Source organism: Arachis hypogaea, chromosome 2 (assembly GCF_003086295.3).
Source record: "Arachis hypogaea cultivar Tifrunner chromosome 2, arahy.Tifrunner.gnm2.J5K5, whole genome shotgun sequence".
Classification (NCBI taxonomy): domain Eukaryota; kingdom Viridiplantae; phylum Streptophyta; class Magnoliopsida; order Fabales; family Fabaceae; genus Arachis; species Arachis hypogaea.
In genome coordinates this window covers 22,301,944-22,374,032 of record NC_092037.1, presented here as the reverse complement: position 1 = coordinate 22,374,032, position 72,089 = coordinate 22,301,944, and the positions used below count along the sequence as shown (strand labels likewise).

General features: G+C 37.5%; 1 protein-coding gene and 1 non-coding gene across 3 annotated transcripts; one reads left to right on the top strand and one right to left on the bottom strand.

Moving 5' to 3' along the window:
- Positions 1–26,847: 26,847 nt before the first annotated feature.
- LOC112763906 (small nucleolar RNA R71) lies at positions 26,848–26,955 on the top strand. Its single transcript, XR_003182957.1, has one exon. It is a non-coding gene; the product is annotated as a small nucleolar RNA R71 (small nucleolar RNA).
- Positions 26,956–43,008: 16,053 nt separating this feature from the next.
- On the bottom strand, positions 43,009–50,857 carry LOC112741314 (3-oxoacyl-[acyl-carrier-protein] synthase, mitochondrial). 2 transcript variants are annotated; one of them, XM_025790255.3, is made up of 15 exons: positions 50,669–50,857; positions 50,375–50,551; positions 49,121–49,350; positions 47,777–47,884; positions 47,622–47,693; positions 47,419–47,505; positions 46,483–46,634; positions 46,290–46,370; positions 46,120–46,153; positions 45,947–46,013; positions 45,675–45,751; positions 44,339–44,399; positions 44,117–44,199; positions 43,817–43,888; positions 43,009–43,662 (listed from the first exon to the last, which is right to left on the bottom strand). In XM_025790255.3, exons 2-15 carry the CDS (start codon positions 50,511–50,513, stop codon positions 43,489–43,491), a joined length of 1,437 nt encoding a protein of 478 aa, XP_025646040.1. In that variant the 5' UTR covers positions 50,514–50,551; positions 50,669–50,857; the 3' UTR covers positions 43,009–43,488. The 2 variants fall into 2 exon arrangements, with proteins under 2 accessions (XP_025646040.1, XP_072072253.1); XM_072216152.1 differs by having other exon boundaries at positions 50,375–50,857.
- Between the last annotated feature and the right edge of the window lie 21,232 nt (positions 50,858–72,089).

Genomic DNA, 72,089 nt, shown 5'->3' with positions numbered 1-72,089 from the left:
AACCAGGATATGTCTTCAACTTGCTGATGGCTCCATTAAATACCCATCAGGAGTGATTGAAGACATGATTGTCAAGGTTGGGCCATTCGCCTTCCCTACTGACTTTGTGGTGCTGGAAATGGAGGAGCACAAGAGTGCAACTCTCATTCTAGGAAGACCTTTCCTAGCAACTGGCCGAACCCTCATTGATGTCCAAAAAGGGGAAGTAACCTTGAGAGTCAATGAGGAGGAGTTTAAGTTGAATGTTGTCAAAGCTATGCAACATCCAGACACCCCAAATGACTGCATGAGTGTTGATATTATTGACTCTCTGGTAAGAGAGGTCAATATGGCTGAGAGTCTCGAATCAGAGCTAGAGGACATCTTTAAAGATGCTCAGCCTGATTTGGAGGAATCAGAGAAGATAATAGAACCTCTGAAAATCCCTCAAGAAGAGGAGAAACCTCCAAAACCCGAACTCAAACCATTACCACCATCCCTGAAATATGCATTTCTGGGAGAAGGTGATACCTTTCCTGTAATTATAAGTTCTACCTTAGAGCCACAGGAAGAGGAAGCACTAATTCAAGTGCTAAGGACACACAAGACAGCTCTTGGGTGGTCCATCAGTGATCTTAAGGGCATTAGCCCAGCCAGATGCATGCACAAAATCTTACTGGAAGATGACGCCAAGCCAGTGGTTCAACCACAAAGGCGGCTGAATCCAGCTATGAAAGAAGTGGTGCAGAAAGAGGTCACTAAATTACTAGAGGCTGGGATTATTTATCCTATTTCTGACAGCCCCTGGGTGAGCCCTGTCCAAGTCGTCCCTAAAAAAGGAGGCATGACAGTGATTCATAATGAAAAAAATGAACTGGTTCCTACAAGAACAGTTACAGGGTGGCGTATGTGCATTGATTATAGAAGGCTCAATACAGCCACCAGAAAGGATCATTTTCCTTTACCATTCATAGACCAGATGCTAGAAAGACTAGCAGGTCATGAATACTACTGCTTCCTGGATGGATATTCAGGTTATAATCAAATTGCAGTAGATCCCCAAGATCAGGAGAAAACGGCATTCACATGCCCATCTGGAGTATTTGCATACAGAAGGATGCCATTTGGCCTGTGCAATGCACCTGCAACCTTTCAGAGGTGCATGCTCTCAATTTTCTCTGATATGGTGGAAAAATTCCTAGAAGTCTTCATGGATGACTTTTCAGTATTTGGAGACTCATTTAGCTCCTGCCTTAACCATTTAGCACTTGTTCTGAAAAGATGCCAAGAGACTAACCTGGTTTTGAACTGGAAAAAATGTCACTTTATGGTGACTGAAGAAATTGTCCTTGGGCACAAAATTTCGAACAAGGGAATAGAGGTGGACCAAGCTAAGGTTGAAGTAATTGAAAAATTGCCACCACCTGCTAATGTTAAGGCAATCAGAAGCTTTCTGGGGCATGCAGGATTCTATAGGAGGTTTATAAAGGATTTTTCAAAAATCGCCAAACCTCTAAGCAACCTGCTAGCTGCTGACACGCCGTTTATCTTTGATAAAGAGTGTCTGCAGGCATTTGAGACTCTGAAAGCTAAATTGGTCACAGCACCAATCATCTCTGCACCAGACTGGACATTACCATTTGAATTAATGTGTGATGCCAGTGACCATGCCATTGGTGCAGTGTTGGGACAAAGGCATGACAAGCTTCTGCACGTCATTTACTATGCCAGCCGTGTTCTAAATGATGCACAGAAGAATTACACAACCACAGAAAAAGAGCTACTAGCAGTGGTTTACGCCATTGACAAATTCAGATCCTATTTAGTAGGATCAAAAGTGATTGTGTACACTGATCATGCTGCTCTTAAATATCTACTCACAAAGCAGGATTCAAAACCCAGACTCATCAGATGGGTGTTGCTTCTGCAAGAGTTTGATATAGAAATAAGAGACAGAAAAGGGACAGAGAATCAAGTGGCAGATCACCTGTCCCGAATAGAACCAGTGGAAGGGGCGTCCCCCCCTCTCACTGAGATCTCTGAAACCTTTCCGGATGAGCAACTGTTTGCCATCCAGGAAGTGCCATGGTTTGCAGACATTGCAAACTACAAGGCAGTAAGATTCATACCCAAAGAGTACAGTAGGGTGCAATCAAAGAAATTAATCACAGATGCAAAGTACTATCTTTGGGATGAACCATATCTCTTTAAGAGATGTGCAGACGGAGTAATCCGTATATGTGTGCCTAAAGAAGAAGCACAGAAGATCCTTTGGCATTGCCATGGATCACAGTATGGAGGACATTTTGGAAGTGAATGAATAGCCACAAGAGTCCTCCAAAGTGGCTTCTACTAGCCTACTCTCTATAAAGATTCCCGAGCGTTTGTGCTTAATTGTGACAGTTGCCAAAGATCAGGCAACCTGCCTCACAGTTATGCCATGCCTCAACAAGGAATCCTGGAAATTGAGTTGTTTGATGTATGGGGCATTGACTTCATGGGACCTTTCCCACCATCATACTCAAACACTTATATTCTGGTGGCAGTGGATTATGTATCCAAATGGGTGGAGGCTATTGCAACACCCACTAATGACACTAAAACAGTGTTAAAATTCCTCCAGAAACATATTTTCAGCAGATTTGGTATCCCTAGAGTGTTAATCAGTGATGGGGGCACTCATTTCTGTAATAAACAGCTTTACTCTGCTCTGGTACGTTATGGAGTTAACCACAGGGTAGCTACTCCATATCATCCACAAACTAATGGGCAAGCTGAAGTCTCAAATAGAGAACTTAAAAGAATCCTGGAACGGACTGTAATTAACCGTAGAAAGGATTGGGCAAGAAGCTTGGATGATGCTCTGTGGGCATACAGAACAGCATTCAAAACCCCCATAGGGACCTCTCCATACCAGCTTGTGTATGGAAAGGCGTGTCACTTGCCAGTGGAACTGGAACACAAGGCCTACTGGGCAACTAGATTCCTGAACCTTGATGCCAAGTTAGCTGGAGAAAGACGATTGCTCCAGTTAAATGAGCTAGAGGAATTTAGACTCAATGCTTTCGAGAATGCAAAAATTTACAAAGAGAAAGCAAAAAGGTGGCATGATAAGAAATTGTCATCCAGAGTCTTTGAGCCAGGACAAAAAGTTCTGCTATTTAATTCAAGGCTCAAATTATTCCCTGGGAAATTAAAATCCCGGTGGAGAGGTCCATATGTAATCACAAGCGTATCACCATATGGATACATAGAACTTCAGGACAGTGACTCTAACAAAAAGTTCATTGTTAATGGACAAAGAGTTAAACACTATCTTGAAGGTAATTTCGAGCAAGAATGCTCAAGACTGAGACTTAATTGAAGATCAGTGATAGTCCAGCTAATGACATTAAAGAAGCACTTGCTGGGAGGCAACCCAGCCATTTACAAAGTTTATTTACTAATTAAATAAATTTTCTTTTCTTTACAGGTTTAAGTCCAAGTATCTTCAAAGGTGAAATAGCAATTGGTTGAAGTCACAGAGTTACAGGGAAATTTGGAAGCTCACTGGCGTGAAAAAGCCAGTAAGAAATACTTTGGGCGTTGAACGCCCAAAAGAAGCACCCACTGGGCGTTTAACGCCAGTAAGGGTAGCCATCTGGGCGTTAAACGCCAGAAAGATGCACCTTCTGGGCGTTCAGAAAAACGCCCAGTGACGAAAGACTTCCTGGCGTTCAACGCCAGAAAGAAGCACCAGATGGGCGTTGAACGCCCAGGAGAAGCAACATGGGGGCGTTAAACGCCCAAAACATGCACCATGTGGGCGTTTAACGCCAGGTTGGTGGGAGAAGGTAACAAATTCGTTTTTAATCCTGATTTTTCAAAATTTTTATGTTTCAATTCATGATTTCTTGCATCAACATGTTCCAAATTGTCATCAATCATATCAAAGTTAGTTTTCCAAAAACCCTGATTTCTAAAAATCCACGTTTAAAAAAAAATATTAAATATATCTTAATCCATAAAGCCAAAGGGTTTTCCAATCCAATCCAACTCTTTTAAATTTATTTTCAAAACTCAATTATCTTTTTAAAATCTTTTTCAAAATTAAAAATTTCAAATTTATCTTTTAAATTATGATTTATATCTTTCTCTTTTTAAAACTATATCTTTTCTTATCATATCTATCTTTTATAAATCATATCTTCTATCTTATCTCCTTCTTATTTTCGAAAATTACCCACCCCCTCCCTATATTGTGCGTTCGGCGCCTCCTCCTCATCCTCATCCCACACTTGCTCTCCTTCTATCCCTCTTCTTTCTTCTCTTTTGCTTGAGGACAAGCAAAGCTCTAAGTTTGGTGTGTTTTATCCGTGATCACAAAAACATACCCACTAAAGATCATGGCTCCTAAAGGAAAACAACCCAACCTAAGAGGCAAGAAAGAAAGCACTCCAAAGCCACTTTGGAATCAAGGGAAGTTCTTAACTAAAGAACATTCAGACCATTACTACAAGATAATGAGTCACAGATCCGTGATCCCAGAAGTCAGATTTGATCTGAAAGAAGATGAATATCCGGAGATCCAAGAGCAAATTCGAAACAGGAATTGGGAAATTCTGGCCAATCCTGAAACGAAAGTGGGAAGGAACATGGTTCAGGAATTCTATGCTAACCTATGGCAGACAGACAGGCAAAGAATAATTGGAGCTGCTCTCTTTGACCATCGGACTGTAGTCAGAGGAAAGATCATTCATACCAATTCTGACAAGATCAGGGAGATATTTAAGCTTCCCCAACTGAAAGATGATCCAGACTCCTTTAATAGGAGAATGATGAGGGTCAATAAAGGGCTGGACAAGGTTCTGGAGGACATATGCATCCCTGGAGCCAAGTGGACCACCAGCACGACTGGCATCCCAGTTCAACTCAAAAGGGAAGATCTGAAACCAGTAGCCAGAGGTTGGCTGGATTTCATAGGGCGTTCCATATTGCCCACCAGCAACCGTTCTGAAGTCACTATTAAAAGAGCAGTAATGATTCACTGCATCATGTTGGGAAGAGAAGTGGAAGTCCATCAGCTGATCTCCTGTGAGCTATATAAAATAGCAAACAGGAATTCTAAGGACGCCAGATTGGCTTATCCAAGCCTAATTTCTATGCTTTGCAAAGATGCTGGAGTAAAGATGGGAATAACTGAATATATCCTAATTGAAAAGCCCATTACTGGAATATCAATGGTCAGACAACAGCAACAAGATGATTCAACCAAGAGGAGAGCACAAGAAGCCCTCCCAGAACTACCCCAATTCGAATATTGGGAACATCTTGAGGCTTCTATTTCCAGATTACAAGAAGCTATGGACCAAATAAAGGAAGAACAGAATAATCAAAGTAGCATGATTTGCAAACTGCTCAAGGAACAGGAGGAGCAAGGGCGTGATCTAAGGGAGCTGAAGCGCCAAAAATTAATCCTTGAACAGCACCCCACAGATTAGAGGAACATCTACTCTTCAAAACAACAAGTTGCTGAGTTCCAATTTTTCTGCTTTAGCTTAGTGATAGTATTATTATAGAAATTCACCTTAGGAGATATTTAGTAATAATTAGTATGTCTATTTTGATTTTATTTCCAATTAAGCTATAATTTATTTTTTCTCATCATCATCAGGCATGAATAAAGTAGTAGATTTTTTTTAGAATAAAGAAGTAATCTATATTTTTCGAGTTCTTAATAATAAAAATTATAATTAATTATATGTGGTGGCAATACTTTTTGTTCTCTGAATGAATGCTTGAACAGTGCATAATTTGTACTTTGAATTTGATGAATATTGGCTCCTGAAAGGATGAGGAACACGAAAAATATTATTGATGATCTGAAAAATCATGAAATTGATTCTTGAAGCAAGAAAAAGTAGTAAAAAAAAAAAAGCCATGAGCACTAGGCAAGAGTAAAAAGGATCCAAGGCTTTGAGCATCAATGGATAGGAGGGCCCAAGGAAATAAAATCCAGGCCTAAGCGGCTAAACCAAGCTGTCCCTAACCATGTGCTTGTGGCATGCAGGTTCAAGTTACAAACTTGAGACTGAGTGGTTAAAGTCGTGATCCAAGGCAAACAGAGTGTGCTTAAGAGCTCTGGATACCTCTGACTGGGGACTGTAGCAAAGCTAAGTCACAATCTGAAAAGTTTCACCTAGTCATGTGTCTGTGGCATTTATGTATCTGGTGGTAATACTGGAAAACAAAGTGCTTAGGGCCACAGCCAAGACTCATAAAATAACTGTGTTCAAGAATCAACATACTACACTAGGAGAGTCAATAATACTATCTGAATTCTGAGTTCCCAAGGATGCCAATCATTCTGAAATTCAAAAGATACAGGGAGATGCCAAAACTGTTCAGAAACAAAAAGCTACAAGCCCCGCTCATCTAATAAAAATCTGAGCTTCATTTAAAACTCTAAAATATTATTACTTCTTAATTTCTGTTAGAACCTATTTTATTCATCTAGTTGCTTGAGGACAAGCAACAGTTTAAGTTTGGTGTTGTGATGAGCGGATATTTTATACGCTTTTTGGGGGTAATTTCATGTAGATTTTAGCATGTTTCAGTTAGTTTTTAGTAGAATAATATTAGTTTTTAGGCAAAAATCATATTTCTGGACTTTACTATGAGTTTGTGTATTTTTCTGTGATTTCAGGTATTTTCTGGCTGAAATTGAGGGAGTTGAGCAAAAATCTGAGTTAGGCTGAAAAAGGACTGCTGATGCTGTTGGATCCTGACCTCCCTGCACTCGAAATGGATTTTCTGGAGCTACAGGAGTCCAATTGGCGCGCTCTCAACGGCGTTGGAAAGTAGACATTCAGGACTTTCCAGCAATATATAATAGTCTATACTTTGCGCGAAGATAGACGACGTAACTTGGCGTTGAACGCCAAGTTCATGCTGCTGTCTGGAGTTAAACGCCAGAAAAACGTCATGATCCGGAGTTGAACGCCCAAAACACGTCATAACCTGGAGTTTAACGCCAAGAAAGGCCTCAACTCGTGGATAGCTCTAGTCCCAGCCCCAGCACACACCAAGTGGGCCCCAGAAGTGGATTTCTGCACCAATTATCTTAGTTTACTCATTTTCTGTAAACCTAGGTCACTAGTTTACTATTTAAACAACTTTTAGAGACTTATCTTGAACCTCATGACATTTTCAGATCTGAATTTTATACACTTTGACGGCATGAGTCTCTAAACTCCATTGTTGGGGGTGAGGAGCTCTGCAGCGTATCGATGAATTAATGCAATTGTTTCTATTTCACTCAAACGTGTGTATGGTCCGATCTAAGATGTTTATTCGCGCTTAATTGTGAAAGAGGTGATGATCCGTGACACTCATCACCTCCCTCAATCTATGAACGTGTGTCTGACAAACACCTCCGTTCTACATCAGATTGAATGAACTTCTCTTAGATTCCTTAATCAGAATCTTCGTGGTATAAGCCGGATTGATGGCGGCATTCATGAGAATCCGGAAAGTCTAAACCTTGTCTGTGGTATTCCGAGTAGGATTCTGGGATTGAATGACTGTGACGAGCTTCAAACTCCTGAAGGCTGGGCGTTAGTGACAGACGCAAAAGAATCAATGGATTCTATTCCAACCTGATTGAGAACCGACAGATGATTAGCCGTGCTGTGACAGAGCATAGGAACATTTTCACTGAGAGGATGGGAAGTAGCCACTGACAATGGTGACACCCTACATGCAGCTTGCCGTAGACGTGCTTTACAAACAATCGAGTTAAATATTACATTGCAGAAATTCAGAGGACAAAGCATCTCCAAAACCCCAACATATTTCTCATTACTGCACAACAAGTAACGCTATTATTCTCTTTTTCTTCTTACAATTTTAAATACTTTGACTTCTTACAATTAAATCCAAATAACCTTATTAGCCTCCTGACTAAGATTAATAAAATAAACATTGATTGCTTCAAACCAATAATCTCTGTGGGATCGACCCTTACTCACGTAAGGTATTACTTGGACGACCCAGTGCACTTGCTGGTTAGTTGTGCGAATTACAAATTCGTGCACCAAGTACCATGCCGAGTGTCACGCATACGCATCGCTTGACGAGTTCTCTGGTCATGCGTACGCGAAACTGGACAGATTTCCAAACTTCATTTCTTCATAAATTCTCCACTTTGCATGTTTTTTCTTCACTTCTTTGATCCAATCCTTTTCTCCTGATCCTAAAATCACTAAACAAACACATCAAGGCATCGAGTAGAATCAAAGTGAATTAAATATAGCAATTTAAGAGTATAAAAAGCATGTTTTCAATCTTAAGTGTAATTAAGGAGAAATTCACAAAATCATACTATTTCATTGAATAAATGTGGGATAAGTTGATATAATTCACTAAATTAAATATAAGATAAACCCTAAAATTGGGGTTTATCCAGAGTAAAATGTAAAAAAAAAATTTATAGTATATACCAATGGTAAAAAATACACATAAAAGTGAAAAAGTTTTATTATAGATCTCCGATGGAGATATATGACACTTTCATTTACAAAAAATATTATCTTATTATTTATAACATGTGTTTAATTTTTTTAGGTGGGCGGGTAGGGTAAAGTTTATTGAAAGTTAGTCGAACTTCGTCTAAAATGTGAAGTTTGCCGAGGAATTAGGTGAATTTCGTCCAAAATACTAAAGTTTGTCGAAGGCTTGGGCGAAGTTCTCCCAAAAAAACATTGAATTCTGAAAATTAAAGATGGATTAATTTTTTATGGAATTAAAAGTATTTTTATTTTATTTCAAAAAAAAATTCTTGTAAACAAAACATCGTATTTTAAACTCCAATCTATTTCTTACTAAGGGATGAAAAATATCCACAATAATATACCAAAAAACATCCAAATTATATAAAAAAACATCCAAATTACATGGAAAAAATCTAAATCACATCGAAAAAATCCAAATCACATTAAATTCATTCTCTTGTGAATGCTTCTTTCTTTGTAACTAGATGTTTCTTTCTTTGGCAAAGAAAGATCTGCATTTTAAACCCCAATATATTTCATACTAAGTAACAAAAAAACATCCACCGTATACCAAAAAAAAATCCAAATCACATTGAAAGTGGGGCGGAACATGATGGAGGACCCCCACGCGATGGGGGAGCAATGTGATGGAGGACCGCGGCATGAAGGCGGGGGAGCGGTGCAATGGAGGACGGCGATACGAGGGCGCGGGTACGGCACGATGAAAGCAGGAGGTGTAACACCCTACCACACAGAGCTTTACGCTTAAGTCGTAAAGAAGAGATGGCGATGTATTATGACCTCTGAAAAATACGTACATAATATAGTTGAAAGAATTCATATCTAGAAGCCGTAAAGAATAAGATAAACAAAAGCAAAAATAGAAAATCGTATCACACTCGTACGAATAAGCGTAAAACAGAATGGACAAGATCAAAAGAAGGCTGAAAACATAATATACATATCAGAATTTCGAAATACAGATATCAAGCTCCAGACTCGACCTGTGAAACTAAGGCCGGCCAGAGTATATATATATACAACCCAAAATATAACTCAAACTATAGAATAAACACCTGTTTCGCCAAATCAACCACTAGGAGGAAAAAAATACAAAATATACATGCGGAGATTCTATGAACATATATACATGGCCTAAAATGAAATATGACAGTCCAAAAGATAGTTCTTCATTTGTAAGGAAGGTCTCCAGACGCTCAACGAGGTGCCTCTTGACCTGCATGGCTGCATCTGAAAAATAGCAAAATATATATGGAATGAGAACTGGAGGTTCTCAACATGGTAAAGGTGTCCACATATTTAATATAAAAGGTCCCGAAAAAGCCAAAGGCATTCCTATAACTCCAACACTCAGATTTCAGCTTAAAAATTTAACTAAGCCAGAAATTAGGTAAGTTATCTAAGATATTCAAGTTCTAAATCTAACTTTAACTTAACACTTCATTTTCTATCTCTTCTAATTCCCCGAATCACCAGTGGAACACCCCCTCCCCCTCACACCTCCGCCAAGAGGGGTCTCTCAGAAAATATACACATACAATTCAAGCAAGGAAAACACGGACAAAGGAGCAAGTATAGCAAGTAGAACAGGTGGTGGACGAAATTGTGATTGCCCTCTTTATATTTGCATGAGATTTATTTAATGGCTCTTTGGCATATGTGATCACAACTACGTTCAACTTAACCAGCAAGTGTACTGGGTCATCCAAGTAATACCTTACGTGAGTAAGGGTCGATCCCACAGAGATTGTTGGTATGAAGCAAGCTATGGTCACCTTGCAAATCTCAGTCAGGCGGATTCAAGAATAATTGGATTATTAGTTTAAATTTGATTAATGGAATAAATAGAAAATAAAAAGGGATAGAGATACTTATGTAAATCAATAGTAGGAATTTCAGATAGTGTATGGAGATGCTGTGCTACTCTTGAATCTCTACTTTCTTATTACATTCATCCAATCCTTCCTACTCTTTTCCATGGCAAGCTGTATGTAGGGCATCACCGTTGTCAATGGCTACATCCCATCCTCTCAGTGAAAACGTTCCTATGCTCTGTCACAGCATGGCTAATCATCTGTCGGTTCTCAATCAGGTTGGAATAGAATCCCTTGATTCTTTTGCGCTTGTCATCACGCCCAGCCTTCAGGAGTTTGAAGCTCGTCACAATCATTCAATCCCAGAATCCTACTCGGAATACCATAGACAAGGTTTAGACTTTCCGGATCCTCATGAATGCCGCCATCTATCTAGCTTATACCACGAAGATTCTGTTGGAGAATCTAAGAGATATGCGCCCGGCCTAGAGTAGAACGGAAGTGGTTGTCAATCACGCGCGTTCATAAGTGAGAATGATGATGAGTGTCACAGATCATCACATTCATCAAAGTTAAGTATAATGTATATCTTGGAATAAGGATAGAAGAGAATTGAATAGAAAGTAATAGTAATTGTATTGAAACTTGAGGTACAGCAGAGCTCCACACCCTTAATCTATGGTGTGCAAAAACTCCACTGTTGAAAATACATAAGTAAAAGGTTCAGGCATGGCCGAATGGCCAGCCCCCTGAGTGATCAAGAGACCGAATGATCAAAGACTACAAAGTCAAAAGATTAAACTGTCAAAAGATGTCTAATACAATAGTAACTTATCCTATTTATACTAGACTAGCTACTAGGGTTTACATGAGTAAGTAATTGATGTATAAATCCACTTCCGTGGCCCACTTGGTGTATGCTTGGGCTGAGCTTGATCTATCCACGAGCTGAGGCTTTTCTTGGAGTTGAACTCCAAGTTATAACGTGTTTTGGGCGTTCAACTCCGGATCATGACGTGTTTCTGGCGTTTAACTCCAGACAGCAGCATGTACTTGGCGTTAAATGCCAAGTTACGTCATCAATTTCCGAATAAAGTATGAACTATTATATATTGCTGGAAAGCTCTGGATGTCTAATTTCCAACGCCGTTGAGAGCGCGCCAATTGAAGTTTTGTAGTTCCAGAAAATCTATTTTGAGTGAAGGGAGGTCAGATTCCAACAGCATCAGCAGTCCTTTTGTCAGCCTTTTTCAGAGTTTTGCTCAAGTCCCTCAATTTCAGCCAGAAATTACCTGAAATCACAGAAAAACACACAAACTCATAGTAAAGTCCAGAAATGTGAATTTAACATAAAAACTAATGAAAACATCCCTAAAAGTAGCTTGAACTTACTAAAAACTACCTAAAAACAATGCCAAAAAGCGTATAAATTATCCGCTCATCACAATACCAAACTTAAATTGTTGCTTGTCCCCAAGCAACTAAAAATCAATTAGGATAAAAAGAAGAGAATATACTATAAATTTCAAATTATCAATGAATATTAATTATAATTAGATGAGCGGGACTTGTAGCTTTTTGCTTCTGAACAGTTTTGGCATCTCACTTTTTCCCTTGAGGTTTAGAATGATTGGCTTCTCTAGGAACTTAGAATTTCGGATAGTGTTATTGACTTTCCTAGTTAAGCATGTTGATTCTTGAACACAGCTACTTATGAGTCTTGGCCGTGGCTCTAAGCATTTTATTTTCCAGTATTACCACCGGATACATAAATGCCACAGACACATGACTGGGTGAACCTTTTCAGATTGTGACTCAGCTTTGCTAGAGTCCCCAGTTAGAGGTGTCCAGAGCTCTTAAGCACACTCTTTTGCTTTAGATCACGACTTTAACCACTCAGTCTCAAGCTTTTCACCTGGACCTTCATGACACAAGAACATGGTTAGGGACAGCTTGATGTAGCCGCTTAGGCCTGGATTTTATTTCCTTAGGCCCTCCTATCCATTGATGCTCAAAGCCTTGGATCCTTTTTACCCTTGCCTTTTGGTTTTAAGGGCTATTGGCTTTTTCTGCTTGCTTTTTCTTTTTCTTTCTATTATTTTTTTTTTGCCAAATTTTTTTTTTCACAAGCTTTTGCTTTTTCACTGCTTTTTCTTGCTTCAAGAATCAATTTCATGATTTTTCAGATTGTCGATAACATTTCTCTTTGTTCATCATTATTTCAAGAGCCAACAATTTTAACATTCATAAACAACAAGATCAAAAATATGCACTGTTCAATCATTCATTCAGAAAACAAAAAGTATTGTCACCACATCAATATAATTAAACTAAAAGTATTGTCACCATATTCTTGTTCCTTTGAATTAAAACATTTTTCATTTAAGAGAGGTGAAGGATTAATGGATTTTATTCATAGCTTTAAGACATAGTTACTACATACTAATGATCATGAAATAAAGACACAAAACATAGATAAACACAACATTAAAAACCGAAAACAGAAAGAAATAAAGAACAAGGAATGAATCCACCTTTAGTGGCGTCTTCTTCTTGAAGGACCAACAATGTCCTTAAGCTCTTCTATGTCCCTTCCTTGCCTTTGTTGCTCCTCCCTCATTGCTCTTTGATCTTCTCTTATTTCATGGAGAATGATGGAGTGCTCATGATGTTCCACCCTTAATTGTTCCACATTGTGGCTCAAATCTTCTAAGGAGGTGTTGAGTTGCTCCCAATAGTTGTTGGGAGGAAAGTGCATCCCTTGAGGCATCTCAGGGATTTCTTGATGATGAGCTTCCTCATGCATCTCTTGAGAACCGTGAAGGATCTCTCTTGCTTGCTCCATCCTCTTCTTGGTGATGGGCTTATCCTCCTCAATGGGGATGTCTCCTTCTATGATAACTCCAGCTGAGTAACATAGATGGCAAATAAGGTGAGGAAAAGCTAGCCGTGCCATGGTAGAGGACTTGTCGGCTATTTTGTAGATTTCATTGGAGATAACCTCATAAACTTCTACTTCCTCTCCAATCATGATGCTATGAATCATGATGGCCCGATCCACAGTAACTTCAGATCGGTTGCTAGTAGGAATGATGGAGCGTTGAATGAACTCCAACCATCCTCTAGCCACAGGCTTGAGGTTCAGTCTTCTTAGTTGAACCGGCTTGCCTTTGGAGTCTATTCTCCATTGAGCTCCTTCCACACATATGTCCATTAGGACTTGGTCCAACCTTTGATTAAAGTTGATCCTTCTAGTGTAGGGGCATTCATCTCCTTGCATCATGGGCAAGTGAAACGCCAACCTCACATTTTCCGGACTAAAATCTAAGTATTTCCCCCGAACCATTGTGAGATAATTCTTTGGATTCGGGTTCATACTTTGATCATGGTTCCTAGTGATCCATGCATTGGCATAGAACTCTTGAACCATTAAGATTCCAACTTGTTGCATGGGGTTGGTTAAGACTTCCCAACCTCTTCTTCGGATCTCATGTCAGATCTCCGGATACTCATTTTTCTTGAGCTTGAAAGGGACCTCAGGGATCACCTTCTTCTTTGCCACAACATCATAGAAGTGGTCTTGATGGCTTTTGGAGATGAATCTTTCCATCTCCCATGACTCGGAGGTGGAAGCTTTTGTCTTCCCTTTTCCTTTTCTGGCCTTAGGTGCCATTGATGGTAGTGGAAAACAAAAAAAGATTGTGCTTTGACCACACCAAACTTAAAATATTGCTCATCCTCGAGCAATAGAAGAAAGAAGAGAAGAAGAAGAAGAAAATATGGAGGAGGGGGAGAGATGTAGGTTCGGCCAAGTTGAAGAAGAGGGGGTTGTGTTTTGTGAAAATGAAGTAGAATGGAAGGGTATATATAGGGAGAGGGGGTAGTGTTTGTTCGGCCATTTAGGGTGGGAATGGGTGGGAAAATGGTTTTGAATTTTGGAAGGTAGGTGGGGTTTATGGGGAAGAGTGGATGGATTTGAGTGGTGAAGGGGGTGATTGGGAAGAGGAATTGAGGTGATTGGTGAAGAGTGTTGGGAAATGTGACATGGGGAATACAAATCACAAAAATAGGATTAGGAGGTAAGGTGGGAATATAGTAGGTGGGGATCCTGTGGGGTCCACAGATCCTGAGGTGTCAAGGAATTCCATCTCTGCACCAAATAGGCATGTAAAATGCCTTCGCACACTATTCTGGCGTTTAAATGCCCATTGGTGCACGTTCTGGGCATTCAACGCCCATGTAAAGCATGTTTCTGGCGTTGAACGCCAGTTTCATGCTTGTTACTGGCGTTCAGCACCAGCTTTTCTTCTCTAGGCACATTCCTAGCGTTCAGCGCCAGAATGTTGCTTGTTTCTGGCGTTCAGCACCAGAATGATGCTCTGTTCTGGCGTTGAACGCTAGCCTGTGCGTCCTCCAGGGTGTGAATTTTTTCTTCTGCTGTTTTTGATTCTGTTTTTAATTTTTATGATTTTTTCGTGACTCCTCATGATCATGTACCTAATAAAACATAAAATAACAATAAAATAAAAATTAGATAAATAAAATTGGGTTGCCTCCCAACAAGCGCTTCTTTAATGTCAATAGCTTGACAGTGGCTCTCATGGAGCCACAAAGGTGATCAGGTCAATGTTGTATAGTCCCAACACCAAACTTAGAGTTTGGATATGGGATCTTAACACCAAACTTAGAGTTTGGTTGTGGCCTCACAACACCAAACTTAGAGTTTGACTATGGGGGCTCTTCTTGACTCTGAACTGAGAGAAGCTCTTCATGCTTACTCTCTATTGTCACAGAGGGATGGCCTTGTGCCTTAAACACAAGGTAGTCCTCATTCAATTGAAGGACTAATTCACCTCTGTTGACATCTATCACAGCTTCTGCTGTGGCTAGGAAAGGTCTTCCCAGGATGATGCATTCATCCTCTTCCTTCCTAGTGTCTAAGATTATGAAATCAGCAGGGATGTAAAGGCCTTCAACCTTTACTAACACGTCCTCCACTATTCCATAAGCTTGTCTCAATGACTTGTCTGCCAATTGTAATGAGAAAAAGGCAGGTTGTACCTCAATGATCCCCAGCTTCTCCATTACAGAGAGTGGCATAAGATTTATCCCTGACCCTAGATCGCATAGAGCCTTTTCAAAGGTCATGGTGCCTATGGTACAAGGTATTAAGAACTTACCAGGATCTTGTTTCTTTTGAGGTAGAGTTTTCTGAATCCAGGTATCTAGTTCATTAATGAGCAAGGGAGGTTCACTTTCCCAAGTCTCATTACCAAACTGCTTGGCATTCAGCTTCATGATAGCTCCTAAATATTGAGTAACTTGCTCTCTAGTCACATCTTCATCCTCTTCAGAGGAAGAATAGTCTTCAGAACTCATGAATGGCAGAAGGAGATTTAATGGAATCTCTATGGTCTCTATATGAGCCTCAGATTCCTTTGAATCCTTAATAGGAAACTCCTTCTTGCTTGAAGGACGTCCCAGGAGGTCTTCCTCACTAGGATTTTCGTCCTCCTTTTCCCTTGTGCATTCGGCCACTTTGATCACATCAATGGCCTTGCACTCTCCTTTGGATTCTCTTCTGTATTGCTTGGGAGAATACTGGGAGGAGTTTCAATGACTTTCTTACTCAGCTGACCCACTTGTGCCTCCAGATTTCTGATGGAGGATCTTGTTTCATTCATGAAATTGAAAGTGGCCTTTGACAGATCAGAGACTATATTGGCTAAATTAGAAGTGTTTTGTTCAGAATTCTCTATCTGTTGCTGAGAAGATGATGGATATGGCTTGCTACTGCTCAGCCTATTGCGTCCACCATTGTTAAAGCCTTGTTGAGGCTTTTGTTGATCCTTCCATGAGAAATTTGGATGATTTCTCCATGATGAGTTATAGGTGTTTCCATAAGGTTTACCCATGTAATTAACCTCTGCCATGGCAGGGTTCTCAGGATCATAAGCTTCTTCAGAAACTGCCTCTTTAGTACTGTTGGATGCATGTTGCCATCCATTCAGACCTTGAGAGATCATGTTGACCTGTTGAGTCAACACTTTGTTCTGAGCCAATATGGCATTCAGAGCATCAATTTCAAGAACTCCTTTCTTATGAGGTATCCCATTATTCACGGAATTCCTCTCAGAGGTGTACATGAATTGGTTGTTTACAACCATGTCAATGAGTTCTTGAGCCTCTTCAAGAGTTTTCTTTAGGTGAATAGATCCACCTGCAGAATGGTCCAATGACATTTTTGAAAATTCAGATAGACCATAATAGAATATATCTAATATGGTCCATTCTGAAAACATGTCAGATGGACATCTTTTGGTCAGCTGCCCAAGCTTCATAGAGGGATTCACCATCTTTTTGTTTGAAGGATTGAACATCCACTCTTAGCTTGCTCAGCTTTTGAGGAGGAAAGAATTTATCCAAGAAGGCAGTGACCAGCTTATCCCAGGAGTCCAGAAAATTCATTTTGAGTGCAGGGAGTTCAGATTCCAATAGCATCAGCAGTCCTTTTGTCAGCCTTTTTCAGAGTTTTGCTCAAGTCCCTCAATTTCAGCCAGAAATTACCTGAAATCACAGAAAAACACACAAACTCATAGTAAAGTCCAGAAATGTGAATTTAACATAAAAACTAATGAAAACATCCCTAAAAGTAGCTTGAACTTACTAAAAACTACCTAAAAATAATGCCAAAAAGTGTATAAATTATCCGCTCATCAACAGGTAGCAGATAAGCAGAGTTAAACAATTAAGCAAACCAAAACAATGTACACTCAAGCAAAACATACATATGCATATGATGCATGTCTGTCCTATGGCTTATGAGTCTCATCTGTCGGTTATACAGCCAACCTGACATGTCCTGGTAGCTAACCATTGGACAGTCCCTCTGTACGCGATTTCCCAAGCTCAATAATATCCATGGAAAAAATCTCAATCCCATCCATGGGGAGAGACAAAACCACAAGCTCAAATTCATATATATATATATATATATATATATATATATATATATATATATATATATATATATATATATATGCCCATGGGAAAACCCGGGAAGTTAAAGTGCCCAATCACAACTTACATACAGAGAGTCAATAATTTGTCTCAATTCTTAAAAATCTCATATGCTCTTAAATTCATTATCGTCATCATTTCATATCTCATTGAATCTCAAATTCACCATTATTACTATCATCATTCCTTATTATCACACCTCCCATTCCATCCATCTATAATTTAAACTTAAAACATAATTCTTTCTTTTCTAAATAAATCAAACTTAAAACATATAATCCTTAAAACCAATTCTTTCTAAATAATCACTTCAAACAAAGCTTTTAATTTTTATAAAAAAAATTTAGCAGCATCTCCTCTAAATCTCAAACTTTTGCCACCCTTCAAGGGTCCCAACCACCAAACCAAACACCTCTTAGTCATTCAAATCATTTCTAGTATTGAATTTTTTCAAAATCAAACTAATTTTTAATATTAAATCTTTCCTAAAAATCAACCAACTCCAATAACAAACCATTCATAAAATCAAATCACACATCATATACCATTTTCACAGTCCATCAATAATTCATTCAATTCATTCCTATCTTAAGGTCTTCTAGCCTAAGTTTTCATGAGACATTAAACATTAACTACGAGAAACCAAAATCATACCTTGACCGATTCCTTCCTAAGTTCGAACCACCTCAAAAACCTCTTTTCACAAACTCTAAGCTTTCAAATGTCAATTTCTCAAACTTAATCACCCGGATTTCATTTCAAACCGCCCAATTGAACTCCAAATCAACAAGAACATAATATATTTCAAACAATATCACTATAATCATCATAGGGTTCACTAATTCAATGATTTCAACAATTCACAAGGGTTAAATATTTTTTCACCTTACCCACATATCTTTTAGACAAAACTCAGTGATTATCCACTGTTAGAGTATACCTAAACCATCAAAATCATTCAATTCTTCAATACCCAAACCCTAAAATCACGAAAATTGAGGAGTGGGAAAACTGGGAAAAAATTGATAATTTCCTACCACTTTGTTTAAATATAATTGAACTGAATTTAAAAACGAACATATGGCCACTGACGGCTCATCAATCGGAGCGCTGGATTGAAAATTACGGACGATTGAATTTAAGAGATGTTTACCCCCTTTTTCCTTTTACGTGAATCTCTCTTCTCGGTGTTTCTCATAAATGAGAAGGAAGAAAGCTCATTTCGGTGGTTTATAGGTTGGGCCTTGGGTCTGTTTTGGATTCGGTCCAATCGGTTTGGTTCGTTAGCCTAGTTTTAGACCAAAATCTTTAAAATTAGTGTCAAAATTCGTATTTTTAATATTTCTACTCCTCTAATTTAAAAAATTAAAATTCCTATTTTCTTTAAATAATAATTAATTTATTGACTAATTATTTATTAATTTCATGGGGTTTACATCCTACCCACCTAATTAAGAATTTTGTCCCCAAAATTCATATTCAGTTACCTGAAAATAGGTGTGGGTAGTATTTTCTCATTTCTGACTCAAGTTCCCAAGTGTGATCCTGGTGCACGAAATTGTGATCATCAATGGCGCCATCAACATGGTACGCTCAATGGCAATCTCAACTTTTTATCACAACTTCGCACAACTAACCAGCAAGTGTACTGGGTCGTCCAAGTAATAAACCTTACGCGAGTAAGGGTCGATCCCACGGAGATTGTTGGTATAAAGCAAGATATAGTCATCTTGTAAAACTCAGTCAGGCAGATTCAAATGGTTATGAATGATTTATGAATAAAGCATAAAATAAAGATAGAGATACTTATGTAATTCATTGGTGAGAATTTCAGATAAGCGTATGGAGATGCTTTGTCCCTTCCGTCTCTCTGCTTTCCTACTGTCTTCATCCAACCCTTCTTACTCCTTTCCATGGCAAGCTGTATGTAGGGTTTCACCATTGTCAGTGGCTACCTCCCATCCTCTCAGTGAAAATGTTCAACGCGCTTTGTCACAGCACGGCTATTCAGCTGTCGGTTCTCGATCATGTCGGAATAGAATCCAGTGATTCTTTTGCGTCTGTCACTAACGCCCCACAATCGCGAGTTTGAAGCTCGTCACAGTCATTCAATCCTTGAATCCTACTCAGAATACCACAGACAAGGTTTAGGACTTCCAGATTCTCTTGAATGCCGCTATCAATTCTAGCTTATACCACGAAGATTCCGATTAAGGGATCCAAGAGATAAACATTCAAGCCTTGTTTGCTTGTAGAACGGAAGTGGTTGTCAGGCACGCGTTCATGAGTGAGAATGATGATGAGCGTCACATAATCATCACATTCATCATGTTCTTGGGTGCGAATGAATATCTTAGAACAAGAATAAACTGAATTGAATAGAAGAACAACAGAAATTGCATTAATACTCGAGGTACAGCAGAGCTCCACACCTTAATCTATGGTGTGTAGAAACTCCACCGTTGAAAATACATAAGAACAAGGTCTAGGCATGGCCGAACGGCCAGCCTCCCAAAGAGGGTTCAATCATAAAATCATGATCAAAATATTCAAGTGATCAAAAGACGAAAATACAATAGCAAAAGGTACTATTTGTAGAGAACTAGTAGCTTAGGGTTTACAAAGATGAGTAAATTACATAAAAATCCACTTCCGGGCCCACTTGGTGTGTGCTTGGGCTGAGCATTGAAGCATTTTCGTGTAGAGACTTCTCTTGGAGTTAAACGCCAGCTTTTGTGCCAGTTTGGGCGTTTAACTCCCATTCTTGTGCCAGTTCCGGCGTTTAACGTCGGGCAATTTTGAGCTGATTTAGAACGCCGGTTTGGGCCATCAAATCTCGAGAAAAGTATGGACTATTATACATTGCTGGAAAGCCCAGGATGTCTACTTTCCAATGCAGTTAAGAGCGCGCCAATTGGGCTTCTGTAGCTCCAGAAAATTCACATCGAGTGCAGGGAGGTCAGAATCCAACAACATCTGCAGTCCTTTTCAGCCTCTGAATTAGATTTTTGCTCAGATCCCTCAATTTCAGCCAGAAAATACCTGAAATCACAGAAAAATACACAAACTCATAGTAAAGTCCAGAAAAGTGAATTTTAACTAAAAACTAATAAAAATATAGTAAAAACTAACTAAAATATACTAAAAACATACTGAAAATAATGCCAAAAATCGTATAAATTATCCGCTCATCACAACACCAAACTTAAATTGTTGCTTGTCCCTAAGCAACTGAAGATCAAATAAGATAAAAAGAAGAGAATATGCAATGAATTCCAAAAACATCTATGAAGATCAGTATTAATTAGATGAGCGAGGCTTTAGCTTTTTGTCTCTGAACAGTTTTGGCATCTCACTTTATCCTTTGAAATTCAGAATGATTGGCTTCTATAGGAACTCAGAATCCAGATAGTGTTATTGATTTTCCTAGTTAAGTATGACGATTCTTGAACATAGCTACTTTATGAGTCTTGGTCGTGGCCCAAAGCACTCTGTCTTCCAGTATTACCACCGGATACATACATGCCACAGACACATAACTGGGTGAACCTTTTCAGATTGTGACTCAGCTTTGCTAGAGTCCCCAATTAGAGGTGTCCAGGGTTCTTAAGCACACTCTTTTTGCCTTGGATCACAACTTTATTATTTCTTTTTCTCTTTTTTTTCGCACATAATCTCTTTTTTTTTGAATTCAATGCTTTTTCTTGCTTCAAGAATCATTTTTATGATTTTTCAGATCCTCAGTAACATGTCTCCTTTTTCATCATTCTTTCAAGAGCCAACATTCATGAACAACAAATTCAAAAGACATATGCACTGTTCAAGCATACATTCAGAAGTCAAAGTATTGCCACCACATCAAAATAATTAATCTGTTATAAAATTCAAAATTCATGCAATTCTTCTCTTTTCTAATTAAGAATATTTTTCATTTAAGAAAGGTGATGGATTCATAGGACATTCATAACTTTAAGGCATAGACACTAAGACACTAATGATCATAAGACACAAACATAGATGAACATAAGCATAAAAATTCAAAAAACAGGAAAATAAAGAACAAGGAGATTAAAAAATGGGTCCACCTTAGTGATGGCGGCTTGTTCTTCCTCTTGAAGATCTTATGGAGTGCTTGAGCTCCTCAGTGTCTCTTCCTTGCCTTTGTTGCTCCTCTCTCATGACTCTTTAATCTTCTCTAATTTCATGGAGGAGAATGGAATGTTCTTGGTGCTCCACCCTTAGTTGTCCCATGTTGGAACTCAATTTTCCTAGGGAGGTGTTGATTTGCTCCCAATACTTTTGTGGAGGAAAGTGCATCCCTTGAGGCATCTCAGGGATTTCATGATGAGTGGGATCTCTTGTTTGCTCCATCCTTTTCTTAGTGATGGACTTGTCCTCATCAATGAGGATGTCTCTAATGAGCGGATAATTTGTACGCTTTTTGGCATTGTTTTCAGTATGTTTTAATTAGTTTTTATTATATTTTTATTAGTTTTTAGTTAAAATTCACTTTTTGGACTTTACTATGATTTTGTGTATTTTTCTGTGATTTCAGGTATTTTCCGGCTGAAATTGAGGGTCCTGAGCAAAAATATGATTCAGAGGCTGAAAAGGACTGCAGATGCTGTTGGATTCTGACCTCCCTGCACTCGAAGTGGATTTTCTGGAGCTAAAGAAGCCCAATTGGCGCGCTCTCAACAGCGTTGGAAAGTAGACATCCTGGGCTTTCCAGCAATATATGATAGTCTATACTTTGCCCAAGATTTGATGGCCCAAACCGGCGTTCAAAGTCACCCTCAGAATTCCCAGCGTTAAACGCCGGAACTGGCACAAGAATGGGAGTTAAACGCCCAAACTGGCACCAAAGCTGGCGTTTAACTCCAAGAAGAGTCTCTACACGAAAATGCTTCATTTCTCAGCCCAAGCACACACCAAGTGGGCCCGGAAGTGGATTTTTATGTCATTTACTCATCTCTGTAAACCTTAGGCTACTAGTTCTCTATAAGTAGGACCTTTTACTATTGTATTTAGGGATCTTGGTAGCTATCTTTGTTCTTATGCTATCTTAGATCATTGGGAGGCTGGCCATTTGGCCATGCCTAGACCTTGTTCTTATGTATTTTCAACGGTGGAGTTTCTACACACCATAGATTAAGGTGTGGAGCTCTGCTGTACCTCGAGTATTAATGCAATTACTAGTGTTCTTCTATTCAATTCCGCTTGTTCTTGTTCTAAGATATCACTTGTTCTTCAAATTGATGAATGTGATGATCCGTGACACTCATCATCATTCTCACCTATGAACGTGTGACTGACAACCACCTCCGTTCTACCTTAGATTGGGTGAATATCTCTTGGATTCCTGATACACGATGCATGGTTGATCGCCTGACAACCTAGTGCTCGCCTGACAACCGAGCCAGCCATTCCGTGAGATCAGAGTCTTCGTGGTATAGGCTAGAACTGATAGCGGCATTCAAGAGAATCCGGAAGGTCTAACCTTGTCTGTGGTATTCTGAGTAGGATTCAATGATTGAATGACTGTGACGTGCTTCAAACTCCTGAGGGCGGGGCGTTAGTGATAGACGCAAAAGAATCACTGGATTCTATTCCGGCCTGATTGAGAACCGACAGATGGATAGCCGTGCTGTGACAGGGTGCGTTGAACATTTCCACTGAGAGGATGGGAGGTAGCCACTGACAACGGTAAAACCCTTGCATAAGCTTGCCATGGAAAGGAGTAAGAAGGATTGGATGAAGACAGTAGGAAAGCAGAGAGACGGAAGGGACCAAGCATCTTCATACGCTTATCTGAATTTCCACCAATGAATTACATAAGTATCTCTATCTTTATCTTTATGTTTTATTCGTATATCACCCTTACCCATTTGAGTTTGCCTGACTAAGATTTACAAGGTGACCATAGCTTGCTTCATACCAACAATCTCTGTGGGATCGACCCTTACTCGCGTAAGGTTTATTACTTGGACGACCCAGTACACTTGCTGGTTAGTTGTGCGAAGTTGTGTTTATGCCATGGTATTGAACACCACGTTTTTGGGGTTCATCACCGGGGATTATTTAAGTTGTGAAAAGTATTGATCACAATTTCGTGCACCAGTCTCCCTCTATGTTAATTCCAACTGAATAACAGAGGTGACAAATGAGATGAGGGAAGGCTAACCTTGCTAAGGTAGAGGACTTGTCCGCCACCTTATAAGGTTCTTGGGATATAACCTCATGAACTTCTACTTCCTCTCCAATCATGATGCTATGAATCATGATAGCCCGGTCTATAGTAACTTCGGACCGGTTGCTAGTGGGAATGATTGAGCGTTGGATAAACTCCAACCATCCCCTAGCCACGGGCTTGAGGTCATGCCTTCTCAGTTGAACCAGCTTCCCTCTTGAATCTCTCTTCCATTGAGCGCCCTCTTCACAAATGTCTATGAGGACTTGGTCCAACCTTTGATCAAAGTTGACCCTTCTAGTGTAAGGGTGTTCATCTCCTTGCATCATGGGCAAGTTGAACGCCAACCTTACATTTTTTGGACTAAAATCTAAGCATTTCTCCCGAACCATTGTAAGCCAATTCTTTGGGTCCGGGTTCACACTTTGATCATGGTTCTTGGTGATCCATGCATTGGCATAGAACTCTTGAACCATTAAGATTCCGACTTGTTGAATGGGGTTGGTAAGAACTTCCCAACCTCTTCTTCGGATCTCATGTCGGATCTCCGGATATTCACTCTTTTTGAGTTTGAAAGGGACCTCGGGGATCACCTTCTTCATGGCCACAACTTCATAGAAGTGGTCTTGATGCACCCTTGAGATGAATCTCTCCATCTCCCATGACTCGGAGGTGGAAGCTTTTGCCTTCCCTTTCCTCTTTCTAGAGGTTTCTCCGGCCTTAGATGCCATAAATGGTTATGGAAAAACAAAAAGAAATGCTTTTACCACACCAAACTTAGAAGGTTTGCTCGTCCTCGAGCAAAAGAAGAAAGAAGAGAGTAGAAGAAGAAGAAATAGAGGAGATGGAGGAGGCTTTATGGTTCGGCCAAGGGGGAGAAGTAGTGTTTAGGTTGTGTGAAAATGAAGGAGTGAATATGGGTTTATATAGGAGTGGAGAGAAGGGTAGGGTTCAGTCATGTAAGGGTGGATTGGGAGGGAAAGTGGTTTGAATTTGAATGGTGAGGTAGGTGAGGTTTTATGAAGGATGGATGTGAGTGGTGAGGAGAATAGTAGGATTTGATAGGTGAGGGATTTTTTGGGGAAAAGGTGTTGAGGTGATTGGTGAATGGGTGAAAAAGAGAGAGGGTGGTGGGGTAGGTGGGGATCCTGTGGAGTCCACAGATCCTGAGATGTCAAGGAAAATTCATCCTTGCACCAAGTGGCAAGCAAAAATGCTCTTTATGCCAATTCTGGCGTTAAACGCCGGGCTGGTGCCCATTTCTGGCGTTTAACGCCAACTTCTTGCCCTTTCCTGGCGTTTAACGCCAGTCTAGTTCCCCTTTCTGGCGTTAAACACCCAGAATGGTGCCAGACTAGGCGTTAAATGCCCATTTGCTGCCCTTACTGGCGTTTAAACACCAGCAAGTTATCCTCCAGGGTGTGCTATTTTTCTTTCTGTTTTTCATTCTATTTTTGCTTTTTCAATTGATTTTGTGACTTCCCATGATCATCAACCTGTAGAAAACATAAAAAAACAAAAGGAAAATAGATAAATATAACATTGGGTTGCCTCCCAACAAGCGCTTCTTTAATGTCAGTAGCTTGACAGTGGGCTCTCATGGAGCCTCACAGATACTCAGAGCAATGTTGGAACCTCCCAACACCAAACTTAGAGTTTGAATATGGGGATTCAACACCAGTTGTGGCCTCCCAACACCAAACTTAGAGTTTGACTGTGGGGACTCTGTTTGACTCTGTTTTGAGAGAAGCTCTTCATGCTTCCTCTCCATGGTTACAGAGGGATATCCTTGAGCCTTAAACACAAGGGATTCTTCATTCACTTGAATGATTAATTCTCCTCTGTCAACATCAATTACAGCCTTTGCTGTGGCTAGGAAGGGTCTGCCAAGGATGATGGATTCATCCATGCACTTCCTAGTCTCTAGGACTATGAAATCAGCAGGGATGTAACGGTCTTCAACTTTTACCAGAACATCCTCTACAAGTCCATAAGCTTGTTTTCTTGAATTTTCTGCCATCTCTAGTGAGATTCTTGCAGCTTGTACCTCAAAGATCCCTAGCTTCTCAATTACAGAGAGAGGCATGAGGTTTATGCTTGACCCTAGGTCACACAGAGCCTTCTTGAAGGTCATGGTGCCTATTGTACAAGGTATTGAGAACTTTCTAAGGTCTTGTCTCTTTTGAGGTAATTTCTGCCTAGACAAGTCATCCAGCTCTTTAGTGAGCAAAGGGGGTTCATCCTCCCAAGTCTCATTACCAAATAACTTGTCATTTAGCTTCATGATTGCTCCAAGGTATTTAGCAACTTGCTCTTTAGTGACATCTTCATCCTCTTCAGAGGAAGAATACTCATCAGAGCACATGAATGGAAGAAGTAAATCCAATGGAATCTCTATGGTCTCAGTGTGAGCCTCAGATTCCCATGGTTCCTCATTAGGGAACTCATTGGAGGCCAGTGGACGTCCGTTGAGGTCTTCCTCAGTGGCGCTCACTGCCTCTCCCTCCTCTCCAAATTCAGATATGTAGGTCATGTTAATGGCCTTGCACTCTCCTTTTGGATTCTCTTCTGTATTGCTTGGAAGAGTACTAGGAGGGAGTTCAGTAACTTTCTTGCTCAGATGACCCACTTGTGCCTCCAAGTTTCTAATGGAGGACCTTGTTTCAGTCATGAAACTTTGAGTGGTTTTGATTAGATCAGAGACCATGGTTGCTAAGTCAGAGTGGCTCTGCTTAGAATTCTCTGTCTGTTGCTGAGAAGATGATGGAAAAGGCTTGCCATTGCTAAACCTGTTTCTTCCACCATTATTGTTGTTGAAACCTTGTTGAGGTCTCTGTTGATCCTTCCATGAGAGATTTGGATGATTTTTCCATGAAGGATTATAGGTGTTTCCATAGGGTTCTCCCATGTAATTCACCTCTTCCATTGAAGGGTTCTTAGGATCATAAGCTTCTTCTTCAGATGAAGCGTCCTTAGTACTGCCTGGTGCAGCTTGCATTCCAGACAGACTTTGAGAAATCATATTGACTTGCTGAGTCAATATTTTGTTCTGAGCTAGTATGGCATTCAGAGTATCAATCTCAAGAACTCCTTTCTTCTGATTCGTCCCATTGTTCACAGGATTCCTTTCAGAAGTGTACATGAATTGGTTATTTGCAACCATTTCAATGAGTTCTTGAGCTTCTGCAGGCGTCTTCTTCAGATTAAGAGATCCTCCAGCAGAGCTGTCCAATGACATCTTGGACAGTTCAGACAGACCATCATAGAAGATACCTATGATGCTCCATTCAGAAAGCATGTCAGAAGGATATTTTCTGATCAATTGTTTGTATCTTTCCCAAGCTTCATAGAGGGATTCACCTTCCTTCTGTCTGAAGGTTTGGACTTCCACTCTAAGCTTACTCAATTTTTGAGGTGGAAAGAACTTTGCCAAGAAGGCATTGACTAGCTTTTCCCAAGAGTTCAGGCTTTCTTTAGGTTGTGAGTTCAACCATATCCTAGCTCTGTCTCTTACAGCAAAAGGGAATAGCATAAGTCTGTAGACCTTAGGGTCAACCCCATTAGTCTTGACAGTGTCACAGATTTGCAAGAACTCAGATAAAAACTGATGAGGATCTTCCAATGGAAGTCCATAGAACTTGCAATTCTGTTGCATTAGAGAAACTAATTGAGGCTTAAGCTCAAAGTTGTTTGCTCCAATGGCAGGTGATGAGCGGATAATTTATACGCTTTTTGGCATTATTTTCAGTATGTTTTTAGTATATTTTAGTTAGTTTTTAGTATATTTTTATTAGTTTTTAGTTAAAATTCACTTTTCTGGACTTTACTATGAGTTTGTGTGTTTTTCTGTGATTTCAGGTATTTTCTGGCTGAAATTGAGGGTCCTGAGCACTTATCTGATTCAGAGGCTGAAAAGGACTGCAGATGCTGTTGGATTCTGACCTCCCTGCACTCGAAGTAAATTTTCTGGAGCTACAGAAGCCCAATTGGCGCGCTCTCAACGGAGTTGGAAAGTAGACATCCTGGGCTTTCCAGCAATGTATAATAGTTCATACTTTGCCCGAGATTTGATGGCCCAAACCGGCGTTGCAAATCAGCATCAGAATTCCCAGCGTTTAACGCTGGAACTGGCATAAAAATTGGAGTTAAACGCCCAAACTGACATGAAAGCTGGCGTTTAACTCCAGAAAAAGTCTCTACACATGAAAGCTTCAATGCTCAGCCCAAGCACACACTAAGTGGACCCAGAAGTGGATTTTTACGTCATTTACTCATTTCTGTATACCCTAGGTTACTAGTTTACTATTAATAGGATCTTTGGACATTGTATCTGTACCTCATGACACTTTACACGTTTCTTTGTGTACTTCCTACGGCATGAGTCTCTAAACCCCATGGTTGGGGGTGAGGAGCTCTGCTGTGTCTTGATGGATTAATGCAATTACTATTGTTTTTCATTCAATCATGCTTGCTTCCATTCTAAGATATCACTTGTTCCTAAACCTGATGAATGTGATGATCCGTGACACTCATCATCATTCTCAACTATGAACGTGTGCCTGACAACCACCTCCGTTCTACCTTAGATTGAGTAGATATCTCTTGGATTCCTTAATCCGAATCTTCGTGGTATAAGCTAGAACTGATGGCGGCATTCAAGAGAATCCGGAAGGTCTAAACCTTGTCTGTGGTATTCTGAGTAGGATTCAATGATTGAATGACTGTGACGAGCTTCAAACTCGCGATTGTGGGGCGTTAGTGACAGACGCAAAAGAATCACTGGATTCTATTCCGACATGATCGAGAACCGACAGCTGGATAGCCGTGCCGTGACAGGGTGCGTTGAACATTTCCACTGAGAGGATGGGAGGTAGCCACTGACAACGGTGAAACCCTTGCATACAGCTTGCCATGGAAGGAGCCTTGCGTGCTTGAAGAAGAAGACAGTAGGAAAGCAGAGATTCAGAAGATGGAGCATCTCCAAAACCTCAACCTATTCTCCATTACAGCAAAACAAGTACTTATTTCATGTTCTTTTACTTTTCACAATCAACCCTGATAATTATTGATATCCTGACTAAGAGTTACAAGATAACCATAGCTTGCTTCAAGCCGACAATCTCCGTAGGATCGACCCTTACTCACGTAAGGTATTACTTGGACGACCCAGTACACTTGCTGGTTAGTTGTGCGGAATTGCAAAAGTGTGCTTGCAATTTCGTGCACCAAGTTTTTGGCGCCGTTGCCGGGATTGTTTGAGTTTGGAAAACTGACGGTCTATCTTGTTGCTTAGATTAGGACTGTTCTGTTTTTGTCGGTTTAGAGTCTTTTATTTGAGTTTAGTTTCATATTTTAAGTTTGGTGTCAATTGCATGCTTTTGTTTTTCTTTTAATTTTCGAATTTGCATGTCCTTAGTCCCTTTTTTATCTTTAAAAATTCTAGATTTGGTGTCTTCCTTGTGTTTTCCTTTAAGTTTTCGAAAATTAGTGTTTGATTTTCTAAAAATTTTAAGTTTGGTGTCATTTTGTTGTTTTTCTCTTTCCTCATTTCAAAAAAAAAATCAAATCTTTTTCAAAATAATTTTCAATCATATCTTTTTAATTGCCAATTCCAAAATCTTTTTAATTAGTTGATTGATTTAGTTTTCAATTTGCTTTGATTTTATTTTTCTTTTAGTTTTCAAAATTTTATTTTATTTTCCTTTTGTTTTATTTTATTATTTTCGGTCATTTTTTAAAAAAAAATAATCTACTTGCAATCCATATCATTTCCCTTTCTCCATCATGGACCTAAGTGGAATTGAGCAGTCCAGAAGGACTCTGGGGTCATATGCTAACCCCATTACAGCTGCATATGGGAGTAGCATCTGTATACCTCCCATCAAAGCAAGCAGCTCTGAGCTAAACCCTCAATTCATTATCATGGTGCAGCAAAATTGCCAGTATTCCGGTCTTCCACAGGAAGAACCTACTGAGTTTCTGGCACAATTCTTACAACTTGCTAACACAGTACGTGATAAAGAGGTGGATCAGGATGTCTACAGATTATACTGTTTCCATTTGCTGTAAAAGATCAAGCTAAGAGGTGGTTAAATAACCAACCTACAGCAAGCATAAAGACATGGAAACAGTTATCAGACAAATTCCTGAATCAATTTTACCCTCCAAAGAGGATGACACAGCTAAGGCTGGACATCCAAGGCTTTAAACAAGAGGATAATGAATCCCTTTATAATGCCTGGGAGAGGTATAGAGGTATGCTAAGAAAATGCCCCTCTGAAATGTTTTCAGAGTGGGTGCAGTTAGACATTTTCTACTATGGGCTCACAGAAAAAGCTCAGATGTCTTTAGATCACTCAGCTGGTGGATCTATACATATGAGGAAGACGATTGAAGAGGCTCAAGAGCTTATAGATACTGTTGCTAGAAATCAATATGTGTACTCTAGCAATGAGTTCTCTCCAAAAGAGGAAGTCATGGCAGTAGCCACTGATCCTAATCCTCAAGAACAGATAATTAAGCTTAATCAACAATTACACCTGATGACAAAACAGTTAGCAGAATTTAAAGAGATGCTCCATGAAACTAAAATTGCTAACAAGAACATAGAACTTCAGTTGAATCAAGCAAAACAGCAGATATCTAAACAGATAACAGAAGAATGTCAAGCAGTTCAACTGAGGAGTGGGAAGACATTGAACAACACTGCTCAAAGTAGCAAAAAGCCAAATAAGGAACAATTGACAGAGGATAACCAAACCACTGTCCAAAATCCCTCTGAGGACAGTAAGAGCCCAGAGAGGAGTACGTTTGGCGTTCAAATGCCAGAAAGGGGAGGAAAGCTGGCGTTAAACGCCCATTCCCTGTCCAGTTCTGGCGTTCAAACGCCAGAAAAGGGAGAGAAGTTGGCGTTAAACGCCCAATCTTCACCCAATTCTGGTGTTCAGACGCCAAGGGAGGATCAGACACCTGAGAGTGCTGACAGTAATCCCCCTAAAAAGGCTTCTTCAACCACTTCTGTAAGGAATAAACCTGCAGCAACTAAGGTTGAAGAATATAAAGCCAAGATGCCTTATCCTCAGAAACTCCGTCAAGCGGAACAGGATAAGCAATTTGCCCGCTTTGCAGACTATCTAAGGACTCTTGAAATAAAGATTCCGTTTGCAGAGGCACTTGAGCAAATACCTTCTTATGCTAAGTTCATGAAAGAGTTCTTAAGTCATAAGATGGATTGGAGAGAAACTGAAAAAGTATTTCTCACTGAAGAATGCAGTGCAGTCATTCTGAAAAGCTTACCAGAAAAGCTTCAAGATCCAGGAAGCTTTATGATACCATGCACATTGGAGCAAACAACTTTGAGCTTAAGCCTCAATTAGTTTCTCTGATGCAACAGAATTGTAAGTTTCATGGACTTCCATTGGAAGATCCTCATCAGTTCATGGCTGAATTTTTACAAATCTGTGACACTGTTAAGACCAATGGAGTTGATCCTAAGGTCTACAGACTCATGCTTTTCCCTTTTGCTGTAAGAGACAGAGCTAGTATATGGTTGAACTCACAACCTAGAGACAGTCTAAACTCTTGGGAAAAGCTGGTCAATGCCTTCTTAGCTAAATTCTTTCCACCTCAAAAGATGAGTAAGCTTAGAGTGGAAGTTCAAACTTTCAAATAGAAGGAAGGTGAATCCCTCTATGAAGCTTGGAAAAGAGACAAGCAATTTATTAGAAGGTGTCCTTCTGACATGCTTTCAGAATGGAGCATCATAGGTATCTTTTATGATGGTCTGTCTGAGCTATCCAAGATTTCATTGGATCATTCTGCAGGTGAATCTATTCATCTGAAGAAAACGCATGCAGAAGCTTAGAAACTCATTGAAATTGTTGCAAATAACCAATTCATATACACTTCTGAAAGAAATCCTATGAACAATGGGACAACTCAGAAGAAAGGAGTTCTTGAGATTGATACTCTGAATGCCATATTGCTCAGAACAAAATATTGACTCAGCAATTCAATATGATTTCTCAGAATTTGACTGGATTGCAAGCTGCATCCGGCAGTGCTAAAGAAGCCACCTCTGAAGGAGAAGCTTATGACCCTGAGAATCCTGCAATGGAAGAGGTGAATTACATGGGCGAATCCTATGGATCACCTACAATTCTTCATGGAGGAATCACCCAAATTTCTCATGGAAGGATCAACAGAAGCAACAAGGCTTCAATAACAATAATGGTGGGAGAAACAGGTTTTGCAATAGCAAACCTTTTCCATCATCTTCTCAGCAACAGACAGAAAACTCTGAGCAGAGTCATTCTGGCTTAGCAACCATAGTCTCTGATCTATCTAAGACCACACTAAGTTTCATGAATGAAACAAGATCATCCATTAGAAATTTAGAGGCACAAGTGGGTCAGCTGAGTAAAAGAGTTACTGAAACTCCTCCTAGTACTCTCCCAAGTAATACAAAAGAGAATCCAAAAAGAGAGTGCAAGGCCATAACCATGACCAATGTGGCCGAACCTAGAGAGAGTGAGGAGGCAGTGATTTCCAGTGAGGAAGACCTCATGGAACGGCCACTGACCACTAGGGAGTTCCCTCCTGAGGAACCAAAGGAATCTGAGGCTCATCTAGAGACCATAGAGATTCTACTAAACTTCCTATTACCATTCATGAGCTCTGATGAGTATTCTTCCTCTGAAGAGGATAAAGTTACTACTGAAGAGCAAGTTGCTCAGTATCTAGGAGCAATCATGAAGCTGAATGCCAAATTATTTGATAAAGAGACTTGGAAGGATAAACCTCCATTGCTCATTAATGAACTAAACGCCTTGGCTCAGCTGAAGATACCTCAAAAGAAACCGGATCCCGGAAGATTCTTAATACCTTGCACCATTGGCACCATGACCTTTGAGAAGGCTCTGTGTGACCTAGGGTCAAATGTAAACCTCATGTCACTCTCTGTAATGGAGAAACTAAGGATCTTCGAGGTACAAGCTACAAGAATCTCACTAGAGATGGCAGACAATTCAAGGAAACAGGCTTATGGACTTGTAGAGGATGTCTTAGTGAAGGTTGAAAGCCTTTACATCCCTGTTGACTTCATAATCCTGGACACTGGGAAGAATCAGGATGAATCCATCATCCTTGGCAGACCCTTCCTAGCCACATCAAAAGTGTGATTGATGTTGACAGAGGAGAGTTGGTCCTTCAAGTGGATGAGGACTACCTTGTGTTTAAGGCTCAAGGATCTCCTTCTGTACACATGGACAAGAAGCATGAAAATCTTCTCTCAATACAGAGTCAAACAGAACCCCCACATTCAAACTCTAAGTTTGGTGTTGGGAGGCCCCAACCATGCTTTGAACATCTATAAAGCTCCATGAGAGCTCACTATCAAGCTATTGACATTAAAGAAGCGCTTGTTGGGAGGCAACCCAATTTTTATTTATCTATGTCAAATTTTCATTGTTATTTTATGTTTTCTTTAGGTTGATGATCATGTGGAGTCACAAAAACAACTACAAAAATCAAAGCAAAACTCAAAAACAACATTAAAAATAGCACACCCTAGAGGAGAAGCTTACTGGCATTAAAAATAAGTCCTCATGGACATATGTGTAGAAGGAGCTCAGTGGAAAAGAGACTCCAAAGGCAAGCCGGTTCAATTGAGAAGGCATGACCTTAAGGCCATGGCTAGAGGATGGCTAGAGTTCATCCAACGCTCTATCATTCCTACTAGCAACCGATCTAAAGTGACTGTAGATCGGGCTATCATGATCTATAGCATCATGATTGGAGAGGAAGTGGAAGTTCATGAGATTATACCTCTAGAACTATACAAGGTTACTAACAAACCTTCCACTTTAGCAAGGTTAGCCTTCCCTCATCTCATCTGTCACCTATGCAATTTAGATGGAATTGTCATAGAGAAAGATATCCTTATTGAAGAGGACAAGCCCATCACTAAAAAGAGGATAGAGCAAATAAGAGAGCCCACTCATGGATCTGAGAAAGTCCCTCATCAAGAAATCCCTGAGATGCCTCAAGGAATGCATTTTCCTCCACACAACTATTGGGAGCAACTCAATACCTCTTTGGAAGATTTGAGTTCTAATATGGAGCAACTAAGGATGGAGCACCAAGAGCACTCCATTATTCTCCATGAAATTAGAAAGGATTAAATAGCCATAAGGGAAGAGCAACAAAGGCAAGGAAGAGACATAGAAGAGCTCAGACGTTCCATTGGATCTTCAAAAGAAAGAACTAGCCGTCATCACTAAGGTGGACCCGTTCTTTGATTTCCTTATTTTTATCTTTCTGTTTTTCGATTTTTATGCTTTATGTGTTATCCATGTTTGTGACTTCATTACATAATCATTAGTGTCTAGTGTCTATGCCTTAAAGCTATGAATAATTCCATGAATCCTTCACCTTTCTTAAATGAAAAATGTGCCTAATTACAAAAGAACAAGAAGTACTTGGATTTCAAATTTTATCTTGAAATTAGTTTAATTATTTTGATGTGGTGGCAATATTTTTTGTTTTCTGAATGAATGCTTGAACAGTGCATATTTTTTATAGTGAAGTTTATGAATGTTAAAATTGTTAGCTCTTGAAAGAATGATGAACAAAGAGAAATATTATTGATAATCTAAAAAGTCATAAAATTGATTCTTGAAGCAAGAAAAAGTAGTGAAAAAAATGGCAGAAAAAAAAAAAGAAAAGAGAGAAAGAAAGAAAAGGAAAAAGCAAGCAGAAAGAGCCAATAGCCCTTTAAACCAAAAGGCAAGGGTAAAGAGGATCCAAGGCTTTGAGCATTAATGGATAGGAGGGCCCAAAGGAATAAAATCCTGGCCTAAGCGGCTAAACCAAGCTGTCCCTAATCATGTGCTTATGGCATGAAGGTCCAAGTGAAAAACTTAAGACTGAGTGGTTAAAGTCGTGGTCCAAAGCAGAAAGAGTGTGCTTAAGAACTCTGGATACCTCTAACTGGGGACTTTAGCAAAGCTGAGTCACAATTTGAAAAGGTTCACCCAGTTATGTGTCTGTGGCATTTATGTATCCGATGGTAATACTGGAAAACAGAGTGCTTAGGGTCACGGCCAAGACTCATAAAGTAGTTGTGTTCAAGAATTAACATACTGAACTAGGAGAATCAATAACACTATCTAAAATTCTGAGTTCCTATAGATGCCAATCATTTTGAATTTCAAAAGATAAAGTGAGATGCCAAAACTGTTCAGAAGCAAAGAGCTACTAGCCCCGCTCATCTAATTGGGACTAAGTTTCATTGATATTGTGGAATTCATTGTATATTCTCTTCTTTTTATTCTATTATATTTTCAATTTGTTGGGGACAACCAACAATTTAAGTTTGGTGTTGTGATAAGCGGATAATTTATACGCTTTTTGGCATTATTTTTACGTAGTTTTTAGTATGATTTAGTTGATTTTTAGTATATTTTTATTAGTTTTTATGCAAAATTCACATTTCTGGACTTTACTATGAGTTTGTGTGTTTTTTTGTGATTTCAGGTATTTTCTGGCTGAAATTGAGGGACCTGAGCAAAAATCTGATTCAGAGGCTAAAAAAAGACTGAAGATGCTGTTGGATTCTGACCTCCCTGCACTCAAAGTAGATTTTCTGGAGCTACAGATGTCCAATTGGCGTGCTCTCAATTGCATTGGAAAGTAGACATCTTGGGCTTTTCAGAAATGTTTAATAGTTTATACTTTGCCTGAGATTTGATGGCCCAAACTAGCATTCCAAAACAGCATAAAAATTCTGGCGTAAAAAGCCCAAACTGGCATAAAAGCTGGAGTTAAACGCCCAAACTGACACCAGAGCTGGCGTTTAACTCCAAGAGAGGCCTATGCACATGAAAGCTTCAATACTCAGCCCAAGCACACACCAGGTGGGCCCCAAAAGTGGATTTCTGCACCATTTACTTATTTCTGTAAACCCTAGGTTACTAGTTCTCTATAAATAGGACCTTTTACTATTGTATTTTTATTCTTTTGATCATCTTTGATCTTGGGATCAGGTCTTTGAACCCTTTCTATTGTTTCATGTTATTTGGGAGGCATGGCCACTCGGCCATGTCTAGACCTTGTTCTTATGTATTTTTAATGGTGGAGTTTCTACACACCATAGATTAAGGTGTGGAGCTCTGCTGTTCCTCATGAATCAATGCAATTACTACTGTTTTTTATTCAATTCAAGCTTATTCTTGTTCTAATATATTCACTCGTACTTCAACCTGGTAGATGTGATGATCTGTGACACTCATCATTATCCTCCCTTATGAACGCGTGCCTGACAACCACCTCCGTTCTATCTGTGAGAGCTTGAGTGTGTATCTCTTGGCCTCCTGGTTCACGATGCATGGTTGCCTCTCCTGACAACAGATCTTCCATTCTGTGCAATCAGAGTCTTCGTGGTATAAGCTAGAATCACATGGGTAGCATTTTTGAGATCCGGAAAGTCTAAACCTTGTCTGTGGTATTCCGAGTAGGATCTAGGATGGGATGACTGTGACGAGTTTTAAACTCGCGTGTTGGGCACAGTGACAGTGTGCAAAAGGATGAATGGATCTTATTCTGACATGATCAAGAACCGACAGATGATTAGCCATGTGGGAAACCATAGAGGACCATTTTTACTGAGAGGATGGATGGTAGCCATTGACAACGGTGATCCAGCTACATACAGCTTGCCATGGAAAGGAGTATGAATGATTAGATGAAGGCAATAGGAAAGCAGAGGCTCAGAGGGAACAAAGCATCTTCATATGCTTATCTGAAATTCTCACCAATGAATTGCATAAGTATTTCTATCATATTTTCTGTTCTATTTTGTTTTTCATTTATCAAAACCCCATATCCATTTGAATCCACCTGACTGAGATTTACAAGGTGACCATAGCTTGCTTCAAGCCGACAATCTCCGTGGGATCGACCCTTACTCACGTAAAGTATTACTTAGACGACCCAGTGCACTTGGTGGTCAGCTGCACGAAGTTGTGTATCACGATTTCGTGTACCAATTAGAATATCATCAATGAAGATGATGACGAATCTAGCTAGGAAAGGACGGAATATCCGGTTCATATAGTCCATGAACATAGCAGGAGCATTGGTTAACCCAAATGACATCACAGTGTATTCAAAGTGACCATATCGAGTTTTGAAAGCAGTTTTCAGAATATCTTCATCTCTCACTTTTATCTAGTGATACCCAGACCTTAAGTCAATCTTGGAAAAGACACTAGCTCCTTACAATTGGTCCATCAGATCATCAATTCTCAGTAACAGGTATTTATTCTTTACAGTTATTTTGTTCAGTTGTCTGTAATCTATGCACAGCCGCATACTTCCATTCTTCAATTTTACCAACAACACCGGTGCTCCCCACGGAGAAATGCTCGGACAAATGAAGTTCTTACTCACCAACTCCTCCAGCTGAGCTTTAAGTTCAGTCGGCTCCGAAGGCGACATTCGGTAAGGTGCAATTGAAATTGGTCCTGCTCCAGGAACCAGCTCAATTCCAAATTTGATTTCTTTGGAGGGAGGAAATTCAGGTATGTCTTCAGGGAATATTTCTGGAAATTCATTCACAACTGGAATTTGATTCAAAATTTGCTCCTCACTCGAGACATTGGCGGCTAACAGCATAACACCCTAACATTCACATCCGCTGCAGTTTACGACAATGGAATTTAGATAATAACCTATCGCCACAACCGGTCCTTCTGACCCTTCTGACATAAAATGCAATGAACTTTCAGAGCAGTTAAGCAGAATGCGATTTTTTGATAACCAATCTAATCCCAAGATGAGATCAAGACCAGTCATCTGCAAACAAATTAAATCATGGACAAAATCTCGTTGTTTAACTCGGAACGGAACTTGTGGACAGCCTAATCTAGTCACAATAGCTTCAGAGGTAGCATTATGCACTTTCAAATCATAGGTCAAAACAACTATCTTCAATCTTAACTCACTAGCCTTCTCGAATGCTACAAATGAGTGTGATGCTCCAGTATCAAATAAGGCAATTAAAGTTTTACCATCCATTTGACAATTACCTCTCATCAGTCTCTCAGATCCATCGGCACCCACAACAGATGTAGTGAACACTCGCCTTGGCCGCTGTGCTCTCCCTGCGTCATCCCTCTTCTTGTTCGGATAGTTCTAAGACAAATGTCCGGCTCCACCACAGTAGTAGCATACACCTAAACCCGCTCTGCACAGAGTATTCGGGTGATACTTCCCACATCTTCTACAAGTCAAGTCATTATGTGGAATATGAGCTTGCTTTCCTTTGCTTCTTCCCTGGTTGTTGTTATCATTAAATTTCTGGATGTTATTCTGACCCAGATGTTGTTGTGGGACATAACCACGTCGCTTGAAGTTTCAAACTTTAGGTGCAAAATTCTTCCACTGATCCCTCCTAACAAAAGTTCGGTGATCACCTTTATCTGATGCCGCCTTTCTCACACAATCCTCTGCAACTCTGCTTTTGTTTACTAATTCAGAGAAGGTTCCAATTTCGATTGGGTCCACGATACTCAGAATGTTACTCTGAAGTCCACCTTCGTATTTAATGCATATCCATTCTTCGAAGTCCTTCGGAGCACCCTGACAGATCTTAGAAAACCGACACAGCTCCTCAAATTTGTTTGTGTACTCAGCTACTGATATTGAACCCTACTTCAGTTGCAACAATTCAAACTCCTTAGCTGTCCTAACCAAATTGGAAAAATACTTTTTGTAGAACTCAATTTAGAATGCGCCCCATGATATCGCAGCATCATCCTGCTGTAGAAGACAGTAAGTTCCCTTCCACTAATACTGAGCTTCACCTACCAGCTGGTAAGTGGCAAACTCAACTCACTGATCTTCAGGCACTTGTTGTGCTTACAAAGCTTGTTCCATTGCCTGAAACCAATTATCAGCCTCGGTCGGATTCGTGGTTCCTCTAAAGATTGATGGGTTTAATTTCAAAAAGGTAGCTAACGCTATCGGCCCATTTCCGCTGTTATCCTCGTTACCATTATTAACTTGCTGACTAACGAACCGTTGCCTGCATAGCAGCCGCCACATTCTCCAGGGTGTTCATAAAGTTCATGGGATTATTTGCAGTTGTTTCAGGTTTTGTAATTAATATTCTAGCCTCTGCCTTGACCGCGCCCGCGTCCACGAGTCATCATTTGGTTCTTGTTCACACCAAACAAGTGATATTAAGGTGATCAGTCTCAATATCTCAAGTCTAATGCTTCAAAGTCCCAAATGCATGCTCATAAACAAATATGCCACATATATCAATTAGATATCCTAATTAGCATATACACACACCCAGAGTATGTCCAGAAGCATAGTCAGTGCGTCTTTCGGGCTCTACAGGAATGAATTGCTCTGATACCATAATGTAACACCCTACTACATAGAGCCTCACGCTTAAGTCAAAAAGAAGAGGTGATGAGGTTTACGACCTCTAAAAGTAAAATACATACATAATATAGTTGAAAGAATTCATATCTAGGAGCCTTGAAGAATAAGCTAAACAAAAGCGAAAACAGAAAATCATACGAATAAGCATAGAAAAAGAATGGACAAGATCAAAAATGGTTGAAAACATAATATACATATCAGAGTTCCAAAACACAGATATCAAGCTCTAGACTCGACCTGCGAAGCTAAGGCCAGCCAGAGTATATAATTATATATATATATATATATATATATATATATATATATATATATATATATATATATATATACAACCAAAAATATAACTCAAACTATAGAATAAACACTTGATTCTCCAAGTCAACCTCTAGGAGGGACAAAATACAAAATATACATGCGGAGATTATATAAACATATATACATGGCCTAAAACAAAATATGACAGTCCAAAAGATAGTTCTTCACTTGTAAGGAAGGTCTCCAAATGCTCAACGAGGTTTTTATCGACCTGCATGGCTGCATCTAAAAAACAACAACAATATATATATATATATATATATATATATATATATATGAAATGAGAACTGGAGGTTCTCAGCATGGTAAAGGTGCTCGCATAATTAATATAAAAGGTCCTGGGAAAGCCAGAGGCATTCCTATAATTCCGACACTTAGATTTCAGCTTAAAGATTCAACTAAACTAGAAATTAGGTAAGTTATCTATGATATTCAAGTTCTAAATCTAACTTTAACTTAACACTTCACTTTCTGTCTCTTTCAATCCCCCGAATCACCAGCGAAACACCCCACTCACACCTCTGCCAAGAGGGGTCTCTCAGAAAACATACACATACAATTCAAGCAAGGAAAACACAGATAGAGGAGCAATTACAGCAAGTAAAATAAATAGCAGATAAGCAGAGTTAAATAGTTAATAAGCAAATTAAAACAATGCACACTCAAGCAAAACATACAGATGCATATGATGCATGCCTGTCCTATGGCTGATGAATCTCATCTATCGGTTATACAGCCAACCCGATATGTCCTGGTAGCTAACCATTGGACAGTCCCTCTGCGCGCTTCTCCAAGCTCAATAATATCCATGAGAAAAATCCCTAGCTCATCCATGGAGAGAGACAAAATCCCAAGCTCAAATTCTTATATATATGCATGCCCAATGGAAAACTCAGGGAGTTAAAGTGCCTGGTCACAACTTACATATAGATCGTCAACAATTTATCTCAATTTTTGCAAGTCTCATATGCTCTTAAATTGATTATCATCATCATTTCATATCTCATTGAATCTCAAATTCATCATTATTACTATTATCATTCCTCATTTTCACACCTCCCATTCCATCCATCTATAATTTAAACTCAAAATATAATTCTTTTTTTCTAAATAAATCAAACTTAAAACATATAATCCTTAAAACCAATTCTTTCTAAATAATCACTTCAAACGACACTTCTATTTTTTATAAAAATTTTAGCAGCATCTCTAAATCTCAAACTTCTGCCACCCTTCAAGGGTCCCAACTACCAAACTAAACACCTCTAAATCATTCAAATCATTTCCAGTATTGAATTATTTCAAAATCAAAGTAATTTTTAATATTAATTCTTTTCTAAAAATCAACCAACTCCAATAACAAACCATTCACAAAATCAAATCACACATCATATACCATTTTCACAGTCCATCAATAATTCATTTAGTTCATTCCTATCTTAGGGTCTTCTAGCCTAAGTTTTCACGAGACATTAAACATTAACTACGAGAAACCAAAATCATACATTGGCCGATTCCTCCCTAGGCTCGGAACACCTCAAAAACCTCTCTTTTTACAAGCTCCAAGCTTTCAAACATCAATTCCTCAAACTTAATCACCCGGATTTTGTTTCAAACCGCCCAATTGAACTCCAAATCAACAAGAACACAATCTAATTCAAATAATATCACTATAATCATCATAGGATTCACTAATTCAACGATTTCAACAATTCACAAGGGTTTAACAGTTTCTTACCTTACTCACGGATCTATTGGACAAAACTCAGTGATTATCCGCTGCTAGAGTTTATCTAAACTATCAAAATCATTCAATTCCTTGATATCCAAATCCTAAAATCACGAAATTCAGGAGAGGGAGAACTGGGAGAGAAATGTTAATTTCTTACCACTTTGTTCAGATAGAATTAAAGAGAATTCCGAAACAAACACGTGACTGCTGATGGCTCATCAATCAAAGCTCTGAATTGAAAATTATGGACGATTGAATTTTGGAAACGTTTACCCCCTTTTTCCCTTTTATGTGAATCTCTCTTCTCTCGGTGTTTCTCATAAATGAGAAGGAATAGGGGGCAGCACGATGGGCGACGACGGCGCAATAGGGGCTGGAGGTAGACGTCAACAGTGACAAACGTCAATGACGCGATCAACGGGAGGAGAAGTGGAAGAGAGAGGATGCAAGTGCGTATAGTGAGTGATTTATAACTTGGGACTATACAGCACGGATATGCAGAGTGTAAAACCTAATTTTTTGAACTTCAAAACTAGATTTAGAGAGTAGCTGGCTGAGTTAGCTTATAAGAGAGTTGGCCCCAGTACTTTTTCATTTCCAAATATTAAAAAGCATGTTTTTATGGTTTAAAATTTGAATTTAATTTTAATGCATTGTCAATGTAAAACCGTTTTATACGTACATCTAATCACATAACGTCACATTAGCAAATTGACCGCGTGAATAATCATCTAAAAAATAGTTATGATTGCTATAAAATATTTTACACTATCAATACATCAAAATTAAACTCTTTAAAGTTTTCAATTTATGTATCTTATCAACAGATGTAAACACATTGATGAAACTCCCAAAATACAAAATTTTAAATTCTAACTGATTTAAGACATAGTACCAACCAAAAATGTTACTATTATTAAGTTTTATTTTTCAGAAAACACACTTGCATGAACCCCTTAATATTCATGGTCATTAATTGTGTGTGTATTTTTAATCAACACATAGTTGACTAGTGGTATGAAATGATTAAGGTACACGAATGTGATTATACCAAAAAATGAAAATTACTATTTGTCTTTAAAAAATACAAACACTCTCATCTCTTTATTGTTACTTTTGACTTTTATTAAAGGAAATTCTACAGAAATTGAACTTGTTATTCCGTTCTTTTTAGATTGGGTAGGACCAATTAAAATTCATAAACTTGTAAATTTCACCAATAGTTTTCAATATGTATGGGTTTCTATCGCTATAGGTAAACATTTCCTGATGTAATTTGCTTCATTTCAGATTGTCAGTAATAATACTTTAGAACCTCATCATCATTATGGATAAGTTTGTTTCAACTTAAAAAAGAAAATAAAAAATAATAATAAATTGGAGATCTTAATTATAATAAAATGATACAAATATGTTAAATGTATTTTAATTTTTATTTTTTAAAGAAAAAATAAATAAACTAAAACAAACATAAGCCTTTCTGGAACACTTTAGTTCCACTCATCTGTTGTACGGTAGAATGTCCGATGTGTAATGCTGTTACTGTTTTTTCATGGCACAGGTAGATAGATGACTTCTAAAGAGATTTATTTTTTTTATCTTCAAACCAAACATCATTTCACGCATCACCAATATGCCACAATACCTAACTTAATTTCTTCGTAATTATTTCTCATTATTATCTTAATTTGGTACTTGCACAGTTTCACATAGTTAACCATTTTATCCTGTCTCCAAATATATAGCGAACTTAATTTTACCGTACTAACAGTATAAAACATTTTATACAACCGTCCAATCATATCTGTTCTTTTGAGTGACCATTCATACGGTCAATATAAAAAGTAATTATTTTTATTTATATGACCTTATTGAAAGTATATTAAAATTAAATTCATATAATATTCATTGTTCCAAGAAATAAACATGTAATTCTTTGCCACAGTGAATCCCTTATAACTAGAACTTAATTTTCAAAATTTGATTAACCAAAACATTTTCCACTTCAATTATTCAGAATAAAACAGCATTAATCCTAACAAAAATTTTGTCCAACTCAACTCATGACCATCATCCAGTATGATGACCAGTTTGGCTTCCTTAATGTTATGAAGAAACTGCTAAAAAATTAGTTCTATAGACCTATAATATTATGAAAATACCCTTTTTAACTTTTGGAACTCTAGAAAAAAACCATTTTCATGAAGGGCTGACTCTCAAACAATGCTTTGCTCCAAACAATTCATCAAACCTGATTAAAACTTTGACTCGCAAAAGCGATAGCAGCATTCACATGCATATGGCAGCACGAAAAACTTCGGGCATGTATGCAACCAAGAATTTAGACCATCTAACTCTCATCAGCATCTAGAATGTGAAGAGGATTCAATCAGCACCTGTAGGATAATTTCCAAAGGAACGAGTTGTAGTAAGTTATCGGTCTGATCCAACAGAAGCAAAAAGTAGGGATGCATTTGTTCCTCCAAATCCAAAAGAGTTTGACATAGCAACTCTAATTGGCATCTCTTTTGAAGCAGTCAATGGCATGAAACGATGGGCGAATACAGGATCTGGCTTGGTTAAATTAAGAGTTAATGGAGCAATTCCCTGTCAACAGAAGTTTAGAACATCATAGGACCAACATATTAGAACACACATACAGCAACTGCCTTTAATCAAAGCATAAAAGCAAGAGTCACAAGATTCTCCCTGCAACATGTATGATATAGATGCACATTTCCAACAAAAATAAGTTGCTTACATGTTGTATAGCCAAAACAGAAAAAATTGCTTCAACGGCTCCAGCAGCACCTAGAAGATGACCTATAGCCCCCTGTGCTCCATGAAATATAAAATATGTCATCAACTTCATTTAGCATGCTTTGGAATAAAAATGAATTATCCAACCCAAATGAGAAGAGAAAAGAAAACAAAGAAGAAAAGGGTGTTTGCAGGGTGAGAAGGTTCGGACATATAATGCACTTCTTGGACTAGTACTCAGATTATGAAGACAGTCAGACAAGCATAATTTGTTGGTCAAAGAGCTTGAAATATCTTTTACCTTCGTAGAGGAGAAGGCCAAAGCAGACGAATTTGCATGGCCAGAGAATATGGTTTTGATAGCGTTAGCTTCTATCACATCACCTGTATATTGGTTCGTGGTTATATAACTTATAATATAGGAAGTTAGGAACAAACATCCAGAGATAAAAGTAATATGATATTCGATATTCAATATTCAAGCTCAAATTTGCCGCAAGTTGTAAAGCTCCACTTCACTTACCCAACGGAGTAGATGTAGCATGCGCATTTATGTAATCCACTTCAGAAGGATGAAGGCCAGACTGCAATTGATTAACAAATTGTCATTTAAAATGAAGATTGTCTAATCTCTATAGTCCCTATAGTATAGACTATGCTAACAACATCAGAGACTAAACAATGATTACAGTCTGGGCCCTAAAAGTTTAGCTTTTAATCATCAAAGACATCAAAGTCTACCAGCAGGTTTGCAAGTGTTAAAGAACAATTTCCCATGCGTCATTTTATCATGTGGTTTGCGTCTTTCAGAAGAATAAAGTTTGTAATTCCAAAGCTAGGAAATTCTTTAGTATTAATAGATGTCTCACAATCACTATATTATAAGCTATGGAGAAAGAGAATATAATAAATGGTCCAGATAAAGTGTGGGTCACACCACTACTAGTATTAAGCAAGAGATAATCCTTCCATCCAACTCTAAATTAAATTCTTATTTTGCGTATGACCCTTCCCAGACCCTGCGGCAGTTCGGGGTGCTTGTGCACCGGATTGTATATTTTCTCCTTCGATCTTCCATTTTGATATCATGTTGATGGGTCCACCTTGATGACAGCAACTACTAGAAACGGAAAGCACAAAAGCGCTCTCTGATACAAACTGATTTTGGTATCGCAATGGAAGCATGGAGGTTATGATACAAATACTAGATACATAACTTTTTTTTTCCGAAAAGATGCATAAAAATGCTCTACCTAAGATATATGGATACAAAAATACAGAATTCAATCCAGAATTAGATAGAAAGATTCTGCACCGCTTCAACTGATCCCATTACAACCACCAGCAATGCAACTAATATAAATAGGTCCTTCCATCCAACTATGGATCGAGTTCCCTATTTTGGCTTCATATATCTTAGGTGGAATCCTATGATGTAATAAGTCGTTCTAGTACTTTGAATCTTCTTTATTCTTCCATTTTGAATACTGACATCACTTATAATTTCTGCTAAATGAATCCGGAGTGCTCTCAAGCAATAAATACCAAAAACACTGAAGTATCTAATCTTTTACTCTTTTTTATGTAATAATTTCATTTCACATTTGAACTTAACTAACATCTAACCTATACAGCTTTGTGTGTGTGTGTGTGTGTAAGAAACCTTCCCATTCAATCAGACACTGAAGTGAAATGGAGATTATATCTCAAAATTTCTATATCAAGGGGGAGACAAAGAAAGTCAAACATTGAGGACATGTATCAAAATGTATATGTGCACAGTTGGGAGCTCAGCCAACATAAAATCTAAAATGATAACTTCACAAATAAATACACATTCAAGGATCGTCAAAGGAAACCTGTCTTAAAGCATGAGTCATAGCTAAAATAGCACCTCTCCCATCATTCGGAGGTTGAGTGATATGATGTGCATCACCTAGTGAAAATCGGTATGAAAAGAAGTCAACATATAACCAAGATGAGGAATGAATTTTGACATATTCTTTCAAAAAAGAATATTTATCACGGAAAAATAGGAATTGGTCAAACACAGGTAACTTTTTAGCAATTTTTTATGTTAAAAAAATGAGAGGGAAAAAGTTCTTTTAAATAGATCACATTCAACAAATACCTGACATCCCATAGCCACGAACCTCTGCATAGACTTTTGCTCCCCGATTCTTTGCATGATTGAATTCCTTAGAGATGGAGGGAAATAAATAAACAAGAAATAAAACATTATAAGCAAACTAGGTGAATAGGAATTGTTAGGACAGACAACAGACAATAAATTTCTCAACCAACCTCCAAGACCAAGACTCCGCAACCCTCACCTATCCTGAATAAAATATTAGATTACAATAAATAGCAAGTTAGACAAGCCAAACAATCCAATAATTCAAAGTTAGAGAAATACCACTGCAAAAAATAAATGAAATATCAGAATTAGAAAAAATGAATGTGGAATAACTTACACAAACCCATCCCGACCACTATCAAAGGGCCTTGATGCTTCCTGTGGGCTTGAATTATATTTTGTAGTCAAAGCTCTAGACCTACAAAATTTTTCATATTAGAGTTGAAAGATAGCATACAGAATAAGACACAGACATAATCATTAAGGTGAGTCAAACAAACAAAGGACAGAAGGCATCACTCATAATTTACCTGCAGAATCCTGCAATTGATAATGCATCAATGCTGGACTCTGTGCCTCCAGCCACCATGACATCTGCATCCCCGAATTGTATCATCCTCACTGCATCACCAATTGAATGTGCCCCAGTAGCACATGCAGTAACTGCCGCATGATTTGGACCCTATAATCAGAAAGGGCAACAAGTTTGTCACCTGCTCAAAATTGTTAATGATCATAAAGGTCATATCATAAGAGTTAAGACACAATATGCCAATAGCTCTGCAACAACTGACAACTTTGCTTTCTTTTACTTGTATTGACATTTGTTATAATCGATCCAGGATAAAATATATCATGTTTGTTTTAGTACCAAACCAATCACCTGATTGACAAAAGTTATTCATCTTTTATCTTTGATTCAGAAAGGTGTCACTTCTCATTGAATTATGTTCAGAATGAGTTATGGATATGGAAGAAGAAAAGAGAGAACAGATATTATGAATAATAGTATAAGTGTATAACACAGATATTTTGATATGAAATATCCAGATATAATGTGTGTACAAAGAGAAAAAACACTGACTCCTATTATAACTATAATCGTAACTATTAACAATGCTAAACCCTCTTCCTACTTAAATAAAGAAATAAACCATGAAACAAAATAAAATAAGAAAATCAACTTTAAGAATAACTGAATAAGATATCATGTATGATACTCTTTGACATTCTAATATATGAAAGAAATATTGTATGATTAACAAATTATAACGTTATTCTAGATACTTTATTATCAAGAAACATAAAAGCAGAAGACATATTTGTTTAATATAGAAGGTCAACTTATTCTACACCTGCAACAAACAAGTAAACTCAATTCCTGAAATCCACATATTTACTTATTTAGAGAATTCAATAAATGGAAATGCAATCGCCTGCCCAGAAGCCACAGAATCCACATATACCTGGAAGCCATATTTCATGCTCACGTGACCTGATGCCATGTTGACCAATATCCGTGGTATAAAAAATGGACTAAGGCGACGAAGACGCTGTATTCAGAGGAGAAAAAAGTAAAAACCAAATAGAATATGGTTTATTAGAGAAAAACTTGAACAAGGATAGATCATCAAACTTCTTTGATACAAGTTAGTTCTAAGAAACAAACCTTCTCACAGAGCAGTTGGGCAGAATCCAAGACGTCACTAATGCTTCCAATTCCACCACCAATAGACACCCCCTGATATTTCTTTTGAAGTTAAAATACATCACAAGGGACCTATCAAAAACAATTCCTCATTAGCCATATTAAAGAGTGCATACCGTTCTTTCCCTGTGCTCCTGCTCAGTGGGAAACCAGTTAGAATCTTTAAGAGCTTCGTCGGCAGCGCATAGTGCATATGCTATAAACCTGGCTATTGATCGATGGTCCTAAGGGAAATGTAGCAAAACTATAATGACATCAATATATGTAATAGAGGTTCCCATACAGCACATATGAGTAAATGCAAAGAAATATAAGATAAAATTAAAAACCTGAAGAAAATACATAACATCTAGCCAATTTTTTTATCTCTTTTCGTGGAAGGAAGGGAACTTTCTCCTTCAAATTTAAAGAGAACATTACTGACTAGCAAGAGGTTCCTGGTTCCATGATTTCATTATACAAAGAAAAAGAACTTGAATTTCCTTTTAGCAGAAAAAAAAAATCTAAAAATAAAAGTCATGTTTCAAGAAGAATGATTTTCCAAATTCTACAAAATATCATGGTTTCCTACAAAGTATCATGCAGCTGAGAAGAATACAATTGGACATTCATTCAAATGACTATTTGTCTTTGTGCACATATACGAGTAAAAAAAGTCATGTTTCTAATCCATGAAATTATTTTAAAATTCCAGCACAACCAATGCCTTCCAATTTTGAGAAATACAATACTTCAAAGTTCAAATTGCACCCAATATATATGTATATATATAGAAATATAATATAATAAATATCATATTTGCCTTTGAAATATTATGACAGCCACTCACTCATCATAGCATTATTGAATGAACTCTTGAAAATTTATGAATCTATTTCTCTCTTTTATTCAAGACTCATTGCAATATTGAAACAACTAGGCTCGTTTGGTTCTGAGAACAGGACAAGGCATGACACAAAAGATAAAAGATACAAAAATTAGTGTTTTTGTATTTTGTTTGATGATAAATTAAATATAAAAAAGAACAAATTACAAAAGTCCAATTTACTCTCATTTTTTTCATACAAAAATTTTAGGAAGAAAATTATAATGATAAAAAATATAATTATGAAAAATTAATAGCAATAATAAAAGAAAAAATGAAAAAAATAAGTTGTATCTCTTGTTAGTATCTATGTGGCCTTCCTGTCAGGAATGATACAAAATACACTAATTCAATGTCGATGGACACAATGTCTGTATCCATGTCTCATCTGCCAAACACGATTTTATGACTATGTGTCCCTGTCTCAATGTCCCGTCCCTATAAACAAACGCAGCCCTACAGATTATAGACTTTTAATCAAAAGTTCACGTACAAGCTACATAGCTCCATTAATTGATGAAAAACAATAGGAGAGATGCTAAAGCTACTGTCATCTGGTAGCATAGTAATATGAAATGTAGTGACCAAGACTTACCTTAGAGTTAAGCCATATTTCCTCATTGAATTCACCTAGATTAGTTCCAGTTGGAACAACTGCAGCAACTTTGGATGTCAACTGATCAAATGTACTCAACTGAGTTTCTTTATCAAAACTACTCATCTGAAGATCTTCCAAACCCAATGACCTTACTCCACATTTACCATCAATTAGGTGCCTCCATGTTTTATCAACTCCACATCCAAGAGGAGTCACCATGCCTAAACCTAAACCAGCACAAACAGATCAATACATTTTGAAAATGAAAATAGTGGCACATGAAAAATGAAGTGAAGAACAACTCATCAATGAAGCAATTCAAGCGTGCACAAAATGATGGAACTGAAATTCTAGCTTTCAATGTGTGATATAAATTATAGGGTAAATGATCTCCCTAGAGCTTAGGTGATATTATGTTAACACTCTTTAACTTGTCATACCTAGAATGAAATTACCATAATGTTTCACGAGAGATTAGAATCACATTTTACAAAATACAGATTACAAGGTTAGAAGTGTACTAGTGTAGTGTCGCATAAACTTAAGGAAATATTAGTATAGGCTTTTATAGATAGGTGTCATAGTAGTATCCCTTGACCTTGGGAGAGTTCAATATAATTTACCCTAAATTGTATATACGAGCAAGGGTTACAAGTTAAATTAGTCACTCATACATTTATCAAGTTACTTGTTTATACTGCACCCTTTGGATGCAGCCCTCTCCCAAACTCCACGTAGTGCAGGATGCATGTGCACTGGACTGCTCCTTTTTGTATATATGGAGCAAAGCATATTGAAGAGAACTAGATACACCGTACAGTTGGTATGTGATCAGGTATGAACATAATCTTAGCTGCAATTACAAGTTACAAATTCTTGCATGGGGAGAGTATCATTCCCTTCCTTTCAACCTATCCATCATTCTTTTGACACTTCAGTATTTCAAAATATCTATCATTTTATAAAATCTAAATAAGATCAATTACTTTCTTCCATTTATACACCTAAAAAGGATTACTAATCTTTCTTGAATATATTGATCTATTAGTAATCCATTCGGTCAATTTTATGCAAGAATTATTTTGTCAAATCAAATCATTTTCTACCTTAACCAAGATTTTTTCTTTTCCTTTTCACCTTAATCTATCAGATAGATTGAAACACATGAAGTATTCAACCACAGCTAGATAAACATTGTGCAAACAAAAGTTCTTCAAGCAGAATCGAAAAAGCAAAGCTAACAGAATTTACCAGTAACAACTACTCTTCTGGAAGAAACAACAGGAGGAGGATCCATAATAGCTCTACCCCCAGAAGAAGATGAAGAAATGCTTTGGTAAAAGCCGAGGCCACGGGAACCGAAAACTCGGCGCGAAGCACGCATCGCCATGTCCACCTTCTGAACGAACGGCGAAAACTACTGAGAATCTGAAAGATTATGGAATTTGCAATCAGCACAGCGAGTACAATTTCTCAATGCACGGCGTTCAAGAAGATTAGGATACAATGTTCTAGAACTTCTCATGGATTCATTCCGGTACATACAATGGGAGTGTTATCAGTTTCTAGGACGCAGTGTGGCTGGGAAAGCTGAGAGGAGAATAGGTGATGGTAGTGGCAGCGGGTTCAGTGATGGCTTGAAGGCGGAGAAAAGGAGATGATAGTAGTTGGCTGTGGTGAGACTGGTGGTGAAGGTGCAGCTAGGTTGTGCTTGTGCTTAGTGCCAACTACCATGTTGATAGGTCGTCAGGGTCATCGCTTCAAACTTTCGGAAAACTCGGTTCAAGGGTAAACCAATGAGTTAATAGCAAGGTTACAAGAACCAAACCGGTTATTGAACCGGTCGAGTGAGACGGGCTGGCCCGCCCCGTCTAATGAGACGGTTCCTAAAGGCTGGCCCAGCCCGTCGAAACTCCTTTTTATTTTTTTAACCATTAAATATTAAATAATATATAATTTTATAATATTTCAATAAATTTATAATTTTTTAAGACAAAATTATAATTTTTAAATTTATAAATATTAAAGTCTTTATAATTCTAAATATCTAATAAATATAATCATTAACTAAATTTTTTAAAGCAAAATAATAAAACTAACATTGTCCAAAGTAAAACAAACATTATCCAAAACATATAATTAAATATCTCCAAATCTCTAATGAATCAAACATAGAACATAATCTAAACTTAAATAAAAACGAAGAAATCATCCAAATACAAGCACATTTGTTTTTTACAAAAGGCCTTGACCTAAAAAAAATAGTCGGCTTGTTGCAGAAGTCCGCCAAAGCTCACGATTTAGGCAGTGTAGATTAGATAGACTTTTTTGTTATAACGGTTTCAAATTTTCATTCTGGTCCGCTTTTAATGGTTCAATAGTCTAATTAAAGTGAACTATAATTGAACCGGTTTAACTAAATATAAAATAAATTATTAAAAATAATATATAATTTCAGATATTCAAACTCAATAATTTCTAAACTAATTAAAGTTTCACAATGTCCATAATTTATCATTAAAAATTTACAAAATAACAAATTTCTAATTAATTTCTTAGTTCAAATCAAGTAATCCGCAATAATACCGATCACATTAGCAACAAAAAATTCAAAATAAAAAAAAAGTTCAAAAATAACTTCTACTAATCAAGTAATCAATAACTTCTAATAATAGCACCATTTCATTTCACATAAAGGATTGAATAGTATAGATCCTCAAACCAAAAATCATATAATCCTAACACAAAATAAATTCCAATTCAATTACAAATTCTTAAACCTGCTGAATATAAGAGTCAAAGCATATAATCATATTTAGTTTTTAGATTCTAATTAATTAATCAGCACCATGGTTTTGATTCCTAAATTTAAATTAAACTGAAAATACATCAACAACAAAAACTAAATTGAATTCAATTCTAAATTCAGAATCCAAATTAAATTGAATTCAGAATCATATCAGTATTCAACAAATTAAATAAATAATTCAATTCTAAACTCAGAACATAAACTCAACTCAGAATCTTAAAAATTAATTGGGAAAAAAGATAAAACTGAAAAAGTATTAGCTTACCGAAGAAATGGTGAGAGATGAACGACGATGACAGAATGAGCTCGAAAAGTGTGAGACAAGGTGAGCTCGCGATGAGACTGTGAGACAGAGTTACCTAAAATCAGAGGAGAAGGAAAGGGGCGACAACCAAAAACGGCGACAAGCAGAGAAGCAAAAACGATGTTCAGCGAGGAACGGAGAAGCAGCAATGACCAGAGAAAGCTCGAAAAGAGACGTTGAGCTTGGACCAAAATAGCTCAAAGAGACAACGATCGAGCAACCCTTCGCGACAGTGACACCATGAGCTCAACGCAGACCTTCGTGCGATGGCGAAGAGAGGAGGAACGATGAGAAGAGGGCTGACGAATGGATTTTTGATGGTATAGAATTTCACAAATGAATTCTCGTTGAAAGTATAGTTTCTAAACCAACAATAATCCTCTCATACAAAAGATTGTTTGTCACAAGTAACAAACCCCTAATTTTATAAACCGAAGTATTCAAACCTCGGGTCGTTCTCCCTAGGAATTGTAATGAAGTGTCTTGTTATTGGTTGTGAGTTATATTTGGGGTTTTTAAGATTTTAGACAAGAAATATAAATGGCAAAGAAAATAAACTAACAACTAGCAAAGCTCTTGGCAAGATATGAGAACTAGAAGTCCTATCCTAATTATCCTCCTCAATTGTGATGACAAATTGTCCATTGCTCCCACTTAGTTAACCTCTAACCATGGAGGAAAGTCAAGTGGATGAATCAATTTGATTCCTCAAATCCTAATCAACTCCTAAAGGAAAGACTAGCTTTAGAGGCATTCAAATCAATTAGCAATCTCTCCAATTATCAATCAACAAAGGAATTAGATAACTCAAGAGTCACTAATTACTCTACCTAGGCCAGGAGGAACAAAATCTACACTATATCTATAAGAGACATTTCAACAAACACATAGAGTGCAATAGAAGTAAACATTATTAAATGCAAGAATTAAAGGAATCTACAACTACAAAAACAAGAGATCAACAATAGAAAAGTAAAGAAGACACATTTAGTATGAATTACCTCTTATTGAATTAGAAGAATGTAGAAGGAACAATACTAGATCTACAACAAAATATAAGAACAACATAAAGGAAATTACAATAAAAGAATGGAAGGAGAATGAATCTAACAACAAGGAATTGAGATGTAGAAGTAGAAGAAAGCAAAGATTAAAACCTAGATCTAAAAACTAATCCTAATCCTAATCCTAATTCTAGAGAGAAGTGAGAGCTTCTCTCTCTAGAAACTAATTCTAACTACTAAACTAAACTAATGGTAACTAACATGTCCATCCCTCTTCAATCCTTGGCTTAAATAGGATCAGAAATGAGCTGGATTGGGCCCACAAGGCTTGTAAATTCGCTAGCCACGAGTTTGCATGAAGTGAACCACGTGCACCAACAGCGCGTGCGCGTATTATGCGCGTGCGCGCCACCATACGTGTAGCAACTATGGCAAATCTTATATCGTTTCGAAGCCCCGGATGTTAGCTTTCCAACCCAACTGGAACCGCATCATTTGGACCTTTGTAGCTCAAGTTATGGTCATTTAAGTGCGAAGAGGTCGGCTTGACAGCTTTCCGGTTCTTTCATTTCTTCATGAGTTCTCCAACTTTACATGCTTTTTCTTCATTCCCTTGATCCAATCTTTGCCTCCTAAATCTGAAATCACTTAGCAAACATATCAAGGCATCTAATGGAATCAAGGTAAATTACATTTAGCTATTTTAAGACCTAAAAAGCATGTTTTCACTCTTAAGCACAATTAAAGGAGAATATACAAAACCATGCTATTTCATTGAATAAATGTGGGTAAAAGGTTATAAAATCCCCTAAAATCAATACAAGATAAACCGTCAAAATGGGGTTTGTCAAGGGCCGAGCAAAACTTTCACAGGCGACGACAGCACCCACGATCAGTCCCACCGGTGGCAACAACACCTCTACCGGAGGAGAAGAGTTTGGAAATGACTTTAAAGAGGGATGGTGGCTGCAAGCTGTGTTCAAAGAAGGTTTAAGACCGGGGTTATTTTTCATAGAGAGAGAAAAGGGTGGGGGATAGTCGGAGGATTCTTTTATTTAAATTAAATAAAATATAAATTATGAAAATACATAAAATGTGAGATATTTACCAAAATGCGTAATCTTACACATCTTGGATGTTGAGAGGTAAGTTAAAAATTGAACATATCTCGGCGTCTGAGATTCCGTGCTGTGACCGAGTAACGCCGAGACATATTCTGGATACACCCGAAATATGTGTTATTAAAGGATCGGGTTCTGAGCACCCGAGATATGTGACAACTTAGAATGGGGTCTCAGAACCCGAGATATGTACAATCCTCCAGATGGGGTCTCAGCATCTGAGATGTAGTCAATGATGTAATTTGGGTCTCAGTACCCGGGATATGTGTATTATGGTTTACGTGTTTCTGCACCCAAGATATATTGAAGAATAACTCTATTTATAGAGCCTATCCCTCAACCATCTCCTCATAATTCACAAATCAATATTTTCTTCCTCTTCTTTTCGTTTTGTTCTGATGGAAAATAATCAATTCTTTTTTGTTTTGGTTCATCTCAATGGGATAGTAAAACACGGTGAGGAAGGTCATGTTGTTCACCAACCGGGTTGATACCCTACATGCGCTAAAGACGGTCATGCTAAGCAATATGGGGGAATAGATACTTAGGAAGTTGGGCGGGTTGCATATAGATTTCTGCACGTGCTTTCGCATGGTGGATTTACCAACAGGTTATTTTTTATGGGGATCAACATGTGAGGGTAATGTTCGATGTACATGTACGACTAATGCCACAACATATGATGGAGTTGTATTCTGCAGTCTGTAACATGGTTGTTGGTGGTGGGTTGTCTCCTTCGAGTCCTGCAGTTGTCCCGGTGGAGGCCACACCGATCCACTGTGCCAAGTCTCATGATAGTGCCGACGAGGATGACGGTGAGGGTGATTCAACTTATGTTGCTAGGTCCGAGTCGTCTAGCAATACTGCTTCCGCTAATAAGTATGTGCCAGAGATTCCCACCGGCAGTGTTGGTCGGTTTGTCCTACCTTCCCCTTTGGCCATTCCTCAATTGTCAGAAGTTCTTAGTCATTATCACACTTTGAATTTGGACGCAATGCAGTCAAACGATCTTTTGAATGTCGGTGAAAGGGAGGATTACAATACGGATGGTGGGGTGAAATTCCGAGTTGGCCATAGGTTCAAAAACTGTGATGTAGTTCTAATGGCGGTGAAGAACTATAGTATTCAACGGAATGTGGAATACAGAATTTTGGAGTTAGACAGGCTTAAATACCACTATCGTTGAAAGCAATTCACCAACAGTTGTTCATGGAGTCTTCATGTGGCACTACGCCAAAACTTAAACTACTGGTATATTTTGTTATTTATTTTTGATGAATTAAGTCTATTACATTAATTTTGTGTTGTACTGAATGTTGACATCCACGAGTAATTTGTAGGGAGGTGCGTAGGTTCGATGGAGCAAACACCTGTTTGGCACCAACCATGTCTCAGGATTATGTTCAATTGGATAGTAGTTTGATTTGCAAGGTCATATTACTTATGATAAAGACTGACCCGTCAGTGTCTATCCCGGTGTTGCAAAGAGGTGCATCAGAGTTACCATTTCAAGCCCTTGTATTGAAAGGTGTGGATGGCAAAGTCGAAAGCGATTGCCCAGATTTATAGTGACTGGGAAGAGTTGTATAACAAGATACCCGCGCTTTTACAAGCTTTGCAAGAATGCCTCTCAAGTACAATTCACGAATGCGTTGCTATTCCTTATTACAACTGGGACATGGTTGATGGAGAATAGAGCTAGTTTGTTTTAATGCCAAATAAATCCTCAACTCACTCCCACATAGGGTGTCCATGCCATTGCTGGAAGTCTCTGGTATAACTCCCAATCGACTCTCTATTAGTACACAGACCAACGTGGTTGGTAACATCCTGGAGCGTAATGCTGATCTCCCCCATGAAAGGTAGAGTGTGTAGGTCTCGGGCCTCCACCGCTCGACAAATACAGAGATCAAGGAATTATCAAACATAAAATCTCTCAACTCTACTGCATGCCAAATCCTGCCTTCCTAATATAAGGCAATAGGCTGTCTGGTGGGGGAAGACCCAGGGACACACGGTGTGGCAACAATAACCATGGTCTGTAAACTTCGCGTAATTAGCAACTAATTAACTAATAAATTAATTATTATTTAAAAAATTAGAAAATTAAATTTTATAGTTTAATATAGTAGAAATAATTAAAATATGAATTTTAATGCCAATTTTAAAGATTTTGGCCCAAAATCGAGCTAACGGGCCAAACCAGCTAAACTGATCCCAAACCGGGTCCAAGATCCATTATATAAAAACCAAACCTTGCAATCTTTTTTTCCAAAATCACCTTAGGCACGCTAAAAATGGGAGGTACATGAGAGAGAAACCCCAAAACCCTAGTCAAATTTCAATTCACCATATCTTCCAATCCGGAATTCCGATTGAAGAGTCGTCAGCAGTCATGTATTTATCTTGAAATTCACTACCAAAACCACCAAACAATTTGGTAAGAGATTTGAGATTTTGTGCCTAGTTCATATCTCTTCGGTTTTGAATTTTGGGGGTTTTATTTTTTGAGATATTATGTAATTTTGATGATTAGGATCAAATTAGCCTTGAGAACTTGCTAGGTCTTATCCCAAATCTTTTGGTAAGATAAAAAACCACTAACTCTTGTTAATTAATGATAGTTATGAATCCTAGTTTGATTTTGTGGTATTTATGTGGAATTAGAGTGAGATATATCTTTTGGAGATAAATTTGGTGTATCGGTGACTAGAAAGCGAACCATGGAGATTGGGTTTTTGTTCAGTGAGGATTCGGGGTTTGGACACTTGAGGAATGGAGATATTTGAGGTGCATTAGCATTAGGGAGGAATCGACCAAGGTATGGTTTTGGTTTCTCGTAGATAATATATAATGTTTCGTGAAAACTTAGGCTAGATGACCATATATAAGATAGGTGGAAGCATGTATGTATGTTGAGAGCTAGTAATCTTAATGAAATTGTTAAGTATTATTGAAATCGATTGATGATTGATGATTTTGATGGTGATTGATGTGGATAATAAATGTGAAAATGTGAATGTTAGTAATTGATAAATTGTGTTTATATAAATTGAGAAAATGCTGGAATAAAGTTGCTCAAATTGAGGTATGGTAGGTTCTGAAAGGTAGAAACAAGATGTGGAGCTGTGTTAGATGTATTTGGAGTATTTTGGAGTGTAAAATGTTGGTTTTGTGTAGGAACTTTGGTAAAATAGAGGTTTGGTGAATTTTTGTATAAACTTGATTTTTGACCGACTTCGGTTGGTCATAACCTAGCTTCTGGACTCTCAAACTTTTCCAAACTTATTTTAAACAAAAATTGGGTCCGTGAAGATTACGTCGTTCGAAGAACAGACTAAAAATAGTTTTTAATAAAAATTTATCCGCGTCAAAAGTTTGGTGTACAAAACTATTTCTGCAATATTTGTAACAACTTTTTAAGAAGATGCAGGGCCCACGTACGCAGACATATGACTGAGTACGTGGGAATCCGCTACTGTTTAGAGGGCGCAAACCATGGTCGCGTACACAAGATGGCGAATCATACCCCTGCGTACGCGAGATATGGCTTGCGTACGCGAGGCACCATGTTTTGAAAAAAAAAATTCCTTTTGTGATTTTCAACCTATTTTCTAACCTCTAAACCGTAGTTATCAGAACCGAACCGGTAATCAATCCGGTCATATCACTTGGTCATCGGATTACTGGTTCAACCGATGGGTCACTGATTCACCCGATTAACCCGGTCATAATTAAAAAATATATATTATATAAGTAAAATTAAAATAATGTCTTAAACTTAAAATGCATGTCTTTACAAACATTAATAATCTAATATCAAGTCTTAAACATAACTAATAATCTAAGAAAAAGATGATAAACTAGTCTCTAGTACAAAATATGTTCTCAATTTAACTTTATGCATAACTTTCAACCTCATCACATGCTCCATAACTTTTTGCATAATTTTCTTGAGATTTCTTTTTCTTATTCATAAATTCTTCAATATTTTGCCCAAATTGATAAGCAACAGTAGGTGGAACCTTTTTGCAACAAAAGATTTACTTAAATCAGTTTTAAGCAACACAGCAACCACCACCATTCTACTAAAGTTCTCTGACTTTGTGATTCAACAGAGTGAACAAACAACAATTCAAAAAAGCGCCAGCAACAAACAACAACAGCTCTAAAAAACACGACAACTCTAAAACACAGCAATTAGTAACAAACAACACTAAAAACCTAAATGAAACATTAGCAGCCACCAGATTCAAGTTCAACAATAATTCTAACTAAAGTAATAACCACCAGATTCAATAACAACTCTAAAAAATCAAATACAATAGTAAATTAGTAATAACCACCAGATTCAATAATAATACTAACTAAAATATGCTCAGTTTCAACTGTTCAACAACTCTAAAATTCAATTACAACAGTCAACGGCAACCATCAGGTTCAGTATTCAACAATTCTAGTGAAAGGCCAAGGTAAAAAAATTGAAGGGAGATCACCTGGATAATTGGTTCCTAGACCGCGATCAAGAAGATGACTACCACCACCCGACTATGAGCTTTCTACCACCGACGAAGTGAACGCAGGGTAGGAGCACGAGACTGCGACGACGAGAAGGTGAAGGAGTGGGACCATGATCGTGAGAGACCGAGAGTGACGAGGTGAGCAGAAAGTCGACGAAGTAACGAGGTGACCTACGATAGACTAATGGAGTGACGAGGTGAGGGTGAGGGTGAGCGACTGCCGATTGCCGACGAGGCGACGACGGAGGACGGAGGAGCAGAGAGACGACAGACAAGTGTTGGGGCCTGGGGGCCTCCACACTTCCACTGGAATCAGATTAGGGGCAATAGGGAGGGGGAATAGTGTTTAAGGTTTCGTTGAATGAAATGGGAGGGGGATCTGATAGCCAAACGACCTCGTTACCAATTGTTTTAAAAAAAAAAAAAAACACAACCCGGTATGGGTTGAATTAACTGAACGGTTCACCGATTTTGACGAAAACCCGTCTGGTCGAACCGAGTTCCACCGGGTCCCATACATAGTCGATTCGGCGAGTGGCTCGGCCTGGCCGGGTGACCAAGTTTCTGATCGAGCCGGCCAAGTCGAGCCGCGTTTGATAACTATGCTCTAAACCTCTACTTTTACTCTCTAAGATCCTAATACTTGGTTTAATCTTGGTGAAAGGGGAGAACCTTGAGAGAGTGTTAACTTGGCGGTGAAAAAAGGTTTTGAAATAACGATTTGGGGTTAAGGAAGTGCGAAAATAATGATGTTGATGTTATGAATGATGACAAAATTGATAATCAATGATTGATAATAAATGAATATGATAAATGAGATTTGATTGAAAATGTTGATGGTGAGTATGTTTAAGCTTCCTCTCTGTTGTAAAGTGTGCTGGGCACTATATCCCATGAGTGTGATGGGCATTATATCCCGAGAGTGTAACGGGCATTATATCCCAAGAGTGTGGGAGCACTTTACCCTGAAAAGTGTGTCGGATACTATATCCCATGAGTGTGACGGGCACTATATCCCGAGAGCATGGCGGGCGCTATATCCCAAGAGTGTGGGAACACTTTATCCCAGGAAATGCTATAGGCTCCCAAGAGTGTGGAGGCATGTCAGAGAGATGATATCTGGGTTAGCTGTCAGATGTATCGGGTTCTGGTGATATAACCGATATGTGAGCTCATGGCCAGTAGGAAAGGCATGCATCATATGCATCTATTTGTCTTGTTTGAGTTTGCATTACTTGAGTTTTCCTATTTGAATATCTATGCTTATTTGCAATATGTTCTACTTGTTGTAACTGCATTTTATCTATGTTTTTCTTGTCTATATTGTTTGTCTATGAAACTAAGAGGCCCCTTGTCTGGTGGAGGAGTGACGAGGACTATTCCATCGGTGTTTTAGAGGATAGGAGGAAGCGGGATTTGTAGGGTTAAGTTAGTATTTGAGATATAACTTGAAAAACCTTAGATTATGTACCTAATAAGGATCTGTTTTAACCGAGTGTCGAAGTTCTAGGATTACCTCTAACTTTCTTGAGACCTTTTATATTATTTATGTAGGCATTATTACCATGCTGAGAACCTCCGATTCTCATTCCATACATATGTTATCATTTTTCAGATGCAGGTTGAGATGCGCCTCGGTGAGCGTCTGGAGGTTCTTATGGCAAGCGTGGATGCCTGGATGGGTTGTTATATTTTGGGTTGTCAGTTATGTATTTACATTTATAGACTCTTATATGTATAAATAACTTATGTTTAATCCTCTTAGAGGCTTTTTGGAGAACTAGGAATTTACTTTATGTATGTTGGGATTTTATGGGATATACTTATATACATGTATGTATGTATATATTCTCTGGCCGGCCTTGGCTTTGCAGGTCGACCCCAGAACTTGATATTTTGTATCTTTTGACTTTTCGCTCTCATCACATGTGTATGTGTGTGTTTACTTTTCTTCGTACGCAAGTTTCTATTACGTGAGTGTTGCGATTTTAATTTTCACGATTTTGTTTCTATTATTAAATTCCTTCAACTACTATTATATATTTTTTATTTTAGAGGTCGTAATACCTTACCACCTCTGTTTTACTCTCACATATTAATCTCGTCTAAACCATTAATTGTGTTTAACCATTAGACAAAGTTCTAAACTAAGTAGATAAACATCGATATAAATGCAACAGATACAATATGAATATAATTTGTATTGCTAATATTCATAGCACTTACTAAAGACTAGACTATCAAGCAATATGTAAAAAATTAAATCATTCATGTTGCACTATTCTAACCTAACTGTCACATTTGTGCATGACTTCAATTAATTACCTATTAATTTCACTAATGTATTAATTAATAGTTACCTATTTTATTTATTTAACTTAAATTACAATTAGTTACCTATTTTATTTATTTAGCTTAAGTTACAATTAGTTACAATCAATTATACAAAATATCAAACCATACTATACCTGACTAAATATATATAAATTGCCTAACTTTGTCTAGTCACTAAGTCATACCACATTAATTAAGTTACTAAAGCCTAAACATTTAAACTAATTATTCACTCAAAACAAAACAAGAAAAAACTACTAACCTCAAAATCTAAAACTTCAGCCATGTGCCAAGTAGCATTCAGTCTATTAATGTTTTCATTATGGACATATTCTTGAGAAGCCATATTTACTTAAGAAACTCAAATTTAAGCATTTAAAAACTAATAAAATTCTTAAAAACATTCAAATGCACAGCAATCTTGGATGTTGTGACCTTATATATGCATTCGAGCATATATCGGATGCTAAGATCTAAATCAGCCAAATTGTACATATCTCGGGTACTGAGACCATAGTTGTCAGAACTGAATCGGTGATCGAACCGGTCAGGTCACTAGGTCACTGGGTCACTGGTTCAACTGGTAGGTTACTGGTTGAACCATTTGACTCGGTCCTATGTAAATAAATATTTTTACTAACATTTTAAAAATATCAAGTTATTTTAAAATAATATGGAACATGAATAATAAATATTTTGTTATTTTTACTCTATCGTAAATATTTTTATTTTGTTTTTATATTAAAATAACTATTATTTTTAAATTTTAATAATTTATTAATTTGTTTATATCTATTATACTATTATATACTACAAGTATTTATTAAAAAAAGTATTAATAGATATTATATAATTATAAAAAATAAATAAATTTATAATTATTATTAAATAAAAATATAATTAATTTAAAAATGAGTAAGTTTATAATTAAAAGTAAAATAAATTAAATAAAAGTAAACTATTTGATAAAAGATATCTATATGTATTATAATTTGCATAGATTTTAATAGGAAACATAGTGACTTGGTGGTTGTGGAGTGTTTAGTTTACTTGAGGGCAGGGGTTCGAACCCTATCTCAAGCATTTTGAAAATATTTTTACTCCCAAGCAATTCGGTCGGATCGGTTTCATCGAGTTTGACCGGTTTGCACCGGTTCATTCTGGATTTGACCGATTGGCACCGGTTCTATTCCTTGTACGGTCCAAATACCGGATCGAACCGGTATAGGATCTGGTTCGCCGATTTTCCAGTTGAATCGACCGGTCCGGTCCGGCTCTGATAACAATGACTGAGACCCTTTTCTAAGTTGCCACATATCTCGGCGGGTACTCAATACCTAATATCCATAATAACACATATCCCGAGTGCACCCAATATATGTCTCAGCGTCGCCCGGTTACAGCACAAGGTCTTAGATGCCGAGATATGTTTAATTTTTAACTTACCTCTTAGCATTTGAGATGTGTAAGAATATGCATTTTTGTAAATACCCCACATTTTATGTATTCCGTAATTTATATATTTATTTAATTTAAATAAAAAAAATCCATGGCCAAATGGGTGTATTTGGTTTACTAAATTATGATTTTTTTTAAATCAAAACCATGCTATTTTGAGGATATACTTCTGAATTGGTAACACTTACAAAAACTCAGCCAATTTCGGTGGTTCACCAATTAACCGTCAGTTTGGCTGACTCTTAAATTATTTTGTTGCCAGACAATTCTCAACATCAATCAAATTGGTCAGATGACTGGTTTTTAATTAACTCGGTCAAATTGACCGATCGAGTTTGATTTCAAAACCATGGTTAATGGTTAATGGTTAATGGGTAATAGTCATATTGGTGTTAAAAGTTGTATTTGCATATCAAACTAGTCTGAAAATTTCAATTGAGTTGAAGTATTTATCGGCTCCTACATATTTGAGGAACTAATGTTTTAGATGAATAAGGACAACATCCCAATGTGAAAAGATTAACTCTCTAAGGAAGACATATTTGAGAAAGAAAGACACCCTTCTTAAATTCATCAATAATATAAAGACTGTTGTTAGGCATTATAGGAACAATGAGATTGTTACAGAGTTTAATAGTGAATATACCAATCTAGTAGTGACTTCTTTGCCAGCACTTGAAGGTTTTATTACAAATATTTTCACTCGTAACACTTTTTGGGAGGTCATGAAGGAAATTAGGGTGCTTGTGCTCTGAACGTAGACTTAGTAAGTCAGGTTGTTGAAAAACTATTTTTTCAAGTATAATAGTTTTGGAATGCTAGAGATTGATCATGTAGTTGAGTGCTTCATTGTCAGTGTATGTGGTTTGAAAATCAAAAAATTTCTTACAGGCACATATTTGGATGCATAAAACACTAACACATTGAAATTATTCCAAAACACTTAGTATGCAAGAGATGCACGAAGAATGCCAAGACTGATTTTATCAAGTTAAATGTAGATGATCCAATTGATTTGAAAAGGTACTCAAATTTCCTTCGGGTGTGTTAATGTTGAGTGGTCTAGGTTTATGGATGTTGCATGTAAGAACTTTAATAATTTTGCTGAAGCAATGAATGATGTTGTTAACATAATTATAAAATTCCAAAGGCGAGGTAAAAATCCACATAATGGTAATTTAGACGATGACAATATTGTTGATTTGTTGGTGGTGAAAAGTAAGGAAACCCCTAAGAAAAGAACAAAATATAAGCAGTAGATAAAGTGTTTAAACTGCTATGTGCTAGGACACTACAACAAAAGTTGTCTTAAGAATCCTGATAGAGTACTTAATGATTCAATAGCTGATGACATGAAAATGAATAATAGCAGCCACCTTGACATGCTTTCTAAGGTACATCATTCTGGAACTATATATAGAATATTATTATATGGTGATTCGGCTCATTATGTATTAAATTTTTAAACTATGTTGCTTTTATGATGTCGTAACGAAATACTATGCTTAGTTTATGATAAGCGCAAAAGACATGTATTACAAGAAAAATACCCATTCAACTACACTTGAAAAGTCTAATTAAAAATGAAAAAATGATGCTGTTCGCTAAGGCTATGCTTTTTTGGCTTTGGAGACACTTTAGTAGGAGATGTCTATTCGGCCATTGCCTATCCTCAAAGACTACGCTTTTTTATATCAAAAACTACACTTTTAGCGTTCAAGAATAGGGTGTGTTTTTCAAGTGATGTTGTTCAGGACCAAAGGCTACGCTTTTCAACTTCCATGCTTACTAGAATAGGCTACACTTATCTTTGCTACTGCATTACCTTTAAAATGTAGCCACATTGTATACCATAGCTACTCTGCCTTATATCTCTCAAATTTTTTTATTTTATATATATATATATATATATATATATATATATATATATATTCTAATATTTTTTGTACAACTTAATATTTAGTAATATGATTACATATATAATTCTGTATTTTTAATTAAATTAGTTAAATATTATAAAATAAAAATAAATACATAATAATACTAAATAATTTCTTTAAATAACAAAAATGATCTTTCAACAAAATATATTTATAATGAACCAAAAGTATTGGAATGAACATAATTTTGAATATTCATACATCTCACACTAAATTAAGCATATCCATATCAAAATATGCATGAGACCACTTAGAGTTTTCTACTAATAAACTACAAAAAACTAAAATATTATATCCTACATAAGTATCTTCTAATAAAAGTCATTAATCAACCATACATTTATCAGTTCTCAACACTACTACATCTTTACCAATAAATCCTCATGATAAATAGCTTAATCTTCATCAACATCTTCAAAATTATTCTGCATAATTATATAGAAAAGTAATTAGAAAAATATTTATAATGAGAAACAAATAATTTCCAACCATATGGTAACAATTAATTGTTAATATAGCCAGCAACAAATACTTCTAACCATATAGTGGTTAAAACAGAAATACAGAGAGAATGAGAATTATAAATTAGGAGCCTGTTTTCTCCTAGTGCTGATGGTGCACTTGCCTTGTTAGTCACTTCATTGCTTTAGATGGCTAGTAATATATATTATATTTTATTCAAAGCATGGAAACAAGCACATTAAAATACAAATGGGAAAGAAAACAATTTGTTACTATCTACCTATCTAGTGAGTTAGTGTGGAGAAACTTTAGTTGGCTAGGTAACAAAAAGTATTAGTGCATTACCTGGGGTTCATCTAGATGAATAATTTCTTTCTATCAAGATATGAAACAAATATATCATTGAAAAAAATATATCGTGATATCTATATGAAAGTCTCTAAAGGATTAAAGATATCTAAATCATCCAATGAATATTTACAGGGGTTATACTCAGTCAAGTTGTAAAGATCTTTATATGGTTTAAAGCAATCTGGACGAATGTGGTATAATTGTCTTACTGAGTATCTGGCCAAAAATGGATTTAAGAATGATAATATCTGGCCAAAAATGGATTTAAGAATGATAATATCTGTCCATGTGTTTTTATAAAAAATATCTGAATTCATTATAATTGTTGTGTACGTTGATGATTTAAATATCATTGGAACTCTTGAAGAGATTCCAACAATTATAAAAGCTCTAAAAGAAGAGTTAGAGATGAAAGATCTTAGAAAGGCTAAATTTTGTCTCAACCTGCAGATCAAGCATTCAAAAAATGATATCTTTATTCATCAAACAACATACACAGAAAAGATCTTAAAGAGATTTTATATGGATAAGTCACATCCATTAAGTACCCCAATGATAATAAGGTCTTTGGATGTGGAAATGGATCAATTCTGTCCTAAAGTAAAAAATGAAAATATCATTGGTCCTGAAGTACCATATCTTAATGCCATTGGAGCGCTAATATATCTTGCTAATAATAGATGACCTGACATATCATTTGCGGTGAATTTACTAGCAAAGTATAGCTCCTCTCCAACCAGAAGACATTGGAATGAAATCAAACAAATATTTTGATATCTTCATTGAATGATTGATATGAGATTGTTTTATCTATATAGATCCAAGTCACAACTAGTTGGCTATGCAGATGCAGGATACTTGTCTGAGCTATACAAAGGAATATCTCAAACAGGATACCTGTTCACATATGGTGGTACAGCTATATCATGGAGGTTCACGAAATAGATAATTGCAGCAACATCCTCTAATCATGCTGAAATACCAGCGATACATGAAGTTAGTCGTGAGTGCTTTTGACTCAGGAGTTTGATTCAATATATTTTGTCATTGTAAGAACCAGTTTAATCGCTTTAGTAAAAATAATAAATTTTAAGTGCTCGGAGTAGATTCAAAATTTAGAAGTTTTAATTAAAATTTTAAAGGTGAAATTTGATTTCAATAAATTTTTCTAAGTTGGAAAATATATCTTTTTCGAAAAGTTTTTGTAAAAATGTGTATTGGTGCTTAAGCTGGCAATACCGGCTCTAGTATGTTCAGTACCGCGTATTTTGAAAAATAAGATTTGGAAAATTGATTTATTATTTTGAAAGGACAAAAATAATTTAGAATTGAAAACTGGATGCTAATTTTAAAGGTTTTGCCTCAAAGTGAGCTAAACGGACCTAAAACGCTAATGGGTTAAACTGAGCCCAAGTTGGGCCCAAGCCCAACATATATATGCATCCTTTAATGAGCTTTCAGGTCATTATACCCTAAGGGAGAGAGGGAAGGCGCTAATGAGAAGAGAGAAGAGAAGGGTTGGGGTTTTACTATTCACCCCAACCTTGTTTTGATAATATCTAGAGCTACAGAACTTCGATTGACGAGCCGTTTGCAGCCACGTGAAGTTTTTGCCAAGCTCTTCACTTCTATCTAAGAAAATCTGATAAGAACTCAAAGCTCAAGATCCAGTTTCCAGCCCTAGGTTTTTGCATTTTTTGTTAGAGTTTTTGAGTAGATTTTGTGATTTTGCTTGTTTAGGTTATCTCTAGTAGCGGATAATTGTCGAGCTTTGCCCCAATCACCGTTGAATAAGCTTGTTTTTGGAGTTGGTTGTGCCTTTTGGTTTGACTTTGGTGGTTTGGAGCTTGATGGAAGCTTGTTGGAGCCAAGCTTTTAGTGTTTGCGCATATTGGGAATCGGCCAAGGTATGGTTCCGGTTTTCTTTATGTAATATGTAATGTTTCGTGAACGTTAGGCTAGTTGACCTTAAGATAGGATTGAATATTTTGGGTGTATGTTTAATTGTATATGATTTTGATGTTTGAAGATAAATTGTATAATGGTAATGATGATATAGAGTTTTGGGATGAGGAATATATGAATTTGATGATGATTGTTGGTATTTAATGATTATGAAGGTTGATGATGAATGTTATGATTTATTGTTGTTGATGAGGGTTTGTTGATATGGTTGATGATTGATGATGAATATTGATGTTGTTGGTAATTGAAGGTGAGTATTGAGATTGTTGATAAATGATGTGGATTATGAAGTTAGGATGAAGATAAATTGATGCTTGGATTGATGAGTGTTGAAGGAGTTGATAAATTGAGATATTAAATTTTGGATGTGGTATAGTTGAGTAATGATGGAATTTATAAGTTTTGATGTCAATATTAGGTTGAATTTAGCGTTAGTTGAGGTGGGCATTAAATGGTTTGGATGATTGATAGTTGATACAGTTGAGAAATATTTGGTATGTATTCATGAGTGAATTTGGTATTGTGTTGAGTAGGCTTTGATTTAGTTTTAAGTTGACAGTTGTGGTAAGTTGATTTTTCAAGGTTTTGGTAAAAATGGATTTTTTGTGAACTTTGACGGATCATAACTTAAGCCTCAAAGCTTAAAACTGCATGAAACTTATTTTAAATCAAAGATGGCTTTGAGAGCTTTAAATTGATATAAAGTTTGTAGAGAATGGATTTTTTAAGAGAAGTTATGATCATTCAAAGTTTGGTGTTAAAATCTGAATTCTATGAATGCTGCAGAATTTGTGATTTCTGGTTTGTGTGCGCACGCACAGCCTTGTGCGCATGCACACCCGGTGTATTTTTAAAAATGTGCGTACACACACACGGGGAGATATGGCTGCTATTGGAAGCGCTAGCACGCTCTGTGCGCGCACACAACCAATGAAGTTTTGCAAGCTGTGCGCACGCACACGCTGGAAGGTGCACTCTGTTGAGTGTGTTCGCATGCATTGTACGGATGAATAGAGTTGAAATTTTTATTACCTGTGCGTATGCACACCTCTATGCATACACACACATCTTGAAACTCCTCCTGTGCATACGCACACTGCCCTGTTTTTCAATAAAAATAATGTTTTTAACTGTTTTACCTTCCCGGCAAGCTTGCAAACTTTTGTAACACTTGTTTAAAACATTTTTGCTAGTTTTAAGGTCTGGAATCAAGGGAGAAAATAATAAAGGAATAAATAGGGGTATTGTTAGTTATGAGTTTAGAGCTGGTGACATAGGTTTGGAATGTTTGTGTAATTTCTAGCTTGAATTAGTGAATGTTGAGTTGTGAAGTGTATGGTTGAAGAGATTTATGAGGAATGGGAACGCTTATGATGAATTTGAAAAGTTGGAAACCGGTGATGGTATGGTTATGATGAGTTGAGAACTTGGAAAGGAATGGTTATGGTTAATGGAATGAGAATGAGTGGAAGTGTGCTATGAGCAGTGGCCTCTGAGATTAGATATGTGATTACGATATGCATTGTTCTCCGTCATAGGGGCTGTGGTAGTCTCTCGCCTACGTTCAGATATGAGGCTTGAAGCTGGGCTTCTCACTCATATTTATTGCTCAAGAGGAAGATGGTAGGGCACTCTCCCTCGGAATGTTTCCCTTTGAAAGGAGAAAGTGGTAGGGCACTCATCCCTCGAAATTTTCTTCCTGAGCATGAGTTTCTCTCTGGTTGCAAGGTGGTAGGGCACTAACCCACGGAATCATGCGGCATTCAGAAGAAAGTGGTAGGGCACTCTCCCTCGGAACGTTTTCCTCTGAAAGGAGAAGGTGGTAGGACACTTATCCCTCAAAATTATTCCTCCTAAGTATGCGCAACAGAGAGACTGATGAGCGGATAATTTATACGCTTTTTGGCATTGTTTTCAGTATGTTTTTAGTATGTTTTAATTAGTTTTTATTATATTTTTATTAGTTTTTAGTTAAAATTCACTTTTTTGGACTTTACTACGAGTTTGTGTGTTTTTCTGTGATTTCAGGTATTTTCCGGCTGAAATTGAGGGTCCTGAGCAAAAATCTGATTCATAGGCTGAAAAGGACTGCAGATGCTGTTGGATTCTGACCTCCCTGTACTCGAAGTGGATTTTCTGGAGCTACAGAAGCCCAATTGGCGCGCTCTCAATGGCGTTGGAAAGTAGACATCCTGGGCTTTCCAGCAATGTATAATAGTCCATACTTTGCCTGAGATTGGATGGCCCAAACCGGCGTTGCAAATCAGCTTCAGAATTCCCAGCATTTAACGCTGGAACTGGCATAAAAATTGGAGTTAAACGCCCAAACTGGCATAAAAGCTGGCGTTTAACTCCAGAAAAAGTCTCTACACATGAAAGCTTCAATGCTCAGCCCAAGCACACACTAAGTGGACCCAGAAGTGGATTTTTACGTCATTTACTCATTTCTGTATACCCTAGGTTACTAGTTCACTATTAATAGGATCTTTTGACATTGTATCTATACCTCATGACACATTACACGTTTCTCATTATATTTTCTACGGCATGAGTCTCTAAACCCCATGGTTGGGGGTGAGGAGCTCTGCTGTGTCTTGATGGATTAATGCAATTACTACTGTTTTTCATTCAATCATGCTTGCTTCCATTCTAAGATATCACTTGTTCTTCAACTTGATGAATGTAATGATCCGTGACACTCATCATCATTCTCACCTATGAACGTGTGCCTGACAACCACCTCCGTTCTACCTTAGATTGAGTAGATATCTCTTGGATTCCTTAATCAGAATCTTCGTGGTATAAGCTAGAATTGATGGCGGCGTTCAAGAGAATCCGGAAGGTCTAAACCTTGTCTGTGGTATTCTGAGTAGGATTCAAGGATTGAATGACTGTGACGAGCTTCAAACTCCTGAGGGCTGGGCGTTAGTGACAGACGCAAAAGAATCACTGGATTCTATTCCAACCCGATTGAGAACCGACAGATGAATAGCCGTGCCGTGACAGTGTGCGTTGAACATTTTCACTGAGAGGATGGGAGGTAGCTATTGACAACGGTGAAACCCTACATACAGCTTGCCATGGAAGGAGCCTAGCGTGCTTGAAGAAGAAGACAGTAGGAAAGCAGAGATTCAGAAGATAGAGCATCTCCAAAACCTCAACCTGTTCTCCATTACTGCAAAACAAGTACTTATTTCATGTTCTTTTACTTTTCACAATCAATCCTGATAATTATTGATATCCTGACTAAGAGTTACAAGATAACCATAGCTTGCTTCAAGCCGACAATCTCCGTGGGATCAACCCTTACTCACGTAAGGTATTACTTGGACGACCCAGTGCACTTGCTGGTTAGTTGTGCGGGATTGCAAAAGTGTGATTGTAATTTCGTGCACCAAGTTTTTGGCGCCGTTGCCGGGGATTGTTCGAGTTTGGACAACTGACGGTTTATCTCGTTGCTTAGATTAGGACTGTTTTATTTTTTGTTGGTTTAGAGTCTTTTATTCGAGTTTAGTTTCATATTTTAAGTTTGGTGTCAATTGCATGCTTTTGTTTTTTTTTTAATTTTCGAATTTGCATGTCCTTAGTCCCTTTTTTATCCTTAAAAATTCTAAGTTTGGTGTCTTCTTTTCATTTTCCTTTAAGTTTTCGAAAATTTGTGTCTGATTTTCTAAAAATTTTAAGTTTGGTGTCATTTTGTTGTTTTTCTCTTTCCTCATTTCAAAAAAAAATCAAATCTTTTTCAAAATAATTTTCAATCATATCTTTTCAATTGCTAATTCCAAAATCTTTTTAATTAACTAATTGATTTAGTTTTCAATTTGCTTTGATCTTATTTTCTTTTGGTTTTCGAAAATTTATTTGATTTTCCTTTTGTTTTATTTTTTTTTTTCGGTCAATAAAAAAAAATTTACTTTACTTGTGAATTCATATCATATTCCCTTTCTCCATCATGGACCTAAGTGGAATTGAACAGTCCAGAAGGACTCTGGAGTCATATGCTAACCCCATTACAGCTGCATATGGGAGTAGCATCTGTATACCTCCCATCAAAGCAAGTAGCTTTGAGCTAAATCCTCAACTCATTATCATGGTGCAGCAAAATTGCCAGTATTCCGGTCTTCCACAGGAAGAACCTACTGAGTTTCTGGCATAGTTCTTACAAATTGCTGACACGGTACGTGATAAAGAGGTGGATCAGGATGTCTACAGACTATTACTGTTTCCATTTGCTGTAAAAGATCAAGCTAAGAGGTGGTTGAATAACCAACCTACAGCAAGCATAAAGACATGGAAACAGTTATCAGACAAATTCCTGAATCAATTTTACCATCCAAAAAGGATGACACAGCTAAGGCTGGACATCCAAGGCTTTAAACAAGAGGATAATGAATCCCTTTATAATGCCTGGGAGAGGTATAGAGGTATGCTAAGAAAATGCCCCTCTGAAATGTTTTCAGAGTGGGTACAGTTAGACATCTTCTACTATGGGCTTACAGAAAAAGCTCAGATGTCTTTAGACCACTCAGCTGGTGGATCTATACACATGAGAAAGACAATTGAAGAGGCTCAAGAGCTTATAGATACTGTTGCTAGAAATCAACATTTGTACTCTAGCAATGAGTTCTCTACAAAAGAGGAAGTTATGGCAGTAGCCACTGATCCTAATCCTCAAGAACAGATGGTTGAGCTTAATCA

Bases quoted from the DNA above. Each gene is read 5' to 3' on its own strand.
- LOC112741314 (XM_072216152.1), bottom strand. From the start codon at position 50,513: ATGGCGATGCGTGCTTCGCGCCGAGTTTTCGGTTCCCGTGGCCTCGGC. The intron at 49,351-50,374 runs GTAAATTCTGTT...GTGCTGGTTTAG, and splicing joins CAGAAGAGTAGTTGTTACTG to GTTTAGGCATGGTGACTCCT. The intron at 46,014-46,119 runs GTTGGTTGAGAA...TCCATCTCTAAG, and splicing joins GCGGAGTCTTGGTCTTGGAG to GAATTCAATCATGCAAAGAA.